The sequence below is a fragment of the Carcharodon carcharias genome, chromosome 9, assembly GCF_017639515.1.
Source record: "Carcharodon carcharias isolate sCarCar2 chromosome 9, sCarCar2.pri, whole genome shotgun sequence".
Taxonomy (NCBI): Eukaryota; Metazoa; Chordata; class Chondrichthyes; order Lamniformes; family Lamnidae; genus Carcharodon; species Carcharodon carcharias.
Genome location: NC_054475.1, coordinates 58599995 through 58672083, shown reverse-complemented (window position 1 = coordinate 58672083; position 72089 = coordinate 58599995). Strand labels below are relative to the sequence as shown.

Sequence of the window (72089 nt, the reverse complement as noted above, 5' to 3'; positions counted from 1 at the left end):
TAAATCTAAACAAAGAAAACTACAAAGGTATGAGGCGTGAGCTGGCTAAAATAGATAGGGGAACTTCGGTAAAAGGCATGATGATGGATAGGCAATGCCTAATATTGAAGGAACAAATGTATGCATTCCTTTCTGGCGCAAAAACACAACAGGAAAAGTGGCCCAACAATGGCTAACAAAATAAGTTAAGGATAGTATTAGATCCAAAAAGGAGTCATATAAAGTTGCTAGACAAAGTAGCAACCCAAGGATTGGAAGCCGTTTAGAATTCAGCAAAGAAGGACCAAGAAATTACGAAGGGAAAAATGGAGTATGAGAGTAAGCTTGCAAAGAACATAAAAGTGGACTTTATAACTATGTAAAAAGAAAAAGATTAGTGAAGACAAATGTTGGTCCCTTACAGTCCAAAACAGGAGAATTTATAATAGAGAACAAAGAAATGGCAGAGCAAATAAACAACTGCTTTAGTTCTGTCTTCATGAAGGGAGACACAAATAACTTCCCAGAAATGCTAGGGAGCGCAACCTCTGGCTGTCCATCCTCCCCCTTCAGAATGTTCCGCAGCTTCTCAGTGACATCCTTGACCCTGGCACTAGGGAGGCACCATACCATCCTGGTGTCACATCTGCAGCCACAGAAATGTCTATCTTATGATAGAATCCCCTATCACTATTGCTCTCCCACTCATTTTTTCTCTTCCTCCCCCGCCCCCTCCCCCCCCCACTCTCCCTGGACCATGATCCCACCACTGAACATCAAGCCATTGTTTCCAAGACTGTCACTGACCTCACCTCCTCTGGAAATCTTCCTCCCACAGCTTCCAACCTGATAGTTGCCCAACCACGGACGGCCCGCTTCTACCTCCTACCCAAAATCCACAAACAGAACTGTCCCGGCAGACCGGTCATGTCAGCCTGTTCCTGCCCACGGAACTCATTTCTCGTTATCTTGACTCCATTCTCTCTCCCCTTGTCCAGTCCCTTCCCACCTACATCCGTGATTCCTCTGCCACCTTACGTCACATCAACAATTTCCAGTTCCCTGGCCCCAACCGCTTCCTCTTCACCATGGATGTCCAATCCCTTTACACCTCCATCCCCCACCAGGATGGTCTGAGGGCCCTTTGCTTCTTCCTCGAACAGAGGCCCGAACAATCCCCATCCACCACTACTCTCCTCTGTCTGGCTGAACTTGTTCTCACACTGAACAATTTCTCCTTAAACTCCTCTCACTTCTTCCAAATAAAAGTTGTGGCTATGCGTACCCGCATGGGCCCCAGCTATGCCTGTCTCTTTATGGAATATTTGGAACATTCCTTGTTCCAGTCCTACTCTGGCCCCCTCCCACAACTCTTTCTCCAGTACATCGATGAATACTTCGGTGCTGCTTCATGCTCTCATCGGGACCTGGGAAAATTTATTAATTTTGCTTCCAATCTCCACCCCTCCATCATTTTCACATGGTCCATTTCTGACACTTCCCTTCCCTTCCTTGACCTCTCTGTCTCAATTTCTGGTGATAGACTGTCCACCAATATCCATTACAAGCCTACCGACTCCCACAGCTACCTCGACTACAGCTCCTCACACCCCGCTTCCTGTAAGGACTCTATCCCATTCTCTCAGTTCCTTTGCCTCTGCCACATCTGTTCTGATGATGCTACCCTCAAAAACAGTTCCTCTGACATGTCCTCCTTCTTCCTAAACCGAGGTTTCCCACCCACGGTCGTTGACAGGGCCCTCAATTGTGTCTGGCCCATCTCCTGTGCATCCGCCCTCACGCCTTCTCCTCCCTCCCAGAAACATGATAGGGTCCCCCTTGTCCTCACTTATCACCCCACCAGTCTCCGCATTCAAAGGATCATCCTCCGCCATTTCCGCCAACTCCAGCATGATGCCACCACCAAAAACATCTTCCCTTCACCGCCTCCCCAACACCCCCCCCCACCCCCCGCCCACCCTGGTGGCATTCCATAGGGATCGTTCCCTCCGGGACACCCTGCTCCACTCCTCCATCACCCCCTACTCCTCAATCCGCACCTATGGTATCTCCCCATGCCCACACAAAAGATGCAACACCTGCCCCTTCACTTCCTCTCTCTCGTCATCCAAGGGCCCAAACATTCCTTTCAAGTGAAACAGCATTTCACTTGCACTTCCCCTAACTTAGTCTACTGCATTCATTTCTCCCAATGCGATCTACTCTACATTGGAGAGACTAAACGTAAACTGGGCGACCGCTTTGCAGAACACCTGTGGTCTGTCCACAAGAAAGACCCAAACCTCCCTGTTGCTTGCCATTTTAACACTCCACCCTGCTCTCTTGCCCACATGTCTGTCCTTGGCTTGCTGCATTGTTCCAGTGAAGCCCAACGCAAACTGGAGGAACAGCACCTCATCTTCTGACTAGGCACTTTACAGCCTTCCAGACTGAATATTGAATTCAACAACTTTAGATCTTGAGCTCCCTCCTCCATCCCCACCCCCTTTCTGTTTCTTCCCACTTCCTTTTGTTTTTTTCCAATAATTTATATAGATTTTTCTTTTCCCACCTATTGCCATTATTTTTAAATTTATACCTTTTATGCCCTGTGAGTTTTTCCACCCCCCCACTAGAGCTGTACCTTGGGTGTCCTGCCATCCATTCTTAATTAGCACATTCATTTAGATAATATCACCACCTTCAACACCTCTTTGTTCTTTTGTCTGTGACATCTTTTGATTATCTGCTCCTATCACTGCTTGCTTGTCCCTACAACACCCACCCCGCCACTTCTATCTTCTCCTCCCCCCTCCCCACCACCCCCCCCCCCACCACCCCACCTTAAACCAACTTATATTTCACCCCTCTCCTAATATTACTCAGTTCTGCTGAAGGGTCATGAGGACTCGAAATGTCAACTCTTTTCTTCTCCGCCGATGCTGCCAGACCTGCTGAGCTTTTCCAGATAATTCTGTTTTTGTATCAGTAAAACTATGTTTTTTAAGTGAAAAATATTAGTACCAGTAGGTATTTTGAAACATTAGTCTTTAGCATAGCTAGAATTCCATTATGCAACAGTTTAATTATTTAATTCAACCTTATTAAAAACTTTACTTACTTCTGACTATGGGATGTTATATGGAGGGGTCACTGCTTTTCTTGATTTATACTTATAACTTAGACCTAGATGTACAGGGCACAATTTCAAAATTTGAAGATGATGCAAGACTTTGAAGTTTAGTGAACTTTAACGAGGATAATGATAGACCTCAAGAGGATATGGACAAACTGGTGGAATGGGCAGTCACATGGCAGATGAAATTTAATGTAGAGAAATGTGAAGTGATACATTTTGTTCAGAAGAAAGAGGAGAGGTGACTATTTTTTAAAATTCATTTACGGGATGTGGGTGTTGCTGGCTAGGCCTGCATTTATTGCCCATCCTTAATTGCCCTTGAGAAGGTGATGTTGAGCAGAGGGACCTGGGTGTATATGTGCATAAATCATTGAACCTGGCAGGACAGGTTAAGAAAGGTTAATGAACTATCCTGAATACATAGGGACACAGAGTACAAAGGCAAACAAGTTATAAACCTTCATAAAACACAGGTTCAGCCTCAATGGGAAGGATGTAAATGTCTTAGAAAGGGTGCAGAAAAGATTTACAAGAATAGTTCTGAGGATGAGAGACTTCAGTTACGTGGATATCTGAATCGACATGACATGGACTGCATTGGTTCAAGAAGGCAGCTCACCACCACCTTTATCGAGGGGAATTAGGCATGTGCAATAAATGTTGGCCTACAAGCGATATGCACATCCCATGGATGAATAAAAAAATATTGGTGAAGCTGGGGGTCCTTGGAAAAGAGATGGTTGAGAGGAGATTTGTTAGATGTGTTCAAAATCATGGCAGGTCTGGAGAACGTAAATGGGGAGAAATTGTTCCCATCAACAGAAATTCAAGAACTCTTAGGTGATTAACAAAAGGACCAGAGGCAACATGAGGAAAAACCTCTTTGCAAAAAGTGGATTGGATCTGGAATGCACTGCCTGAATGTGTGGTGGAGACAGATTCAATTGCAGTTTTCAAAAGGGAACTGGATAATTATTTGAAGAGAAGATTCTATTGGGCTGCAGGGAAAAGGTGGAGGAGTGGGACTAGCTGAGTTGCTGTTGCAGAGAACTGACACAGAGACACTGTGCTGAATGGCCTCCTTCTGTGCTTTAACCATTCTATGATTCTCGTATAGATACATTCAAAACCTTGATAAACACATGAGAAAGAAAGAAGCTGACGGTTACCCTGATAGTGTGATCAAGAAGGTTGGAAGGAGGCTTATGTGGAACATAAACACCAACATAGATGGGGTGAGCCAAATGGCCTGTTTCTGTGCTGTAAATTCCATGTAAAGCTGCCAGCAGGGAATATAAACACTATACTGCATCTCACATCCCCAGGCCATCACAGCTAAGGAATTAATGTGAATTATTCTCTCTCCCCACCCTCTCTACCCCACCTCACACTCTCTCTTACCCCACTACCTCACACTCTCTCTTCCCCATCCTCTCACACTCTCTCCCCACCCCCTCACACTCTCCCTTCCCCCACTCCCTCTCTCCCATCCTCTTACATGTTCACTGCCTCCACCCCCTCACACTCTCTCTCACCTCATTCTCTCACACTCTCTCTTCCCCCCACAGTCAGTCTCCTCCCAACCCCTCACTCTCTCTCTCTCTCCCATATCCCATCACACTCTCTCTCCAAATCCCCTCAAACTTTCTCCCCCCCATCCCCTCACAATCTCTCTCCACCTATCCCGTCACACTTTGTTTCTCATACAGTCTCCAGTCACTCACTTACTCGTCTGGGCCCTGCACTGCTGCTCCAGCTACCTTGTCTGGGCCCTGCACCGCCAGTCCAGCTACTTCGTCTGATCCCTGCATTGCCATTCTGGCTGCCCCACCTGGGCCCTGAAACTTTCCTTTAATACTTACCTTCCCACTTTTTGCTGCTCATACAATCAGACTGGTTTCTCTCTGACTTGCTGCTAACAGGCTCAACAGCAAATGCAGGAGGAACCATTCTATGATTGGATCTGAGCAGCTTTACAGTATTTTTTCAAATATCAGTCACTTGAATGTCCAGGTTTGATGGGTCCGCTTGATATTGAAGGTGCTGCAGCAGTGCCCCAGTGCTCTCTGGCAGCACTATACCACTGCTGAAACTCAGCAAGGCTCCTTAGGCAGCAGCTTCCAAACCCATGACTGCTACAATCTAAAAGTACAAGAGCAGCAGATACATGGGAACACTATCACCTGCAAGTTCCCCTCCAAGCCACTCACCATCCTGACTTGGAAATATATTGCCATTCCTTCACTGTTGCTGGGCCAAAATCCTAGAACTCCCTTCCTAACAACACTCTGGGTGTTCCTACACCACAAGGACTGTAGCGGTTCAAGAAGGTAGCTAACCATCACTTTCTCAAGGGCAATTAGGGATGGGCAATAAATGCTGGCCTGTGACTCCCACATGCCACAAATCAATTTAAAAAAAAACACTCATCCTTTTGTCATTTAATCCTTCACACCATCACAGACCTTTTCCTTTTGTTCCTCCCCTCCCTCCTTTCAATGCCTCTGTACTTGCTTTAACCCTGTCAAATCTCTAACTTTTTCCAGTTTTGATGAAAAGTCACAGACAGAATGGTATGTTGTCTCTCTGGTGCCAGGGTCAAGGATGTCATCAAGAGGCTACAGGACATTCTTTTAGGGGAGGGTGAACAGCCAGAGGTCGTGGTCCACATTTGTACCAAGGACATAGGTAGAAAGAGGGATGAGGTACTGAAAGCAGATTTTAGGGTGCTAGGAAAGAGATTGAAAACAAGGCCTTTAAGGCAGTAATATCAGGGTTACTCACAGAACCACATCCTAGCAAGTATAGAAATAGGAGGACTGAACAAATGAACATGTGACTGGAGAAATCATATTGAAGGGAGGGCTTTACATTTCTGCGGCACTGGGACTGGTTCTGGGGCAGGTGAGACCTGTACAAGAAGGACAAGTTACACCTTAGCAGTAGTGGGACAAATATCTTCACGGGGAGATTTGTTTGTGCTGTTGGGCAGAATTTAAACTAGCTTGTCAGGTGGGTGGGAACCTGAGAGGGAAATCGTTAGGAGATAAACAAATCTGGTAATGGGAAATATAAAGTAGTAAACCAAAGTGGAAGGCAGCAGAAACAAAGGCCAGCATCAAAGTATGGAATAGTGTTAAAGAGGCAGAATTAAAGGCACTCTATCTGAATGTACGAAGCATTCATAACGAAGTAGGTGAATTGATGGCATAAATACAAGTAAACAGGTATGATCTAATTGCCATTGTAGAGATGTGACTGCAGGGTGACTAAGGCTGGGAACTAAATATTATAAGATATTTAACATTTAGGAAGGATAGGCAAAAAGGAAAAGGAGGTGGGGTAGCACTGATACTAAGGATAAAATCAGTACATTAGTGAGAGAGGATCTTCAATCGGAAGAACAAGATGTAGAATCAGTTTGGGTGGTGCTAAGAAACAGCAAGAGGCAACAAACATTAGTAGGAGCTGTTGATAGGCCATCAAACAATAGTGGTAATGTAGGGCGCAGTATAAATCAGGAAATTAGAGGTGCATGTAACAAGGGTAATACAGTAATCATGGGGACTTCAGTCTATGGACTGGGTAAATCTAATGACCACGCTGCTGTGGAAGATGAATTCCTGGAATGTGAAATGGCTTTTTAGAACGGTTGAGGAGCCAACAAGGGAACAGGCTATTTTAGATCTAGTGTTATGCAATGAGAGAAAGCTAATTAATAATCTTGTAAGTGAACCCTTAGGGAAGAGTGACCATAATATGATAGAATTTTGAAAACAATGTAATTCAATCTGAAACTAGGGTCTTAAATCTAAACAAAGGAAACTATGAAGGTATGAGGAGCAAGTTGGCTATAGTGGATTGGGAAAACACATTAAAAGGTATGACAGCAGACCATCAATGGCTAGCATTTAAAGAACTAATACATGGTTTACAACAAACATATATTCCTGAGGCACAAAAACCCAACAGGAAAAGTGAGTCAACTGTGGCTAACGAAGGAAGTCAAATAGTGCATTAGCTCAAAGGAAGAGGCTTATAAAATTACCCAAAAAAGTGCTAAGCCTGATGATCAGGAGTATTTTAGAATTTAGCAAAGGTGGACCAAGCAACTGATAAAGGGAGAATAGACCATGAAAATAAACCAGCTCAAAACATAAAAACAGACTGTAAAAGCTTCTATCGGTATGTCAAAAGGAAAAGATTAGCAAAGATAAATGTGGTCCATTACAGGCAGAGACAGGAGCATTTATAATGGAGAACAGGGAAATGACAGCAGCCAAATAATTAACTTGTGACTGTTTTCACGAAGGAAGATACAAGAAATCTCTCAGAAATAACAGCGAACCAAGGGACTAGAGAGAATGAGGAACTGAGGGAAATTAGTACAAAAACAAAAATTGGGGAAAACTCAGCAGGTCTGACAGCATCTGTGGAGAGAAAGACAGAGTTAATGTTTCAAGTCCGTTTGACTCTTCAGAACTAAAGAGAAGTAGAAATGTGGTGAAATATATACTGTTTAAGGGGGGTGAGACAGGTGAAGCTGGATAGAAGGCCAGAGATAGGTGGAGGCAAAGGAGAGATTGCAAAATATGTCATAAACAAAACATTGAAGGGGTGTTGATGGTGGTGATACTGGCTAAAGGAGATGCTAATGGTGACATTAAGAGTAGAAAGCAGGGTAAGTAAGTGACATGTCTTCCTTCTTCCTTAACCGAGGTTTCCCGCCCATGGTGGCTGACAGGGTCCTCAACCGTGTCCAACCCTTCTCCCGTGCCTCTGCCCTCACACCTTCCTCTCCCTCCCAGAACCATGGTAAGGTGCCCCTTGTCCTCACTTTTCACCCCACCAGCCTCCGCATTCAAAGGATCATCCTCCACCATTTCTGCCAACTCCAGCATGATGCCACCACCAAACTCATCTTCCCTTCACCCCCTCCCCTTTCAGCATTCCATAGGTACCGTTCCCTCTGGGACACACTGGTCCACTCCTTCATCACCCCCTACACCTCAACCTTCTCCCATGGCATTTTCCCATGTAATTCTATAGATTTTGGAATGGTACCTGTAGATTGGAAAGTTGCAAATGTAACCCCACCGTTTAAGAAAAGAGGGAGAGAGAAAACCAGGAACTACATACCTGTTAGCCTGACATCAATAGTAGGGAAAGTACCAGAATCCATTATAAAGGATATGATAACTGGACATTTAGAAAATAATGATCTGCTTGGGCAGTGTCAACTTGGATATACGAAAGTGAAATCATTTTTGACAAACCTATTGGAGTTTTTTAAGGATATTGTTAGCAGAATAGATAAGAGGGAACCAGTGAGTGTCGTGTATTTGGATTTTCAGAATGTATTTGATAAGGTCCCAAACAGGTTAGTAAACAAAATTAGAGCATATAGGATAGGGGGTAACATTCTGGCATGGATTGAGAATTGATTAATGGACAGAAATAGAGAGTAGGAATAAATGGGTCATTCTCAGGTTGGCAGACTGTAAATAGTGGGGTATCGCAAGAAACAATATTGGGCCATTCTGTTCACAATCTTTATCAATGGTTTGGATGCAGGGGCCCAATGTAATATTTTCAAGTTTGCTGATGACACAAAACTAGGTGGGAATGTGAGTTGTGAGGATGCAACAAGGTTTTAAGGGAATTTGGCCAGTTTTAGTGAGTAGGAAAGAACATGGCAGATGGAATATAATGCAAATAAGTGTGAGGTTATCTATTTTGGAAGGTGCAGAGTATTTCTTAAATAGCGACAGATTGGGAAGTGTTGATGTCCAAAGGGACCTGGGTGCCCTTGTTTGAGTGACTGAAAGCTAAAGTACAGCAAAAAATTAGGTAGGCAAGTGTATGTTAACCTTTATTGCAGGAGGATTTGAGTACAAGAGTAAATATGTGTTGCTTCAATTGTATAAAACTTGGCTTAGACCACACCTGGAGTATTGTGTGCAGTTTTGGTCCTCTTACGCTATGGCAAGTATATCCGTCCTTCGGTGAGTTCAGCAGAGGTTCACCAGTCTAATTCCTGGAATGGTGGGGCTATCCTATGAGGAGAGATTGAGGAGATGTAGTCTGTATTCTCTAGAGTTTAGAAGAATGATAGGTGAACCCATTGAAACTTACAAAATTCATAAAGGGTACATGCAATAAGGGTGTTTCCCCAGCTGGGTGTCTAGAACCAGGGGACACAGTCTCAGAATAAAGGGTAGGCCACTTAAGACTGAGGGGAGGAAGAATTTCTTCACTCAGTGTGGTGAATCTTCAGAATTCTCTACCCCAGAGGGCTGTGGAAGCTCAGTCATTGAATATGTACAAGACAGAGATCGACTGATTTCCAGATACTAATGACATCAAGGGGCATGGAGATAGTGTGGGGAAAATGGCATTGAGGTAGATGATCAGCCATGATAGTTGAATGGCCTACGCCTGCTCCTATGTTCCTAAAGATAAAACAAACATTAACTCTGTTTTCCCCCATAAATACTGCCAGACCTGCTGAATTTCCAGCATTTTCTGTTTTTATTACGGTAGATCAAGGTGCAGGATGCAGGCTTCAAGACTAAGGACGCAGGGTGTAGGGAGTACACAAGGTTCAGGGCACAGGGCGCAGGAAGTTGGGTGTAGAATGCAAAAATACAGGATGCATGGCACAGGGCACAATATGCAGGGTGCAGAACACAGAAAGCAGTGCACAAGACATGGGTGAAGGATAGTGTGTAGGGCACAGAATGCAAAGTGAAGATGTAAGGTACAGAATGCAGGACGCAAGGAACAGGGTTCAGAGTGCACTTGTACAGAGGGTACAACATGCAGGTTGCTGGATATGGGGTGCAGGAGGCACACAACACAGAATGCTGGGTGCAGGCAGGATTTCATTTAGTTGTGTAGAATTGTAGAACAACATTGCAGTTTTTTTGGAACTGGGAACTAAGTCACAGTCAGGCATATTGCAATTCTAAAAGAACCTTTTCCACTAGGGAGAGGCACATTGTTGTACAAGTCAGATCAAGGACACAAAGAGCCTCTTCAGTCAATGTCTAATTATATACGCTACTTTGTTCTGTCATGTAATGATTAAGAACTTCTAATCTTGGAGAATGGTAACCAGGTCATAAGTCCTGACATCTTCACTTCTTTCAATCTGACTTTGTCATTATCTTTCTTTTGATCTATCTTTAATTGTTTTAATCAGGGAGCCATAAACAGAATTCCATTGCAAACCTTTCCAAAAAAAGATTGGTCTGATGCCAGTCTCACATTACAGCCATGGTTGCCCTTGGTGGACGTGAAGTATGAGAGGCATTTGATTTGTGGTAGAGTTGTTTGTCAGGCAGCCTCTCAGGAAGGTTACCTGCAGTAAGTGTGTGTGGTGGGGAATTTTGGGGGGGGTTGGGGGGTGGCGGTGTGGTGGTGAAGGTTGTGACATGAGGGACCCATTCTGAAGAGACCAAAGTTTAAAACCCTGACGACTGAACATTCAAAATAAAGAACAGAATCTCAAACAGGAACACAGGTTATGGCTTTGGGTCAGTGCCTTTGTCAAGAAGCATTATTAGTATAGAACTGACAGAGTGGAAAGATCCCATTGAATGAATGCCACAAACCAATAGCAACCCGGCTTAGCTCACTGTGAGCTTACTTGCACTGGGGCCTGGTATTTGCCGTCTTCAATACAATAACAATTTGAGCATTGTAATACGTTACCATGGTTCCCAGAATTCTGCCAGAGTTAACCCAATAACGTCTGGGATTCACTGCATGTGAAAACTAGGGTACTGACTCACTCCAGTTGGTATCAAAAAGGTATGGTTTTGTTCACAAATATAAAAGCTTTCTTAATAGTGAACTTTTACAGATATAACAGTCTAGTTTATTGAAAAAGATTTGTGTATATACTCATCCCAATGAAATTAAGTCTTATTGCGATACCATTTAATTTCATGCATAGTTTGTATCAGTTATAAAATGTTGCAAAGAGCCTCAAACATTTTCATCTCTGCCTATTAATGTATGCAAACAAACCAGCACAAATAATTGTAAAACGTTTGATGTCTTTTGAAATTAATAATGGTAAGATTAAAAAGACTCTGAACAGGCACAAATATAACCAACAGTCATGAAAATGTCAGCAGAGCTTGAATCAGTTGGATGTGGGAGGCCGAGAGAGGAGTGGAGATCAACAGGTCTAAGGTAGCAAAGGGCATGGGCCAGGGAGGAGTAATTCTCTGCTGAGAACTGAGGTACTGAATAAGGCAGGAATGGCAGTCTAAGTCTGGAAGTGAGCCTAGAGATTTTCACCTTGGAGATGGGAATCAGGAGTCAAGGCATTTCTGCAGTTGAGATGATGAACATGGTCATCTTTGCCTCAAAGGATGAAGAAAAAAAAATATAACTTATGATGCAGCATTTCATTATAACATGTGAAGTTGGCATCACCTTTTGAACTTAGCTGTCATATTGTTCCTGAAATGGTTCCTGACTGCAAACTACAGTTCACCCATAGTTCACGACACTCCTGACCTGATGTAAAACACGTTGCCTTCTAAAACCAGACCAATTCGTTGAAAATTCAACTATGAAGCCTGCAACATTGGCAAAGATGAGTGCGGGTTCCCGATGAAAATTGCTGGTGTTGGATATGGGGGTGGGGATCCCTGAATCGAATCCCGCTTGCCATTTTTAAAGTCCCACCAGGCACGATTTGGCCCTGCATTGGGATGGAAAAATCTGGCCCTACGTGTGCAGGAAGCCAGGAGAGCTCAAGAATGGGGCCCAATGTCAGAACCAGAGGCAGGTTAAGTCCAGTATTGTTTTTATTTTAATGCATTCAAGGGATGTGGGTGTCACTGGCTAGGCCAGCATTTATTGCCCATCCCTAATTGCCCTTGAGAAGGTGGAGGTGAGCTGTCTTCTTAAACCACTGCAATCCCTGTGGTGTAGGTACATCCACAATGCTGTTAGGGAGGGAGTTCCAGAAATTTGACTCAGCGACAATGGAGGAATGGCAATATAGTTCCAAGTCAGGATGGTGAGTGGCTTGGAGGGGAACTTCCAGGCGGTGGTGTTCACATCTATGTGCTGCCCTTGTCCTTCTAGATGGTAGTGGTCGTGGGTTTGGGAGGTGCTGTCTGAGGAGGCTTGGTGAGTTCCTGTCGTACCTGTGTCGCTTCCTGTGATCTGCTTTAAATCATGTTATTGAATCTTTAACGTTCACCTGAACTGGTGTTTTTTCATGTCATACCGGGAGTCAGGCATCTAACTGGCTCAATGTGCTTGGGATGGATCAATCAGATCATAGGTCTTGTTTATTATAAGTCAAGCAGTTTCACCAACATGTCAATTTTTAAATTATTATATGAACCCATGAAAAAAGCACCAGGTTAATTAGGTGCTCCTGGTACATCCAAAAAGATACAACCATGTACAACATTGATCCACACAAATCATGAAGTCTTTCATGCAGAAATTTCTCTCAAGGAGATCAAGCTGAACTCTAGGAAATTGATTTGCTTTACTCATAGCCCCAGTTAACAAGCAAGTCACCATCTATAACTGGTAATGCTCCCTTCACTCCAGAACTAGGCATGCTCTTTTTAACAGCACTGCACCAAGATAATTTTTAACATCAGTCTTTTCTCGATTGATGATTTGCTGCTAAAAGAAAAACAACAACAACTTGCATTTATATACCTCAACATCTCAAGATGCTTCACAAATGGATGTAATGAAAATGAACACCTAGCCAGGGAGTACATAGGAGGAGTGATGAGAAACTTGGTTAGAGAGATAGATCTTGAGGATATTATTAGACAGAGATCCAGAGGTAGAGATGTTTACAAAGGGAATTCCTAAGAGTTGAATTGTGGTGACAGAAGGCTCTATCAGGAAAGATTGAACAGGCTGGGAGTCTCTTCTCTGGAAAAGAGAAGGTTAAGAGGGGACCTATTCTTTGTTTTTAAATTTATGATGGGATTTGATAGGGTGAATGTGGAGAACTGCTGCCTATTGTGGATGAGTCCAGAATAAGGGTGTATATATGGCATGGACCTAATGGATCGAATGGCCTGCTTCTGTACTGTGATAACGCTATAAGATGGCCACTAATCTTATTTAGGAGGAATTTAGGAGTAATTTCTTTGCAAAGAGTGGTGGGATATGGAACTGACTGTTGAATTGGATATAACATTGATGCATTTAATAGCAGACTTGATGCACACACAAAGGAGAAGGAAATAGAGGGATAGAGGTGAAGGGTAGGAAGAGGTAGCTGAGAGAAGTTGTTTTTTAAGGTCAATAGATATAGACTATGCATTTTGAAAAATTATGTCCTGTTTCATTAGAACTGCGGATATTATAGGATTATTTCACAGTTGTAATTAAAATTATGGAGGGATGGGAGAGTAAATAGAAGGAGAAACAGAAACAGGATGGGCACATGACATTATGTGGAGGATGAACACCAACATGACTGGGTGGACCTGAGCTGGTTTTCATGTTGTAGTTTTTATACAATAGTACATCAATAGAATATATAACAAGCATTAGTGGAATACAAGCATTCTCTGAATTAAATTTCCAGTTCTGTTGAAGATGGCTACAAAAAGACACAAACATTAGACTTATATAATTATTATTTCATGTATAACAGGGTCTGCAGGACATTTCTCAGGGAGCTGCTCAAGCATTATTTACAGATCACCACTTAACTCGTAAGACTAGTTGTGATTCTGGGCTGAAGTGATAAGTTCAGCCTGTGAAAATTTACAGATGACCCATAAATCCAAGCAGCTCATCAGCATAATTTAAATTAGGGCCAACACCAAGTGATAGTGAAAGAAAACAGAATTCACATTCTGAGATCCTGAAGGATTGAGAATATCCCATAGCAAAGGACTGGAATACCCTACACACTGCTAACAGAACCAGTGAGTTGAAGATGTTTGTGTTGTGAGGCTGGCCACTGAGTCATTGGAACTAACAATTTGGTCTTTTAGTGTATAGAAGCTTTTCTGAGATAGAGTGGAATTTGTTATGAGTTAGGATACAGGCAGCAGAGTTTTGGGTGAACTAAAGTTGATAGACAGTGGAAGATGGGAGGCTGACCAGAAGCGCATTAAAATAGTTGAGTCTGGTAGTGACAAAAAAGTATATACCCTCAAATATTATTGCTCTGCCTCATTCCAGGCCAACTGTGATGTTGCCCCATGTGAATGGTGGCCTTGAGTAGCAAACAAAAGTCCTGCCTTATCAGGCAACTCACTCAGTATGACCACATGCTGACTAACAGTCATGGTGGCTGAAAACTCATGCATCAGTCAGATTACAGAAAATGTACAAAATGGCTATTGCCTGTACAGAGATATTACTCTTCCATAGCATTAATTTCAACAGCTATAAGCTGCACTATGGAACTAAATCATTTTTAAATTGTAAGTAGCAAAGTCTGAGGAACTACTCCAGCATAATTCAAAGTTACGATCATTACTTCGAGCAGACCAGCAAGTTGTTACAAAATGAAGTTTCATTGGTGACTCAACTGTCACAAAAATAACATTTTATCCAGCATTTTATTACATCACCAAGGAACTCCCAAACCAGTTCATAGCTGCCATTTTGTACACAAAGATCTACAATTAGCAGCAAAGTTAATAAGGGAGGGTATTGAACAGAACAATGTCATGATCGTCTTTAGATTGTGTTATTGAACTATTAACATTCACCTGAGCTTGTAGGCAGGGCCTCAGCTGAACATTGGAGCCTAAAACATACGAGCATACAAACAAGGAGCAGGAGTAAGCCACTCGGCCCCTTGAGTCTGCCCTGCCATTTAATAACATCATGGCTGATCTGATAGTAACCTCACATCTGCATCCCACCTACCCCCAATATCCTGTCACTCACTTGCTTACCAAGAATCTATTCACCTCTGTCTTAAAAATATTCAAAGACTCTGCTTCCACCACCTTTTTCAGGAAGAGAGTTCCAAAGGCTCACAACTCTCTGACAGAAAATTTCACCTCATCTCCATTTTAAATGGGTGACCCTGATTTTTAAATAGTGACACCTAGTTCTAGATTCTCCCACAAGAAGAAACATCCTCTTCACATCCACACTGTAAAGACCCCTCAAGATCTTATATGTTTCAATCCCGTTGCCTCTTACTCTTCTAAACTCCAGTGGATACAAGCCTTAGCTTGTCCAACCTTTCCTCATAAGACAACATGCCCTTTCCAGGTATTAGTCCGGTAAACCTTCTCTGAACTGCTTCCAATGTATTTACATCCTTCCCTAAATAAGGTGGCCAATACTGCACACAGTACTCCAGATGTGGTCCCCCCAATGCTCTGTATAACTGAAGCATAACCTCCCTACTTTTGTATTCAATCTCCCTCACAATAAATTATAACATTTATTAGCTTTCCTAATTGCTTGCTGTACTTGCATACTAGCCTTTTGTGATTCATGCAGTAGAACACCCAGATCTCTCTGAATCTGAGCTCTGCAATCTCTCACCATTTAGATAGTATGCTTCTATTTTATTCTTCCTGCCAAAATGGACAATTTCACATTTTCCCACATTATTCTCCATTTGCCAGATCTTTGCCTATCACTTAACTAATCTATATCTTTTTATAGCCTTTTTATGTACTCTTCACAACTTACTTTCCTACCTACCTTTGCATCATCAGCAAATTTGACAACCATCTGATCCATCCCTTCATCCAAGTCATTTATATAAATTGTAAATAGTTGAGGTCCAGGCAATGACCCTGTGGCACACTACTTGTTACATCTTGCCAACCACAAAAAGACCCATTTATGCCTACTCTCTGCTTCCTGTTAGCCAGTCAATCTTTTATCCATGCCAACATGTTACTCCCTACACCATGAGCTTTTATTTTCTGCAATAACCTTTGATGTGGCACTTTATCAAATGCCTTTTGGAAATCTAAGTTCAGTACATCTACCGGTTCCCCTTTATCCACAGCATATGTTACTTGCTCAAAGAACTCCAATAATTTGGTTAAACATGATTTCCCTTTCACAAAACCACGTTGACACTGCCTGATTACCTTGAACTTATCCAAGTGCCCTGCTACAGCTTCTTTAATAACAGCTTCTAACATTTTCTCTATGATAGATGTTAAGCTACCTAGCCTGTAGTTTCCCACTTTCAGTCTCCCTCCATTTTTTGAATAATGGAGTTACATTTGCTATTTTCCAATCGGGACCCTCCCCGAATCTATTGAGTTTCAGAAAATTAAAACCAATGCATCAACTGTCTCATTAGCCACTTCTTTTAAGACCCTAGGATAAGTCCGTCAGGACCCAGGCACTTGTCAGCCGCAGCTCCAACAATTTACTCAGTACCATTTCTCTGGTAATCGTGATTTTCCTGAGTTCCTCCCTCCCTTCCATTTCTTGATTTATAGCTGTTTCTGGGATGTTACTTGCATCCTCTATAGTGGAGAATGATGCAAAATACCTGTTCAATTCATCTGCCATTTCTTTGTTTTCTATTATCAATTCCCCAGGCTCACTTTCTATAGGTCCAGTGCTCCCTTCGTTAACTTGTTTCTTTTTAAAATATTTATAGAAACTCTTACTTACTTATGTGTTTATATTTCTGGCTAGCTTTCTCTCCTACTCTAACTTTTCCCTTCTTATTAATCTTTTACTCATTCATTGCTGTTCCTTTATATTCTGTCCAATCTTCTGGCCTGTCACCTATCTTTGCACAATTATATACATTTTCGTTAACTTTGATACTATCTTTAACCTTTCTGGTTGACCACGGAAGTTGCACTTGCAGCAATACAGCACTCCCTCACTGGAGTCTTGGTGTAAGTTGTATAATCAGGTTCCAGAGAACAGCATTCAAGCTTAACCAATTAAGCCAAGCTGCCACTTTAAATCAATTGATTCATGCTTTCGGTTAGTCTTGGCTGTAAAACTTCAGTTTTAAATAAATTTTAGTTGTCTAATTAATTTCAGTTAAAATTCAAGAAAAAAAGAAACAGAAAAAATCTGTTGCCCTCTGCCTCTGTACTGTTACAGTGGTAACATTAATTGAGAAGCCATGAAATTTCTCAGTAATCCTTTCTGTTTCTCTTGTTCATTGGCCTCTGGAAATGAGGAGAGAAAAGGTGGAGACAAATTAAAACAGCCTGGACTAATCAACTGTGAACTAGTTTACAACAACAAACTAGTTACTATTACTTTGTTTTGACAGGATAATTTGTATGCAGGATAATTACTGTAATTTCACACAGTTCTTTATACTATCTTCTTTTTGACTAACTAGATTTCACTATCCCCAAGAACTGTGGGAGAGCTAATGTCAATATACTTGCACTGTTCCTTCCTGTCTAGTAAATATTTGCTTTTGCTGTTATTTTCTTCCTTCCTAGCAACTTCTTTCCCAGCGAGTACAAGCAAACCGAAACCTGGTGGTTAAATTGCTAAAATGACTGATCCAATAGTATAAAGTTTCAGCTCAGGTGTATCGCTCTCAGCAGTTGTTGTGGTGAAAAGCATCAAATTTCATGGCCCTCCCTTCTGGTTACGTCGAGTCAGTTCTCATTTGCTCCCCGCAACCCGCCTCTCTCTCTCTCTCTCTCTCGCAACCTCTGGGGAGTGAGAACAATGAAATGCCCCGGAAATGACAGCAAGGCAGAACTTGTTAGTGCTCTTGCAGTGAGACAGGTGGTGTGGTTTACAGTCAAGTTATAGGTACATCAATCTGCAGCAACTTTAACTCTTCATAAAATTGCCTAAACCGGGCACCAGTGGATTGTCTGAAACTCTACCAGCTTTGAAATTGGGGTGAGTTTGGTGTGGAATTTATTTTGACTTAGAATACTGGTTAGTATTTAGATCAACAAGAAATTATAGGTAACCAGTGTTACCTACCTTTTATGGGTGTAACAATAAAAGACAAGTAGACGTTTAATAACCAGAGTTATAAGAATAAAAGACTTTTCAAATTAAAATTTCAGTGGCTTAAAACAATGCAGTGTTCACATTTTTTTGGTCTGTTCGATGGTATTGGTAGATCTGGTAAGGATTGGGGGAGGGGAGAAGCAATATTAACAAATAACGTGCTAATCAGTCTTGTCAAAAGCTTCGAAGGTCAATTTGGAAAGTGATTTTGCTGATAGTTCCCAGGGTTTCCCAATCACACAAGTGGAATATTATTCGGGCCTCACACTCTCATTCTGAACAGTATGTTGTACTGGTCTCTTCAATACGTACAATATCATTGCTGCAAAAATCTGTTAATGATTTCCAAGAAAAATCAAGAACGCTGGTCTTTTAAGTTAGCTGCAAATAAAAACTATTAAATGGAAAGCCAAAACATAGTGAGAAATTATTGGGAGTGTGCAATTATTGTTCAAGTTTTGAAATATGGAAATGTAACTACTCTGAAAATTTTAATGGATTTTTTCTCAGAACCTAAGCAGTACTATTGACAAACTTTATTTTAAGCACTGAACTAGAGATCAATATATAATTGCATGATCTGTGTACTTTGGTGTAGATCTGCCTAGTTGTTGAAATAAATTTTGTAGGAGAGTTGAAGCTCAATACCTACAATCTTAATGGCCAATGATTTCAACAGTTTTCTTAGATATAAGGAAACTGATGATGGAGATCCAGGAGCCTTCATCCTGAGTATCCAGGGAGGAACTTGGTTTCTTGGACTTGTAATGTATGTGGTGTTATTGAAAAAAAATTGGGCTTGTCTTCAAACACACACCCAGAGTGAATCATAGCATGACAAGTCAGAAAAATATGAGCTACCATGACTACAACAAACTGGGACATAAGCATTCACAAATCATTTTGCCAATTCATCTTACATTCAGTATAAACAACACAGTAAACTATCATTACATGTTGGAGAAAAACCATTGTGCATTTGTTGGGCTGTTTCAGAACTGTGTACATGGAGATTAGTGATTAGTTTTAGCTGAACACTGTTTGCGACACTCTGACTTTCCTATTTCTTTCCAAACCAATTGTTACTTGTTGTCCACAGGATGCTTGCAGTTATAAAATGAAATTTTGGTCAGAGTTGCTACTTGACCCAATTCCAACATCTAAAGGAGTTAGAGATAGGCAAGAGGTGCCAATACTTTTTTTTGTTTGTAGTTATAATTTATTTAAAAGTCCAACAATAACAACAACCTGCCTTTATATAACCTTTTAGAAAAATGATCCAAGACGCTTCACAGGTGCACTATCAGACAAATGTCGCCACTTAGGCAAAGAAAGAGGCATTAGGACAGGTGATCAAAAGTTGCGTGAAAGATGTAGGTTTTAAGGAGCATCTTAAAGGAGAAATCAGGGGTAGATCGCAGCTCATTCAGGACGGGATGTCAGACAGGCAGCTTAACACAGAGGCAGTGGAGGGGTTGGGAGTGGTGGACGTGAGATCAAGCTGAATATCGTCGGTGTACATGTGGAACCTAATGTTGTGTTTTCAGGTCTTGTCATCCAATAATGGCATTTTGTTTTTTTTTCATATAAATGGCAATGAGGAGGGGGCCAAAGATAAATCCTTGTAGGGTCTCTAGAGCTAACAGTGCAAGGGTGTAAAGAGAAGAAATTGTAAATTCTCTGGATCTGGCTATGGTGAGATAGATAAGAGTGGAGCCAGGTAAAGGCAGTCCCACACAGCTCGACAATGGAGGAGAGGCATTAGAGAAGATTGGTGTAGTCAACCATATAAAGGTTGCAGACAGGTCAAAAAGGATGAGGAAAGGTAGTGCACCACAGTCACAGACAAATAAGTTGTCATTTGTAGCATTGATTAAGGTCATTTCAGTGACATGACAGGGTTAAGACTAAATAGGACTTAGGAGTAGCAGTTGGCCATTTGACCCATTGAGCCTGCTCTGTCATTCGATAAGATCATAGTTTCCTGTCTGATCCCCATAACCCTTAACTCCCTTATGTATCAAAAATCTACCTAACTCAGCCCTGAATACATTTAGTGACCCAGCCTCCACTGTTCTGTGGAACAGAATTCCACAGACTAATGACCATCTGAGAGAAAAAAATTCTCCTCATCTCTGTCTTAAAAGGGTGATCTCTTATTCTTAAACTGTGCCCTCTAGTTCTAGTCTCCCCTCAAGAGGAAACATCCTCCCAGTACGCACCCTATCATTTCAATAAGATCACCTCTCAGTCTTCTAAACTCATTTAGATATAGGTTGAAACTGTTCAACCTTTCTTGAGATAAGCCCTTCATCCCAGGAATGAGCTGAGTAAATCTTCTCTGAACTGCTTCTAATACAATTATATCCCTTTTCAAATAAGGAGACCAAAACTATATACACAGTACACTAGATATAGCCTCAACAAGGTCCTGTACAGCTTCAGTAAGACTTCCTTACTTTTATATTCCATTCTCCTTGCAATAAACACCAACATTCCACTTGCCTTTTTAACCACTAGCTGTACCTGCATGCTAATTCATTGCAATTCATGTACCAGGTTACCCAGATCGCTCTGTACCGAGTTCTACAATCTCTCTCCATTTAAATAGCATACTGCTTTTCTATTCTTCCTGCCAAAGTGGACAAGTTCACTTTTCCCATATTATACACCTTCTGCTAAACTTCTGCCCACTCATTTAACCTATCTATGTCCCTTTGCAGACTCTTTATCTCCTCTTGACAACTTAGTTCCTACTATCTTGGTGTCATTAGCAAATTTAGCTACCATATATTCAGCCCCTTCTTTTGGCACACACACATATGAACATACGAATTAAGAGCAGGAGTTGGCCATTTGGCCCCTCAAGCCTGCTCCACCATTCAATAAGACCATGGCTGATCTGATTGTGGCCTTAACTCCATATTCCGCGTACCACTGCAAACCTTTGACTCCATTGTTAGTAGAAGTAGCTTGATTCTTGACTTTAAAAATATTCATTGACTTTGCCTTCACCACTCTCCAGGAAGAGAGTTCCAAAGGTTCATAACCCTCAGAAAAAAATTCTTCCCATCTCCGTCTTTAAATGGGAGACCCCTTATTTTTAAACTGTGTCCCCTAGTTCTAGTCTCTCCCACAAGGGGAAACATCCTATCAGCATCTACCCTGTCAAGTCCCCTCAGGATCTTATATGTTTCAATAAGATCGCCTCTCAATCTTCTAAACTCCAATGGATACAAGTCCAATCTTTCTTCAAAATATAGTTGCCCCATTCCAGGTATCAATCGAGTGACAAAAACAAAGTGCTGTAAAAACTCAGCAGGTCTAACAGCATCTGTGGAGAGAAAGAGAGAGTTAATGTTTTGAGTCTGTATGCATTTTCTGTTTTTGTTTCAGATTTCCAGCATCCATAGTATTTTGCTTTTATCAATCGAGTGAACCTTCTCTGAACTGCTTTCAACACATGAACATCTCTTCTTAAATTAGGGAACCAAAACTGTACCCTGTACTCTAATTGTGGTCTCACTAATGCCCTGTACAACTGTAGCAAAACATACCCATTTTAACATCCCATTTCCCTTGCAATAAATGACAACATTCTGCTGTACCTGCATATTAACTTTTTCTGATTCATGTAACAAAACACCCAGATCCCTCTGTACCTCAGAGTTCTCCAATTTCTCTCCATTTAAATAATTCAACATTCTTGTCCTTCCTGCCAAAGTGGACAAGTTCCCATTTTCTTATATTATACTCCATCTGCCAAATTTTTACCCACTTTTTTAACCTATCTGTCCCTCTGCAGACTCCTTATGTCCTTTATTTCCCTTTCACAAAACTATGATTCTGCCTGATGCCATTATAATTTTCTAAATTTCCTGCTATAACCTCCTTAATAATGGATTCTAGCTATTTCCCTCTAACCCAGATGTTAGGCTAACTGGCCTAAAGTTTCTTGCTTCTTATCTCCCTCCTTTCTTGAATAATGTTACATTTGCTATTCCCAAGCCACAGGGACCCTTCCAGAATTTAACTAATCTTGGAAGATTACAATCAATACCTCTACCACATTACATGCATCCACCCTCTCCATTACTTCACCAAAGGACTCAATTAAATTCAAAATGATTTTCCTTCATGCTGAATTTTATTTATTAGATCGCACTTTTCCAAATGCCAATTAATTTTGTCCCTGTTTATTGTCTCAAGGTTTTCCCACCAAATTAGGCTGTCAGACCTGTAGTTGTTTTCCCCCTTTTTTTTTGAAGAATGGTGTAACATTTGCAATTCTCCAGTTCACTGGCACCACTTCCATATCTAAGGAGGATTGGCTGATTGTTGTTATCTTCCAGAAAACCAGTTGAAATGTGATACTGGAGCTAATCTTTATCAGGCTTACATTTCTTTACAGAGTAAACCAACACAATGATACACCTCTTAACTCAATCATACCAGTTTTATTTGGTGTCTATTTAGCTCTTTTAAAGCTAACCTATTAAACTAAATCAACAAAATGTGGGATAAAGTAAACACAGCCCCTAAGTTAGGTTAGCTGTATAACCAAAGACAAAGTTTAAAGAAAACTTACAAACATCAAATCAAAATGTGATTAAGGGGGTCAGTAAAGGACCCCGGCTCCCGCAGTGCCCACCGGGCACGGAAGGCCTCGACGGTGCCAGCAGACACCGCGTGGTCCCTCTCCAGGGACACCTGGCCACGAACATAGCTGCAGAAGAGGGGCAAACAGTCGGGTGGGACAACCCCCTCGATCGCCCGCTGCTTGGACCTGTTAATGGCTATCTTGGCCAAGCCCAGGCACAGGTTCACAAGGAGGTCCTCCTCCTTCCTGGCCCCCCTCCGCACCAGGAGCATGGGACTGAAGTGCAAACAAAACATTAATAAAAGGTTTTTTAAACAACTGAAAAGGGAGTGCAGCCTACAACAATTAACATAGACATGGTCCATGGACTCCACAAGACCGCAAAAAGGGTAGGTATCTTGGGAGTCTGTGAATCGACACATCCTACAATTATAGGGGACTGCTGCATGCAACACCCTCCACCCCAGGTCCCCAATAGATAGCGGGAGGACACCTCCGTAGAGAGCCTCCCAATGGTTCGGGGCTTGGGGCCAATGTGGAATTCTGTCTGAACAGGGGAACGCTCAGACGGAAGATCACCGCGCACCTGTGCCACCTCGAGACCCAGTATAATGTCAGGGCCGAGCACAGCCATCCTAAGGTCTTGAATGGCATTGGCCACGAGCTGGACACCCCAGCGTGCCAACTCCTGTGGAAACATCCAGCCCACTCTCTGCCACCCAGCACGTCACCGATCCTGGTCACCCCGGCAGCCACAGCCTTCCTCTCCACGAGCCATTGAAAAGGACGGAGGAGTGGATTCTTGAGCAGCGGCTCTCTGACGATAGCCGCTACTCCTGACGGGGGAGAACTGCATCGCGAGGCGACCATGGTCCAGACTTTGATCAGGTCCTGGTAAAAGACGGGCAACGCCTGCAAGGAGCCACGAAGGCCCCTCAGCTCTATAAACAGGAGCTGCATGTCACAAGTGTCTCTTTATATGTGCTTAAGTGAAACTCCAATTAATGTCTTGCACCTGCATATAATTAAACACAATTGATGTACAATTAATATTGTAGCCAGAACTTCAATAATTCCTCTCCCTACTTCCCTCGGCGAGCTAAGATGCATCCCATCCAGACCAGGTGACTTTCCTACTTTTAATAACCTTTTAACTACCCCCTTTCTATTTATTTTTATCCAATCAAATATTTCTACTACTTCCTCCTTTATTGTAGCAGTCTGGTAGCGCCCTCTTCTTTAGTGAAGACAAGGTATTCATTTTGTACCTCAGCCATGCCCTCTGCCTCCACAATGTCCCTAATTGCCCCACCCTCCTCTGATTACCATTTTATTATTTATATATTCATTATCCTTTTTCTATCAGCTCCTAATCTAATATCATTTATTCTTTTTGCCCCACCAATTCCTTACTTCAACTCTTCCCTGTACCTTTTTGTATTCAGCTTGATTCTCAACTGAATAACATATCCAACGTTTATCAAAAGCTTCCTTTTTCTGTTTCATTTTAATCTCTATATTGTTAGTCATTTGGCTTTGGCTACCCTTCTTTCCCCTTATTAGGAATGTGTCTAGTCTGAATCAGAACTATCTCCTTTTTGAAGGCCTCTCTGCTCATTTACTATTTTACCTTCCAATCCTTGATTCCAATTCACCAGATCCAGAACCCTTTTTAACCCAACAAAATTAGCGCTTGTCCAGTTGAATATTTTCACAGTTAATTTTTTTCTTGTCCATTTCCAAAACTACTCTTAAACCACATCATCTGCTCAATGTTTCCCAAATGTTCTCTCATGAAATGTGTTCCACTTGCCCCATATTGTTCCCCAGAACTAGACCCAACACTGTTGCCTTCTTTAGTGTGTTGGTAAAACATTGATAAAGAAAGTTGCCTTGTACACATTTCAGGAATTCCTCCCCTTCTTTGCTGCTTACCCCCATGATCACTACTCTTAAGTTCTTGCATCGTCCTGCTATTTGTCTACAAATTTGTTCCTCTATCTCCTTCGCACTTTTTGGTAGTCTATAGTTTACACCCAGCCATGAATGGCTCCTCTATTGTCCTTTATTTCTAACCAAATAGACTTTGTCTATTACAACATCCAACAACATCCCTTTCTAGAACAAAGAACAAAGAAAAGTACAGCACAGGAACAGGCCTTTCGGCCCTCTAAGCCTGCGCCAATCATATTGCCCGTCAACTAAAACATTTTGCACTTCTGGAGTCCGTAGCCCTCTATTCCCATCCTATTCATGTATTTGTCATGCTGCCTCTTAAACACCACTATCGTATCTGCTTCCACCACCTCCTCTGGCAGCGAATTCCAGACACTCACTACCTTCTGCGTAAAAAAAAAACTTGCCCCGTACATCTCCTCTATAGTCTTCTCCTCGCACCTTAACTCTATCCCCTAGTAATTGACTCTTCCATCATGGGAAAAAGCTTCTGAATATCTACTCTGTCCATGCCACTCATAATTTTGTAAACTTCTATCAAGTCGCCCCTTAATCTCCGTCGCTCTAGTGAGAACAATCTGAGTTTCTCCAACCTCTCTTCATAGCTAATAACCTCCAGATCAGGCAGCATCCTGGTAAACCTCCTCTCACCCTCTCCAATGCCTCCATATCCTTCTGGTAATGTGGTGACCAGAATTGCACGCAATATTCCAAATGAAGGCAAGCATGCCATATGCCTTCCTGACTACCTTATCCACCTGCGTTGCCACTTTCAGTGACCTGTGGACCTGTACACCCAGATCCCTGTGCCCGTCAGTGCACTTAAGGGTTCTGCCGTTTACTGTATAATTCCTGCCTGTATTAGACCTCATATTTGTCCGGATTAAACTCCATCTGCCATTTCTCCGCCCAAGTCTGCAACCGATCTATATCCCATTGTATCCTTTGACAATCCTCTTCACTATCTGCAACTCCTCCAACCTTCTAATGCTGCAATAGTATCATTGATCAATAATACCACCCCCTCTTTTCTCCCTATCCTCTTGTACTTGATACATAGTTGTCAGCAACGTTAGGTGGAATGGAATGTAATGCCCTCCCCTGATGGTTTGGAGCTGTGGGGGGCATTTAATTGGGTGGGAGAGTGCAGACTCCGCTGCCTTCCCAACTCTGGTCCAATAAAGTCAGGGGCCGGAAGGCTTATGGATAGCCTTCCCACCCCACTGCCATTTAAGGGCCTCAGCCTGCTGCTATTGGTAGCAAACCAGCAATCCATAGTGGGGTGAGGTGCTGTTGCCATGTGGGGAGCCCAAAAGGCAAACTCTATTGCTTGTGGGCTCCTTGGGACGGGACCCCTCATTCCCTTAAAGGCACTCAGTGCCTGATCGAGGCACCCGGCATTGGGAAGGGGCTCCCACTGCAGAGGCACCCTGCTGCCCTTACTGTTGACCCCACTCCCATCACATCCCTCATTCTGTGACTCCCCCATCCTGCTCTCACTCAACTTAGCCTGGCCCCTTGCTGATCTTGGGCCTCTGGTGGGTGCATTGCTGGCAGCATCCTCGCCTCACCAATGGTGCTGCCTGCAAATGAATAGTTGTCAACCTCTGGCACGAAACAGGATGGGTCTTGCCAAAAGGAGGAAATATGGGGCTGTTGCAGGATCTCCAGCCAGTGGACGAGAGCAACCAATACCCATAATTCCAATATATTATAATTCTATATGGTTGCCTGTGTCTTCAGCTTACCAACTTCATTCATCACACTTTGGGTATTTATGCACATGGGTCGCAAAATTGGGCTCTGTAGTTTTGGTGCTATGAGTATCACTTTGGTACCAAAATTACATCTGCATCAGGTACACATGAAAACATGCAAAGTAAGCAGATTGTAATGTTAGTCAGTGTATAATGCTGTTTTGACACCAGCACTGCCATTTTTGACCTCGCTGCTCCAGCTTATGCCCTTTCTTCATTATGTATAGATGAACATGTATTCAGGAGCAGAAAGGTAGTGGAGTAGTGGTATTGTTGATGGATTAGTATTCCAGGAAACCCAGGGTAATGACCTGGGTTCAAATCCCACCAAGGCAGATGTTGGAATATTAATTCAATAAATATCCGGACTTAAGTTTAATGATAACCATGAAAGCATTGTCAATTGTCTTAAAAACCCATCTAGTTCACTAATCTACTTTAGAGAAGGAAGTCTGACTTACGTGTGACTCCAGGACCAGACTCTTAAATGGCCTAGCAAGCCACTCAGTTGTATCAAACCACTAAAGAAAATTGGATAAGGAATGAAACTGGATGGGCCACCTGACATTGATGTAGGAGAGGAAACAACAGCTGAAAATTAGCCCAGTCACCCTGCAAAGTCCTCCTTACAAACATCTGGGGACATGTGCCAACATTGTCTTACAGACTAGTCAAGCATCAGCCTGACATAGTCATATGGAATCATACCTTAAAGATAATGTCCCAGATGCTACCATCACCATCCCTGGCTATGTTCTGTCCCACCAGCAGACCCAGCAGAGGTGGGGGCATAGTGTATACAGTCAAGAGGGAGTTGCCCTGGGAGTCCTCAACATCAATTCTGGACTCATTAAGTCTCATGATATCAGGTCAAACATGGGCAAAAAAATCTGCTGTAGTTACCATGTACTGTGCCCTTTCCCCTCCCCTGCTCAGCTGATGAATCAATATTCCTCCATGTTGAACACCACTTAGAGGAAGCACTGAGGGTGGAAAGGGGTGCAGAATGTACTCTGGGTGGGGGACTTTAATATCCATCATCAAGAATGGCTTGGTAGCACCACTCCAGACCCAGCTGGCTGAGTCTTAAATGACATAGCTGCTAGACTGGGTCTGCAGCAGGTGCTGAGGGAAAACCATACTTGAACTCATCCTCATCAACCTGCCTGCTGCAGGTGCATCTGTCCATGATGGTAGGAGTGACAACAGCACTGGCCTTGTGGAGACACAGTCCCATTTTTACATTGAGGATACCCTCCATTGTGTTGGGTGGCACTACCGCCGTGCTAAAGGGACAGATTTCTAACAGATCTTGCAACTCAAGACTGGGCAACCATGAGGCATTGTGTGACATCAGAATTGTACTCGACCACAATCTGTAACCTCATGATCCAGCATATCCCCCATCTACCGTTATCACCAAGCCAGGGCACCAACCCTGGTTCAATGAAGAGTACAGGAGGGCATGCAAGAAGCAACATCAGACATACCTCAAAATGAGATATCAACCTGGTGAAGCTACAACGCATGACTACTTGCATGCCAAACAGCATAAGCAGCAAGCGACAGACAGAGCTAAGCAATTCCACAACTAACAGATCAGATCTTATCCAGTCATGAATGGTGGTGGACAATTAAATAACTCATGGAGGAAGAGACTCCACAAATATTCACATGCTCAAAGATGGAGGAGCCCAGCACATTAGTGCCAAAGATAATGCTGAAGCATTTGCAACAATCTTCAGCCAGAAATGCCAAGTGGATGATCCATCTCGGCCATCTCAAGGTCGCCAGCATCACAGATGCCCATCTTCATTCAATTTGATTCAATCCATGTGAAAACAAGAAATGGCTGAAGGCTCTGGATATTGCGAAGGCTATGAGCCCTGACAACATTCTGGCAATAGTACTGAAGACTTGTGCTCCCAAACTTGCCATGCCCAAGCCAAGCTGTTTCAGCACAGCTATATCATTGGCATCTACCCGGCAATGTGGAAAAGCGTCCAGGTATGTCCTATCTGCAAAAAGCAAGAGAAATCCAAGCCAGCCAATTAATGCCCCATCAGTTTACTCTCAATCATCAGTAAAGTGATGGAAGGGGTCATCAATATTGCTATCAAGTGGCACTTGCTTAGCAACAACCTGCTGACTGATGCTCAGTTTGCATTTCATCAGGGTCAACTCAGCTCGTGACCTCATTACAGCCTTGGTTCAAGCATGGACAAAAGAGCTGAACTCCAGAGGCGAGGTAAAAGTGACTGCTCTTGATGTCAAGGCAGCATTTGACCGAGTGTGATATCAAGGAACCCTGACAAAACTGTAATCAATGGGAATCAGGGGGAAAACTCTTCACTGGTTGGAGTCATACGTAGCACAAAGGAAGATATTTGTGGTTTTTGGAGGTCAATCATCTCAGTTCCAGGACATCGCTGCAGGAGTTCCTCAGGGTCGTGTCCTAGGCCTATCTTCAACTGCCTCATCAATAACTTTCCTTCCATTATAAGGTCAGAAGCGGAGATCTTCGCTGATGATTGCACAATGTTCAGCACCATTCGCAACTCTTCAGATACTGAAGCAGTCCATGTCCAAGTGCAGCAAGACCTGGACAAAATCCAGGCTTGGGATGACAAGTGGCAAGTAATATTTGCACCACAAAAGTGTCGGGCAGTGACCATCTCCAACAAGAGAGAACCTAAGCATCTCCCCATGACATTCAAAGGCATTGACATTGCTGAATACTCCACTATCAACTTCCTGAGGGTTACCATTGACCAGAAACTGAATTGGACCAGCCATATAAATACTGTGGCTACAAGGGCAGGTCGGAGACCAGAAATCCTGTGGTGAGTAACTCATCTCCTGACTCCCCAAAGCCTGCCCACCATCTACAAAGCACAAATTAGGAGTGTGTTGGAATACTCTCCATTTGCCTGGATGAGAGCAGTTCCACTAGCACTCAAAAAGCTTGACACCATCCAGCACAAAGCAGCCTGCTTGATTAGCACCGCATTCACAAACATTCACTTCCTCCACCACTGATACACAGTGGCAGCAGTGTGTACCATCTGCAAGATGCACTGCAGGAACTCACCTTCGACAGCACCTTTCAAACCCACAACTGCTACCACATAGAAGGATAAGGACAGCAGACACATAAGAACACCGCCACCTGCAAATTCTCCTTCAAGCCACTCACCATCCTGACTTGGAAATATATCACTGTCCCTGCTCTGTCACTGGGTCTAAATCCTGGAACTCCCTCCCTAATAGCACTGTGGGTGAAGCTACACCACAAGGACTACAGTGGTCAAGAAGGCAGCTCACCACCTCCTTCTCCGGGGATGGGCAATAAACACTGGCCTAGCCAGAGATGCCCATATCCCATGAATGAATTTAAAAAAAGAACCCCCACCAGTGTTATTTAAAGGGATCACCAACAACTTGTAGTTTTTTTGTCGATTAGGTTCTGCTGGCTCTGTTTGAGTTTGTGGAAGTGCTTGATGGTTTGAGGAGTTGGTTGGAATTGATGAAATCGACAAAGAGTCGTGATAGGTGTGGAAAAGGCCTTGGTTGTGACAAGTGCTCTGTCAGTCTACTTGTTCCCAGTCATGGGTGTTATAATTGCAATCCCTCTTGGGCTGCAGCATAAGAGGGAGATGGAGCAGAGGCAGCATAGAAGGTGACATGTTGCTTGCAGAGGGAGGAATACCAGTTTCAGTGGTGTTTACCTCATAGGATCGTGGCCCCCTGTTGAGGCATGCAGCCACTCAGCATCACACTTAGGCCCCTGGTGGTTTCCTCCTATTTCTGAACTACTCTTCAATCGAATGCTGTTTATCTCTCAGCCACCTTCTCACGAATATTTTGACCTGATGTCCTCCCTCCTCCAAATTAATTTAACCCCCACCCCCACAAAAACCACACAGCATTAGTTAACATCCCTGAAGACATTGGTCTCAGCTCTGTGGAAGTGCAATCTTCCAGCATGTTATTGCTCCTTCCTGCCCCAGAACTGCTTCCAATTCTCCTGGAATCTGAAGTCCTCTCTGCTGTACCATTTCTCCAGCTACATGTTAACTTGTTTTATTATTTTGTTTTTATCTTACTGCTCCTATGCTCACTATCCTGTAGCGCTGGGAGTAATCCCTACTCCTTTTAAGGATCTGCTCTTTAGCTTCCTCCCTAACTCATTACAGGCGTGAGAAACTCTTTACATTTGCCGCTGCATGTGTTCCATGGTATAGAATATTAGTGTGGTATCATCAGAGTGACTATCTGTGGACTTGGCGCATTTTTATCTTGGGTGAGTGAGTCTGAACATGTTTTTGTCAGTTCTGACATGTAAGTAGATATCCTCTGTAGATGATCTGAAGGGATATGACAGCAGCAAAGAGAATATGCCAAAGAGTGTCAGTGCCAGAACACCTATTTTGACCACACTGCGGATCGCAAAGGATTCTGATGTTACTCTGTCATCGCTGACCTTACCCATCATGTTGGCATGGAAAGAGATCACATTGAGCAGCTTTGATAGGCAACCAATTTTCTCCAGCAGCTTAAATAGACTACCCCTGCTCACATGGTTGAATGCCTTGGTTTTAGTTAACAAATACAAGGGTCCTCCCTTTGTACAGCCTTAGAATGATTTCCTCAGACTCTGCAGTTACTGTGAGTACCAGTTTCCTGTGGATCAATTCTGCCTGTGTTCTTATGATGGAGATCTTTAGTGCTGCACTGTATTTAATTCCACTTCTCAAACACGTATACTCGGATAATCATCAACTAACCGAGCTAATGGACGGAATCTTGTCCATGGATGGTGGGCGGGCCCCACCGGCTTGGCGGTGGGCGGGCAGCTGACCCCCGCCACTGAAACAGGGCCCGCCGCCATTTTAAGTGAGCGGGCCACTCAGCATCACACTTAGGCCCCTGGTGGTTTCCTCCTATTTCTGTCGACAGGAAGTGCTATGTGGGGGGGGGGGTAGGGATTTCTCAAAAGCGCACTTCTCCCTGAGGCAAAGTCCTGTCTCCGGGAGAATACTGACAGTGGGAAAAACTTTAAAAATAGAAACATTAAAAAATTATTAACATGTCCCCCTCATGTGACAATGTCACATGAGATGGGACATGTTAATAAAGAACCCATAAACTTTATTATTTTTGTACAAAACGGACATGAAACTTCATCCCACCAGTGGATTAAGTTTCATGATTAATCAGAAGCCCGATGGGGCTCCTGGCCTGCCACCAGCCTTAAGTAACTCTTTCGAGTACAAACACGTTTCCATCTGTTCCTATTCAGATGAAGTTACATTGTTTCATAGTTTGCCATTGTGAGATTTGAACTCTTGATCTTGGGGTTACAAGCCCAGTACCATAACCACTTGGCTATTTAGGCTTTAACTAGCCTGTCAATGGCCTCAATTAGCCATTGACAGGTCGGCGGGCAGACAGCTGATTTCGCTGTCTACCCGCCTTCCTAAAAATTTAAATGGCCCATGATGATGTCGGGGATTCCTCCCGACGTCATCCCGCATCATTTTCCCCTTGGCGACTGGGCCCCGCCCCCAAATCGACGAGGGGAAAATCCTGGACAATGAGTTCTAACAATGTTGAAAATTATATTTTCAGATTGTCTTCACCAAGATGAATTCACACATATTAGCCCTGTGAAGAATCACACAGAATAAACACAATGGCACATTTATGGGCAGATAGACAGGGATGCAAAATGTGGGTATTTGCATTAACTAAGTTGATCATGGCTATCTGCAGTGCAACCAGTCTTGTACACTAATGGTCTGAAGATTAGCTCTACCATAGAAAAAAGTAAATTTGATACAGGTATTCCAGAAACCAAATTGACTGGTATCATATTTTAATATGAATTTACTATATTTAAAGTCACTAAATTTACTATAATACCAAAGACAAAATAATCTCCATTTTTGTCACAGCAGCATGTATGGATATTAAGTTCCGCTTAAATTCATTTCAAACTTGGTATAGAAGTTTTACTATTATTTAATACAATTATGGTTTTGCTGCAATTTCTATGCTATCTTTTCAGTGAAGGTGGCCCAAGAAAGGTAGTTTAATTTGCATGAAAGGAATATCTTCATAAGGTTTTTTATAAGATAGCATCCCTCTTCCTTTAGGATAGCTCATTTCTTACTGGTAAAACTTTTGTCATTTAGCTCAGTACTGGAAATTGTATGTAATCTATTACTCATGCTTTATATTTTACAGGATAAACTTAGAAAATTGAGGAAAGTTAAAAGCTAAAAGCAGTAGAAGGAAGCAATATGAGACCCAGGATTCGGCCTACTGCATTTTACATTATATTTACTCTATGTGTTGTCTTAGCTGTGAATTCTGCTGATTCAACAGGTCAAAAGGTTTCTGCCATTTCCAATTCACTTAGCAATGAGGGTAATTCTTCTGGAGATCTTAATAAAACTGGCTCTTCTAATAATCTCTTTGCAACTGGATCCAGTCAGACAGAGGCTGTGTCACTTTCCACATTGAAACAGAACCCAACAAGTAGCAACATGAACTCCTTAGCCCCTGAGACTACTGTTGCCACATCAACCAATTCAATGAAGCCTTCTGTGCCTGATAGTTCTCAGTCTCCTTTGACACAAAAAACAACAGTTCAAACAACACTACCCCATGTCTCAGGTCACTACATGCCTGAGTCCTCCGTAACTTCAACACTTGGTTTAAGAGCTACAGAAAGCCAAATTAGTTCAACACGTCAAGTTTCAACATCAATATCAACACCTATACTGAAGCCTACGCAGACAGAATCCACTGGAACAAGTAGGCAACCAACTATCACTGACGTCACCCAACCTTATACAGGCTCATTGTATTCAATCCTAACAACTGGAACGTCAGGTAAGACCTCACCTTTGCTAGAAACAAAATGGAATGAAATATTTAAAAGGCAGATTGTCATGTTTCAGGATTCTTGATTATTTTTCTACTGAAAAGATCTGGAAAAAATTGTCTTTATTGTTCTATTAAAACTTATAGGTATCCTCATGAGTTTTTATGAAAAGGCAAAAGAAAGGTTGTTAATCTGCTAAACAATTAGCATATCAATGTAATTTTTAAAAATCCATTGGTTCCTCTGTAGAAAGAAATTCAGAATTAAGGTTAGATCATAGACATAGAGAGACTTTTCAGAAGGGAAGGTTTGTTAAAGAAAAGGTTGTGAGGCCTTTGCTAAGGTGAACAAATACTGGATGAGAGAAGACTTAAGTAAAACATAGTAGCTACTGGTATGGAGATGCACAGAGTCTTCTATTTCGTATTGCTGCCCAAAGCTAAATTGTACCTATTGAATTAAATTAATCTGATCATAAATGTTACTGCGCATGTCCACTTTACTGTGAAATAAAATAGTTTAATGATTTGTATTAAGCCTCATCTGACCTCCTATTAACTTGGTTGAAAAGATTGAGCATCTAGGATGAAAGGAAGAAAATTAACATGAGAATATAGCTGTGTATAGTCAATAAACTAAATGTACAATGACCAGACACCCTGGTTTTGCTCATTAAAGATCCCGGCGTCCTTACAGTTTTCTCCACGTTACTCAAATGTCCAGGTTTTCACCTTTCCTGGCTTTCACACAGCATTAGCATCTCTACATTTTCTCTCCCGAGTCCTCTTCCCTTTACCCCATCCTTGCATTCTGTTTACTGTCAGTTTATAAAAAAATCTTTTCATGCTGTGCTGCAGCCTGGGAATGGGAATGCTGCCTAATCGCTGAGCATTAACTGGCTGCGCTGAGACCCTTCTCGCCAGCATTCAGAGCTGGGAAAGAATCAGGTGGGTGACAAAAGAAGACTGACAACAGTGTCCACCAACTGCAAGCCACACTTGTAAGGGTAGTAAACCACCAATCAGTGCTCAGGAAGATGGCAGGCAAGTTCAGTTGAGCCGTGGCACACAGCCAACCTTATTACTTGGAAGACTGCGTGTTTTGCTGCTTGTGGCTCGAGGTACAATTCTCCCAAACTTGAGGTACATTTGCTAGTCTCCAGCTTCTGGCTGAAAATATCTATTTTGTTAGAACCCATCATGTATAAATGAAAATAAATGGGGCTTGTAAATGTTCCCTCAATTTAATATTTGCTGCTATGTTGCCTGGGATCCCCACCTGTTGGGCCCTGCACCCTCCCGCCTGATCAAACAAAGGGTGCCTAACCCACCTCAGAACTCGGAACAAAGTTAAAAATGATGCTGGAGCAATCGAATTTTTTTGCCCTTTCTCCTTCTTTCTTTTCTCAGTTTCTAAGCTAAGGAACAGCCTTCTGAAGTGTACAATCTTTTTATTCATTCATGGGATGTGGGTGTTGGTTGCTATGCCAGGACATTAGTGAACGAGATGGATTTTTACAACAATCATTTTATGGTTATCATTAGATATTTAATTCCAGATTTTTATTGAATTCAAATTCCATGGCAGGATTCAAACCCAGGTCGCTAGAGCATTACCCTGGGTTTCTGGAATACTAGTCCAGTGACAATACCACTATGTCACTGCCTCCCCTGAATTGTCCATCTCTAGGCTCTAGAGTAAACACAAATAATTCACCACTACTGATTCTGTTGACCATAAGACTTAGGAGCAGAAGTAGGCCATTTGACCCATCGAGTCTGCTCTGCCATTCAGTGAGATCATGGCTAATCTGATAATCTTCAACTCCACTTTCCCCATAACCCTTGATTCCCTTACTGATTAAAAATCTGTCTATCTCAGCCGTGAATATGCTTAACGACCCAGCCTCTACAGCCCTTTGCAGTAAAGAATTCCACAGATTCACTAGCCTCTGCGAGAAGAAATTCCTCCTTATCTTTGTCTTAATTGGATGACCCCTTACTCTGAGATTATGCCCTCTGGTCCTAGACTCTCCCATAAGGGGAAACAACCTCTCAGCATCTACCCTGTCAAGCCCCCTAAGAATCTTATTTGTTTCAATTAGGTTGCCTCTCATTCTTCTAAACTCCAATGAGTACAGCCCAACCTACTCAACCTCTCCTCATAAAGTCCCTCCAGACCCGCGATCAACCTAGTGAACCTTCTCTGGACTGCCTCCAATGCCAGCATATCTTTCCTTAGATAAGGGGACCAAAACTGTTCACAGTATTCTAGGTATGGTCTAACTAGTGCTTTGTATAGCTTTAGCAAGACTTCCCTATTTTTATACTCCATTCCGTTTGAAATGAAGGCCAACATTCCACTTGCCTTCCCTTCTACCTGCTGAATTTGTATGCTAGCTTTTTGTGATTCAAGCATGAGGACTCCCAAATCCCTCTGAGCTGAAGCTTTCTGCAGTCTTTCTCCATTTAAATAATATTCAGTTCCTCTATTCTTCCTGCCAAAGTGCATAACCTCACATTTTCACACATTATATTCCACCTGCCAAATTTGCCCACTCACTTAACCTGTCTACATCTGTCTGTAGACTCTTTGTGTCATCCTCACCACTTGCCTTCCCATGTATTTTTATATCATCTGCAAACTTGGCAATAGTACAATAACTTCCCTCATCTAAGTCATTGATATTTTTGTAAATAACTGGCCCCATCACTGTGGCACTCCACTAGTTACAGGTTGCCATCCTGAAAATATCCCCCTTATTCCAATTCTGTCTTCTATTAGTTAGCCAATCCTCCAGTCATGCTTATATACTACCCCAACACCATGGGCTCTTACCTTATTAAGTAGCCTTATGTGCGGTACCTTACTGAACGCCTTTTGGAAATCTAAATCTACTGGTTCCCCTTTATCTATCCTGCTTATTACCTCCTCAAAGAATTTGAATAAAATTTGTCAGGCATGATTTCCCCTTCATGAAGCTATGCTGACTCTGCTTGATTTATATTATGCACTTCTAAATGCTCTGCTATTACGTCCTTTATAATAGACTAACATTTTCCCAATGACAGATGTTAAGCTAACTGGCCTACAATTACCTGTTTGTTTTGTCTCCCTCCCCTTTTGAATAAGGGCATTGCATTGGCAGTTTTCCAATCTTCTGGGACTTTTCCAGAATCTAAGGATTACTAGTAGTGCATCCACTATTTGTTTAGCTATTTCCCTTAATATCCTAAGACGCAACCCATCGGGTCCAGGGGACTTATTGGCCTTTAGCCCCATTAGTACTGCCCTAGTACTTTTTCTCTAGTGATAGTTATTGTATTTATTTCCTCCACCACCACCCCCCCACCACCCCCTGCCGCTTTTGATTATTTAGTACTTTTGGAATGCTATTAGTGTCTTCTACCGTGAAGACTGATGCAAAGTACTTATTCAACTCCTCTGCCATTCCCTGGTTCCCCAGCATTATTTTCCCAGCCTTATTCTCTAAGGGGCCTATGTTCACCTTGGCCTCCCTTCCTTTTTATATATTTAAAGGAGCTCTTGCTGTCTGTTTTTATATTACTTCCTAGTTTACCCTCAAAGTTTAATTTTGCCCTTTTTTTGGTTATCTTTTGTTGATTTTTAAAACTTTGCCAATCCTCTGGCTTACCACTAATCTTTGCCACACTGTATGTGTTTTCTTTCAATTTGATATTATCCTTAACTTCCTTGATTAGCCATGGTTGGTTTATCCCCTTCCCAGAATCCTCCTTCCTCATTGGGATATAACTTTGTTATAAATCTTGAACTATTTGCTTGAACGTCTGCCATTGTTCATCAACCGTCTTTTCTGCTAAACTCCTTTCCCAGTCCACTCCAGCTAACTCTGTCCTAATTCCTTTTTAATTACCCTTATTTATGTTTACTGCATTTGTTTCAAATTCAAGTCTCTCACTCTCAAACTGAATGCTAAATTCTACCATAAGACATAGGAGCAGAAATTAGGCCATTCGGCCCATTGAGCCTGTTCCGCCATTCAATCATGGCTGATAAGTTTCTCAACCCCATTCTCCCACCTTCTCCCCGTAACCTTTGATCCCCTTACCAATCAAGAACCTAACTATCTCGGTCTTAAATACACTCAATGACCTGGCCTCCACAGCCTTCTGTGGCAATGAATTCCATAGATTCACCACTCTCTGGCTAAAGAAGTTTCTCCTCATCTCTGTTCTAAAAGGTCTTACCTTTACTCTGAGGCTGTGCCCTCGGGTCCTAGTCCCTCCTACTAATGGAAACATCTTCCCCACGTCCACTCTATCCAGGCCTTTCAGTATTCTGTAAATTTCAATCAGATCTCCCCTCATCCTTCTAAACTCCATCGAGTATAGACCCAGAGTCCTCAAACGTTCCTCATATGTTAAGCCTTTCATTCCTGGGATTGTTCTCGTGAACCTCCTCTGGACCCTCGCCAGGATCAGCACATCCTTCCTGAGATACGGGGCCCAAAATTGCTCACAATATTCTACATATGGTCTGACTAGAGCTTTATAAAGCCTCAGCAGCATATCCCTGCTTTCATATTCTAGTCCTCTCGAAATAAATGCCAACATTGCATTTGCCTTCCTAACTACCGATTCAACCTGCAAGTTAACCTTAAGAGAATCCTGGACTAGGACACCCAAGTCCCTTTGCACTCCAGATTTCTGAATTCTCTCCCCATTTAGAAAATAGTCCATGCCTCTATTCTTCCTACAAAAGTGCATGACCTCACACTTCCCCATGTTGTATTCCATCTGCCACTTCTTTGCCCATTCTCCTAACCTGTCCAAATCCTTCTGCAGCCTCCCCGCCTCCTCAATACTACCTGTCCCTCCACCTATCTTTGTATCATCTGCAAACTTAGCCAGGATGCCCTCAGTTCCTTCGTCTAGATCATTAATGTATAAAGTGAAAAGTTGTGGTCCCAACATTGAAAAGTTGTGGTCCCAACATATGTTATGGTCACGATTTCCTAGGGGACCTTTTACTCTGAGATCATTTATTAAACCTGCCTCATTACACATTATCATATCCAAAATAGCCTGATTCCTCGTTGGATCCACAACATATTGTTCCAGGAAACTGTCCCAAATACACTCTATGAATTCTTGCTTATTGCTACCTCTGCTAATTTGATTTTGCCTATCTACATGAAGATTAAAGTCACCCATGATTAATGTTATTACTTTTTACATGCCTTCATTATCTCTTGATTTATTCTCTGTCCTACAGTATAACTACTGTTAGGTTACTGTTGCTGCTGAGATTACATAGCTGACTGCAAATTCAACAACTGTTGACCTTTAAATTACTATATTATGGAGGATATAGTGTTCCAGCAAATGTTTTCAATCTACATACAAGAAACCTTCCACAGTGAGCCTTTTACAATTGATTGTCAGCAGGCATTATAATGAGAATTAACTGTGAAATTCTGTAAGTTAAAAGAATAACACTAGATGCTAAAGATCTGAAATAGAAACAGGAAGTCCTGGAAAAACTCAGCAGGTCTGGCAGCATCTGTGACACCAAAGAAGACTCATATTGGACTTGAAACGTTAACTCTGCTTCTCTCACCACAGATGTTACCAGACCTGCTGATATTTTTAAGCACTTTCTGTTTTTATTCAGTCTGGAAGGTATCTTGCATGTAGATTGCAGATAACTTCTGGAACACTATATCCTCCATAGTAGAATAATTTGAAGGTCAACAGCTGTTCATTTCCCCAGTCAGCTCAGCAGCAACAAAATCACTAGTGGAGAATTATTTGTTTTTACTCTAACGATTAGGGATTGACAATTGTATATTTCAAAAGGCTGTTCCTTAGCTTTGAAACTGACAAAAGAAACAGGAATGCAATTGTGCTTTCTATCAACATTATTAAGCTTGTCCTGAAAGTACTAAAAGAATATTATCTCGATCATGCAGTGGCACAGTACTTCGGTGCTCTATCATATGTTGGCTCAGATTTCATGCAAGCAAGAGCCTTTATGTTAACGATTTGGAGGAAAGATCAAAAATCAAATCAGCCCAGGGCACTCATACACCCCTTTCTAATGCCCAATTGATCAGCGGTATCAGCAGAAGCCTCAGAGAAGTTCAATTTATTATTTTCCTGGCCAGTAAATAACACTTAAGCTAGGGAAACCAAAAATAAGTGAGAAGAAAATATAGAGACAATTCAATGTTAAAAAAAGGCTAGAGACAGAAAAGGTAATTTATTTCATGTATCGTATTTCTAAATTTGCTGTACAAGAAATATTTTCATAAAGTTCCATGTAAGGATCAGTAAGTGATATTGGTCAAGATTTCCTCTGTGCGTTCTGATCAATGACACCGTACACTATTCTTTGAGTTTGCTACCCTAATGCACATTGGAACTGCTTACAGAGCCAAATTATTGCAGCTTCCCATGACACCATGTCCCTATGGGGAGGGATAAATTGTAACGAGTGTCAAGCCATCTCTTGAAGCCACACACTCCTGTAGGTTTGTATCTAGCTGAACATATTCCAGGTGATGTCATCACATGACCTCTTACCTTCAACTGTCCCTCTTCCAAACTCATGCCATTGGTCACCCAACATGTATGTCATCACATAACCTTGCCTTCCAAGGCTTTTCAAAGGTCCCTGTTTTGACTTGAAAATCTGATCACCCTAAATAAGTAGAAGCAACCTATGATGAAAATATATCCAATGTTACTAGTGTTCCTGTTAACCCTTTATAAGCAGTGAAAACATTTTTTAGGAATGAGTAGCAAACCTGAATTATAATAGAGGGAAAGTAGACAAATCTGGTTTAGATCTCCATACATTTCTTTGAAATGATAAATAAGAACTCCTGCACCATTGCCCACCTCCGCTTCAGCCTAATCCATCCACAACTTCAGGCACTTGGCCCTGAAATTCTACAGTCTGTGATCCTGGCACATATTCTGAGATCATGCCCAGTGGTGTCCTTCAACATAAACCTCTGCCACAGTTTGTAGAATGAATGACAGGACATCTCATTTGCCTGGAACCTGAAGGTACATGCATCACTATGGCTAATCATTTGGGACCCTGGTGTCCCACACAGCAGAAATCCAGTTGCCAGTGAAGGTCAGGGATAAAAGGATGGTTTTCCATCTACACACACCCTCTACTCCTGCAGTGTGCATCTCCCTTTGATTCAAAGAATGAACACCTCTACATTTGATCCAATGGATACCACTATATTTGCTCCAAAGAACGCCTCTGTATTTGATTCAATAACACCTATATATTTAATTCAAAATATTCCTATATTTTATCCAAAATATTCCACTATTTGTTTAAAGTGCTTATGTACTGTATTCAAATTATGTCCCCGTTGAATTCATGATACCCTGTATTTAATTTAAAGTAGTTTCTACTTCTTTTTCAGTTTGTTTCTCTATTTTATCCTAAGCCTCCTATTCATTTAAAATATGCCTTCATTTTACTCAAAATGCTCCTCTAATTTTTATTGAAAGTATTCCTATTGAGTTGAAGTACATTTTATTGTTTATTAAGAAAATTAAGCTATTTTCTCATTAACAATATCATAGCCTAGAAATTACTATTAGTGATGTCAGTGGATACAAGCATTAATTAATTTAAGATAGATGAGCTCATGGCATTGCTAAAATTACAGACAGAAGAATCTAAAATTAAAACCAACCTCTTTGCTCAAGCTTTTGGGCATCTGACCTAATATCTCCTTTAGTAATAAATGCTAATAAAACATATCTCCTTTTGTGGCTCGGGTCATACTTTGTTTTATAATGCTCCTTTGAAGTGCCTTAAAACAATTCATTATGTGAAACATGCTATCTAAATATAAGTTGTTGTTCTTGGTGTTTGTTTGCGTGGGTGTAAGTCAATGTCTTGTGGCATTGTTCACAGTGAGTCAGAGGACTTGCTGTTTTATAACACGAGGAATATTAATGTAATGTAAGGATAACATCAGAGTAACTAAATTACAGTGACTGAATAAGTCAAATTCGATTTTTGTTAAATAGTATCGTAGTCCAATCCCCCAGGTGATTATCCATAATCCACAGGGGACTTTAAGCATCTCTCTCTGTTACAAGTGGTTATATAGCTGGAGAGGCACCACTCCATATCAAGCATGGGCCAAGTGTTACAAGTGTTAGTCTTTACAAACTAATTATGTTTTAAAATGTCTCCTTCAATTTAAGGTGAAACAGAATGTTCTGGGTAGGGGGGATGGTGGTGATACTAAACTTCTGGCAAGGAACAGGCCCATGTGATCTGGTTGTCATGGGAAAAGTGAGCCAAACCAAAACCTACTGAAAATCAACCGGCTGTTTTCCCAGCTTGACTCAGAAAATTGTACAGCTGCTTTTTGGTGATAGAGACAAAGGGAGAGCAAGAGGGAGGAACAAAGAAGCTACTGCTGTGAAAACCAAAGGATAGTCTGTGTTGTGTTTGCAACCAAGCAGGATGTTTGAGAGAGCCAGTTTTCTGTTTGAAAAGAAGAGCATAGAACAGATGAGACTTTTGAAGGTTTAAGGATCAAGTAGTCACTGAGGTGGGTCTTACTGGTGAAAGTCATTTCTGGAATACTCAGGCTGAGTGGAACGATTTTTGAAGAACACAAGAAATTTTGACCTGGCGTGGCAGGGAGAAGTGAGCCTACAGGAAAGCTGGGAGAAACTTGGGACTTAATTTTGTACTGCTACACATCTGTATGGTGCACAGCAAAAGGAGTTGTAAGACGTATCTCGATTGCATGAATTAGTTAATGCAAAAGTCCCTATGCTTTAGTTTGGTGTAATAGTTACCTGTTATGTAATGTTTGATCTCTTTTGATTTTAGTTTGTTTGTTACAGTAACAGTCTTAAAACATGAATTATTGTCATTTGGTACTTTCAATTCATTGCTGGGAAATTCATCTCTTTTTTAAAAGTGATCAGTCTCTGCAGTGTTCATAACACAAAGCAAGGTGGTAGCCCTCCATGAACTAACACAGCCTGCACAGGGTTTGAACCCACACCATTAACATCATTCTACACCACAATGTAGCCATCCACCAATTGAGGTAACCCTTCCCCAATGCTCTTGCTGTTGGTACTTTGGCAATTGAATTCCACAGCTTCGTCCCTTATTCTGTGAAAACAATAACAAAGTAGTGTTTATTTTATATATATTCCTATACCTATGTATTTCATTCTCTTTTTTGCAATTCTTGAAGTTGAGACTATGTAATAAGATGCACCAAGTGAAATGGGTGAGGGTCGTGTTGGAAGATCTGACCCACTAGAACTCCAGCCCACCATAAGCATATTTAGGAATCAATGTGTGAATTTGATTTGTATGCATTTTTTCAAGCACCTAGGTAGACCAAAGAAATTAATAATTTATATCAAAAGAGAAACAAGGAAGAAGCTAATAGTTCAATTTTTTTTCTCCAGGCACAGGATTGCATCTCAGAAAACAAGAAATAATTCTGACCATCTGCTTGAGCACCATTCTTGGAGTTGTCATTCTAACCATTATTATGTATAATGTTACCAAATGTAAACGAAGGAGAGCACAGTATTCACATCGCCCTCTCTATGCCAGTTCATATGAGGAGCCAGGTATGCATAGTACCTCAAAAAAACCCAGAAAATGCTGGAAATACTCAGCAGGTCAGGACTGAAAGAGATATCATATGTTCATGCTAATATTGCTGTTGACAGATTGTCAGGATCAGTACTGTTATTCATTCCTATAATTTCTTATGAGACCTAGTAGTATTATTTTCCAGCATTTTTTATTTTCATTTCAGACTTCCAGCATCTGCAGCATTTTATTTATGTATGGGTACACAATGTGTACGTAGGAAGTAGGTCTGTTCAGCTTTGTTTAATAAAGCTAAACCAAGTAAACTGAAATTAATTGCTTTGGGACCGTGTTAGTAAATTTGTTATAATTTGTGTGACAATTCAGGCTTTTTCCCATATCTGCTGGCATGTTCTCAGATAGACAACAATTTCCATAAGCACATTGGAACTTGTGTCTTTCTTCTCCACCAAATATAGGGTAGTATTAGGGTTGCCACATCTACCACGCTGTCCTGGTATCTCCAGAAATTAAACATTAATCTCCAGGATACTGTTGCAAGCTACTTAGGAGAAAATATAAAAAGGGCATTAAAACATTTTTTTGAAATGATCCTTGAACGCTTTTGTTTATTAGTTATAAAAAATATTGGCAGTGGAATAAAAGGCCGTATGATTGGAAGTCAAGAATAATCCAATCAGATAACATAGTTTTCCCCTTAATGTGCTGTGAGGATGGGTGTGTTGGGTAGCCAATGGGGATGGAGTAGATGGATTTGGTGAAACCTCCAGGAACAGATCACACCAAAGTTGGCAACTTTCATTAGTATGTCCAGGTTGATAACTAATGCCTAATCATTGTGAGCAAAGTGCTGCAGAATACATCAAATGCCAACCATGTTCTCCAGTCACCTACAAAAATAACACTTTACTAAGAAGTCATAGGAGTACTAACTGCATTGAACCTGTCTACAGCAATATAAGCATGAATATATAACTTTCCTTTGCTGTCATTTTAAACAAATTAACATCTGTGCTAAAATAACTGACAGAAATTTGTAATTGAAATCATATCACCATAATTGTTGGCAACATACACTCCAGACTATTTTAAAGCATTGCCTTTTAATTTTTTATTACCTTGTTAAACTGAGACTTTAGATCAAATTTTAAGTAATTCACTCATTAATATTTATAAATACTACAGTAATAAAGCATGGAGCAATATATCAGGGTAAATACTAGTCTGGTTGTTATCTCTAAAAAAAAATTATAAATTCCTTTGTGAAGAATTCCTTTGCTCATCATTTGTAGCAAAATTGTTAATGTGTTTTCATAAGAATATGTTTACAATTTTGTTAAAATACTTACTGGAGGAACACATTTGTTCTGTTATGAATCTTTGGGTTGGCAAGCAGGGGCAGGCCCTGCTCGCCGACACATAAAATGATGCGGGGTGACGCCGGGCCTCCATCCCAACGTCACCGCACATCATTGAGATATTCAGTTTGGCGGGCGTGCATGCAAATTGTCAAAGGTCTGTTAAGGCCATTTAAAAATCAATTAAAATACTTAACTGAGCTGCCCGTCCAATCTTAAGGTTGGTAGGCAGGTGAAGAGCCCAGGCGGCCTTCGCATTTATCATGAAACCTCATCCATGGACAGGATGAGGTTTTATGAAGATTTTAAAAGTTTAATAAAATTTTAAAATAAAATTCATTGATATGCCCCAGCTCATGTGACACTGTCACATGAGGGGACATTTCTTAAATTTTTTTTTCTTCTTTAATCAAACTGATCTCCCTGAGGCAGCTCTTTGCCTCAGGGAGATTCCTGTGCTTTTTTGCACGCATGCATGAAAGAGTACAGGCCCCAACTCAGCCTACTCCCCCTGCACAGGGAGCGCTCAGTGCTTCCGGGTGTGTGTCACACTGGACGGGCCTTAATTGGCCTGCACACATAAAATGGCGGTGCGCAGCCAATCGGGGTGGCAATTGGCTGCGCGCCTGCCCGGGCCCGCTCCTGCCCAATCCCCCCTAACGGGGAGAAAATTCTCCCCTCAGTCCAACTGAAAGTGAAGATTTCTGAGTTGAATTTTTGGATGGTCCACTAGAGATCCACTAGCAGCCCACACATTCTAGGGGTAAAGAGGTTATAGCTATTTTGAGATCATGGCTTCATTTAAATGGAACCAGTGAACTGTAAGCACCTTGACGCAGCTTGTTCCATTCAGGCCGATTCAATATTGGGTGATGCAGTTGCTGCCACACCAATAGCAAGGTATGAGGTGAGGGGTGGGGGGCAGGTGGAGCTGAGTGGGGAGAGCACATAGTCTAGCCATTCATATTTTTACTCCTCTTGGTCCCACAAAAATAATTTAAGAGTTAAGTATCTGGGCCCTCTTCAGTTGTATGACCAGTGGAAATTGTTGAAAAGTTCAGTGTAATCTCTGACTAGTTCTGTCTTGAAATGGGAAACATGATCCCTTGTACTTCATAAGACCTTTATTTACGTATTAAAAGGGGCCTACCATCTGAAGCAAGCAGACACTTCAGCCGCCTGGTTGCCAAACTTCCAGGATTATTCTGAAGTCTCCAAGAATTAGACTAAACTCCAGGAGACTGCCATGATCACCCTTGGAGAACAATTGTAGAGGTTCTAAAAACATTTGTATATTTTCTTCATTTTCTTTTCACAATTTAGTTTCTTAGTAATATAAGCATTGGAAATTAGAGAAATGTGTCTGTCTGATAGGTGGTGTGGTTGGAGGTGATGTGATGAATCCTCCAGGAATACATCCCACTAGACTTGGCAACCACACTGGTAGTAGTGGGTTCACTATTGGAATGGATGGGGTGATATTTCTCTTGCTCCTATTTGATCTTACCCTTTTTTTATCCTGTTAATGCTGATTTTTTGCATGTTAAATTGACACCAATATTTTTCATGTAAAACTATTTGTGTTGTGTAAATGTCTGTTTTCCTTTATGTAGGAGGAAGTTACAATATTCCAGATGACACATTGGTAATTTCAGGAGGTCTTTATGATGAATCACGTGTTTATAATCCCAACATGACCGTTCTTGAAGAAGATGATGAGCTTCACAGTGAATATCCTGCATTTACTTCCAAGTACAGCCAATTCAGACTGGAATTTTTACCAGAGGAAAGGGAGCTCACAAGTCAAGGATCTTCCTTTAGTACATTTCAAGCACAATCATAGCCTTATTATAATCTGCTATGCAAATTCTGAGTTGCCCATGTTTCACAAATAGGCTTTCATCAATAATAAAACAAATGAACAATAGTAGATTTTTGTACTTTGACCCTAAGCCTCCATAACTGAATTTCCAAACTGAGCATCTATTCTGCTGTGTATGCACCTCTGTATCTGTACCCCAGATTCCAAAAGATACCCTGGAACACTTGGAATAAATGTCCAAATCAATTTGCAAAAAGAAAATTCAGTTGTCAAAATGGAAAATAGTCTTATTTTCCTGAATTTTGAAAAAAGGCTAAAAATGTAGAACAGTATTTTCTTCTCAATCTGTGCACTTAATTTATTTAGAGCAATGTTCCCAGGAAAATAATTTTCTAATGAGCATAAATCAGGTATGCACAGTCCTAATTTATATCAAGGTACAAATATAGTTATTTCTGATATGACAGCATGGAAATCAAAAATCAGCCTGTTTGAAAACTATCAGTCACTTAAATGCACAAATATTTGTCCTCAGTGCATACTTTCATTTGTTAAAAAAACAAGTCTGATCACTGAGCTGTCCTCAAGTACCTTTTTGTGAATACATCCTAAAACAAGCCTTTTGGGAATTGTCATCTGAGAGCTTGCAGCATCTATCCATACCAACCTGTTCCCTCCACCAGCTACACGATAGCTCTCTAGCAGTTTTGATCATGGTGGACAGAGAAGGAAGAATAGCAAATTTAACTTGGGGAAATGCATTATTTGCACAGTGGAAACAGTGAATATTCAGCTTTCAACAACAAAACAACTTAATAAAACATCTCAAGCACTTTGCAGGAGCATTATAAAACAAAGTATGACATCAAGCCACATGGGAGATATTGGATCGGATGGCCAAAAGTTTGGTCAGAGGGAAGTGAGGCTCAGGGAGGGTAGTTCAGAGCTTGGGACCCAGGTAACTCATTTTTAAATTCAGAGGACATTTTTAAGAGTCGGTTTGGATTCACATGTAGGCCAGACCAGGTAAGGACAGCAGATTTCCTTCCCTAAAGGATGTGAACCAGATTGGTTTTTACAACAATTGACAATGGTTTCATGGTCATCATCAGACTTTTAATTCCAGATTTTTATTGAATTCAAATTTCACCATCTGCTGTGTTGAGATTCAAACCCAGATCCCTGGAGCATTACCCTGGGATTCTAAAATATTACTTTAGCGACAATACCACTATACCACTGTCTGCCCTTAAGTGAAGGCTTAGTAGAGCGATGGTGGACTGATTAAAATTGAGGATGACCAAGAGGCAGAAAATATCCCAGAGGATTGTGGGGCTGGATGAACAGATGAACTATTTTAAAATTAGGGTTAACTGATTCTCAAACTTTAAGCAGATTCATTCCCGTTAACAATTCACATTAAATACATTTCTTATTGATCTGTTTAAAAATAGACTTAACAGGTACAATGCCTTGACTTTCAGTGATACAGGAATATGGCCCGTTCCACGGGTAACTATTTTGCAATATTTATTATGGAAGGGCTGTAATTGGTGGTTATATCTTTCAGCACAATGTTTAAACATATCTCTGAGTCTGAAACCTGATTACAATCTATTTTAGAGTTGTATAGATTTATTTTTTATAAATAGTTTTATATCCTGGCATGTTTATCAGTGGATTTCTCCTGAGTACTTATTAAAGTTAAACCTTTTCCCAAATCTAACACACACCATTTCTTATTTCATAGCCTTCTACTCTGTCATCTGCATCACAATCTACCATAACATCAAATACTGCAATAAGAGAGTGAATAAATTTTTGTAAGAATCTGAGTATTAGTTGTATAATGTCATTGAGGTTGTACTTAATAAAATTGATAAAGGTCACACTATTACTTAAAACTTAAATATATTAGGTGCGAAATTCCATTGCAACTGGCGTTATGAAGACCTACCTCATGGGCAGGATCTTCCCCCCCCTCATTGGTGGGGTTTTGCGGGAACAGGTGGGTTCCCAGTCGGTGCCCCCTATCGGAGGCACCCCTCCATTTTACATGGGTGGGCCAATTGAGGCCCGCCCAGCGTGACGTCCACCAGGAAGCGCTATGCGCGCCTGCCAATCTGAAAATCTAAATGACACGGTGACATCGGGACGCACGCCCGATGTCACCCCGCGTCATTTTGCGTGTCAGCGAGCGGGCTCCGCCCCCTGAACAGGAGATTCTGCCCATGTGCATGAGGCTCCGCTGACTACTTCCCATGCAGTAATTGTGTAATCCTGATTCACAGACTCTGTGCACCTGTTCTTCATTATCTAACTGACCGCAACTGTCACACACAATGGATCGGAGTTTTAAATAACGGATATAAAGTGTATCTTAATAACATAGATTGGGGAGCGGCGGTGGGAGTGGATTTTAACTGACAGGGCATTTCCGGCTGGAAAATGTTGGATTCGGCCAGTTTCCCAGCCTTCCATGGCAGGATGGGGTCACAATTTTATCCATTACTTCACCTTGGGGAAATCGTTGGCAGATTTCTCATTCAGACCAACGTTAAAATCACTGCTCGGGCTTAATGACTCACTGGATTCACATTAGCACATGTGAATTAGTTTCCACCTGGCTTATCCAGAAACTTTTTTTAAAATCGGAAATGGTGAATCCTGATAACTTCTGCCAGGCAAGTAAACCAGGACATTTTAACTGTGTGTGAGTGAGAGAACTAGCCACTGTAACTTATGGCAGAATTGTAATGGCATTAGGTCTACAATTAGAAAAGCTCAATAATTTCAGAAGCTGTGGTGGAGGTCATGTTTACATAAAGGGAGAGCAAGAGAAGAAAAAAGCTTTTTAGTATCCATGGAACGATACGAGATGCCGGCAATTTGCGGGAAGTAGCTTTGGTGGCGAATGCCAATGCAGCTGCACTATAAACCTCCATTCAGTGCTGGAAATATTTTATTGACCTCATCAGGATGGTTAAGATAGCACAAGCACCCAGATGCTACTGCTGGAAGCATGATTCACCTTCATCATCCTGTACCAACTTGTGTGAAAGAATGGATGACTGAGACCATTTGTAAGCACAAGATGCCCTGGCCATAGCCCTCATGATGCACCACTGTTCCATTTCACATTTTTATATATTACTCCTAATGTAGAAGTACATCTCAAGATGCTTCAAAGAAGTTCTGTCAGAAAAATATGCATACTGAGCCAAAGAAGGAGATAGTAAGAATGATGACCAATGGCTTGATCAAAGGGGTGGATTTTAAGGAGGATCTTAAAGGAGTACAGGGCTTAGAAAGGCAGAGGAGTTTTAAGGAAGGAATTCCAGAACATGTGGCTGAAGAAAAAAGGAGGGTTGGAAACGAAGCCAGAGTTAGAGTAACACAGGGATCTGGGAGTGGGTGGTTAGGTGTTGTGGGGGGGTGGGTGGGGAAGGGTGGTTGGAGGTGTAGGGCTCAGGAAGTTATAGAGAGGTCTGAAACCATGATGGATTTTAAATGAGGGTGAGATGTTTAAACTTGAACTCTTGGGGGATTGCTAGCCAATGTAAATCAGTAAGGGCAGCAGCAATGAGTGAGAGGGACTTGGTGCAGGATAGAATGTGGGCAGGAGAGTTTAGGATGAGGTAAAGTTTACAGAAGATGATGAATGGGAGCCTGCGAGGAGAGCATTGGAATAGTCTGCAGGCTACAAAGACATGGGATGGGGATTTCAGAAGTAGATAGGCTGAGGCAGAAGGAGGGTCAGGTAATGTGATAGGGGTGGAAATAGTTGCTCCTTGCGATGGAGAGGCTGTGAGTCAGAATTTTAGTTCAGGTCAGATAGGATACCAAGGTTGTGAAGATTCTGGTTCAGCCTGAGATAATGATCAAGGGGGGAAATTGATTTTGTGGCAAGTGCAATGGCTCAGGGCAAAGCACGAAGGGTGTTGTGCTTGTCAATACCTGATGCAGGATAACATTTAACAACACAGAGCAGAGGAGGGGTTGAGAAGTATGGTCCAGAGGCATGGATAGTTGTCATCTGTGTACAGTGGAAGCTAATCTCACACCATTGAAATCCTCATCTGAGAGCTGAGCAGCGGAACTCGCCTGCGATCTAACCTTCTGAGGAACTGGCATCTGCACTCTCCTTTCCCCTGCAGTGGCTGCAGGCCACTCGTACCTAGTGACTCACCACATGTAGGTCCCTGTCTTTATGCTACGGCAGTATCTGAGCTGCTGGCTGTGAGTGTAAGGTTGAATAACAGTGTTTCTTCTTTATTCTTGACCTGCTCTACTTGAACTTCACACCCCTACATCAGTTCTTGAGCAGGTGACAGTTCTTGGATGTCTGAAAGGAAAAAGGTACAAAGGTAAAGTTGGGGCAATGAAGAAGGGGAAAGCAAGAGATGCAAGCTTTCATCATCTGCAGCCTTGAACTGGAATGAGGGGGAGTTATGATTTGAGATGGATTAGGTAGGAACATATCATCATCATCTAGTTTGAACCCCACCAATGGCCATGAGTTCAGGCATGCACCACTCCTATGAGAGCCAGTACCTTCTTTTCCATCGGGATGAAGACATGAAGTCTTGCCTGTCCCACTGATTAGGTACTGCTAATTCTGGTTGTGGGCTGCATTGTCCTGAAAAGGAAAGGCATCTGGGTATGTTTGGGAGATGTCTGGCTGTCGTGGTTGATAAGCTGGCAGTGTGTGCAAGCTGAGAGCTGTGAGTTTGAGGCTTACAGCGGTGGTATGTGAGGGTGAGTTGAGGTTATGAATGTGGGGTCTGAGTCGTGCTTAATAGAGACTGTTCATAGATGAGTGAAGGAGGTGTAGTGAATGGAGCAGTGTGTGTAGCTAGTGATTCATTTGTAAGGATATGACTGTTAAAGATACATTCACTAGCCTCATGTGATACTCATGTGAGGTCCAACTTCTGCACCTAGGCCTCCAGTGTTGCATTGGAGAACCATGGAGCAAGCTTTCTGCCCTGCTAAGCCATTTTCACTCCTCTTCCTCCTCAGAGACTCTTCTGTACAAGTTTCACCTTTAAGAAGTACAGACTGCCTTTAAGTAATGCAGCCACTCATCAGTGCTCTTAGTGCTGGGCTGCATGTCATTATCATTTAATCTAGTATGCTGCATGAAGTTTGCCTGTTGCCTGGCTTGCAAAGAATGGGAGGAAGTTAATGGTGCGTCACAATCCCCATGCCCATTTTCCAGCCTAATCCAATTTTTCCACCTATATGTTTCAATGAGATCATCTCTTGTTCTTCTAAACTATGGTGAATACAGGCCTAGTTTACTCCATCTCTTGCCCTAATCTCAGGAATCAGCTTGGTGACATAATCGTGTGTGTTTGGATTATTTGATGGTAAACCTAGACTTTAAAGATATTTCTTAGAACACAAAGGCTATCCATTGTAAGCATTGTTTGTTCCCTCTATGCTTTGTGGCTGTGCAGCAACCCCAGAAGTCTCCATGCCACCCATATACAAGTTGACCTCGTTGCTTATGCGCAACCTGCAAAAAGATCCAAAGAGCAGCACACTTAAATAAATGGACTGTGTGCTTAGAAAAGAAAATTAAAGGGAATGTTGATTATAGGCCTGGCTTATAGTTATAGGCATAGCCATATATAGATCATAGACTGATGATGACCTTGTGAGACCGAGAGCTGAATTTTAACTGAAGGAAGCAAGTTCTGCCACTGAGACCAAAAGTGAATGGCATGGCCGTGGGAATGGGGGAGGGCAGAGTTTCACACACAATAATGTTAGAGTCAGCCAATTAAGTGAGATGAGGCAGATGGGGAATATTCTGGATCCTGAAATGCTGGTGGCATCTTTAAAAGCCAGCCAGTAGCACAGGACAATGCAGCAAGCTCGAAGGGAGCAGTGAGAGAGCCCTGGTAGCAGTACAAATTGAAGATTGATGGTCGAAGTTGATGTTAACAACAGCACTTCATAAAGCTGTGGAGACAGAGAGGGCTTCTGCACCTGTGAAGAAGGCCCTCAATAAACTGGAGTCTTCCAGGACTCAGTCAAGTAGCAGACAATCGGCACAGTCATGGAAAACCACAGAGCAGGAAGGACAGCAGCCTGCCTCCATATCAGCAGACAGTGTAGGAGGAAAACCATGTAGGAGCACCCGAAAGTGCAAGAAAATTTCACTTAGCTGTATTGGGTTTCACAACATTAGGTCCTGATGTTAGATGTCACCCTGTTGTGTATTTGTTTTAATTGCAGGATTTGAACTGTAAAATTGTGCATCACTGAAAGGATCCTTTATTTCTTTAAGCATCATTGAGCCATTAACAGTTTGTTGACTCCAGCAAATGGTGTGATGCAAAGAAACACACCAAATGAGGTCCCAGCATTTGCCATGCTGATGCCTCATGTGATGATAGCTGCAGGGAAATGGTGAGGGCAGTCAAGAAAACAATAACAGGTCTGAAGGTAGAAAATTGATTGGATTGACTGGGTATGTAAATAAGGCTCATGTAAAACGTGCCTCTTATCACCATTGAGCGAGACTCCCTGGAGTGTCTCTCATCACACCTTGCCTGATGTTCTTGGGGTCTTCATCTTGTTTCACCTGGTCACCATTCCCCTCTATATTTTCATCATCGGAAGAAGCATGGTACTCCTAGATGTCCTCATTATTCAAAACTTCACTCCTCTGCAGCACCAGGTTGTACAGAGCATAAGAACAAAAGAAATGGGAGCAGGGGTAGACCATATGGCCTTTCAAGCCTTCTCTGCCAGTCAATGTAATCATGTCTGTTCTTCGGCTTTAACTCCACTCTCCCACTTGCTTTCCATATCCTTTGATTCCCTTAGAGAACAAAAATTTGTTTATCTCAGTCTTAAATATATTCAATGATGATGTATCCACAACCCTCTGGGGTAGAGAATTCCAAGGATTCACAGCCCTTTGAGTGAAGAGATTTCTCCTCATTTCAGTCCTAAATGACCTGTCCCTTATCCTGAGACTGTGACCCCATGTTTGGGACTCCCCAGCCTGGGAGAAAGAACTTCTCAGTGTCTACCCTGTCAAGCCCTTTCAGAACTTTGTATGTTTCAATTAGATCATCTCTCATTTTTCAAAATTCCAGAGTACAGGTCAAATTCGCTCAGCATTTTATCATAGGATAATCCTCTCATTGCAGGAACCAGTTTAGTGAACCTACGCTGTACTGTCTCCAGTGCAAGTATATCCTTCCTTAAATATGGCGCTGAGTTTTTAGCTCAGCAGGCAGGAGTGTGCCCAACCCAACCGAGCATAAAATGATGCACGATGACATTGGGCAAGTGTCCCAACGTCATCGCGCACTCACATGATATTTCAGTCGGCAAGCGCACTGCTGACTTCGGTGTACACCCGCCAACAATTAAAAGGCCTATTAAGGCCAGTAAAAAGGTAATTAAAATAAATTTTTTGCTGCCCATCCAACCTTACGGTTGGCAGGCAGGCGAAAAGGCCAAACAGCCTTTGCATGTTTTTGGAAACCTCATCCACAGGCGGGATGAGGTTTCCAACAGCAAATCAGAATAAAATTAAAATTTTAAAATTTAATTAATACCATGCCCCTGCTCATGTGAGAATCATTTAAGCGGACATGTTTTATAATGTTTTTAACATCATTACTTTTTATTTTGAAAAATGTTCATCTCCCTGAGGCAACTCTGTGACTCAGGGAGATTTTCAACCGTGCACACATGCGCATGCGTGAAGTTCACGCTCACCCCATCTCCCCCCCACCCCCCCACCCGCCCACACAGGCAGCGCTTAGCGCTGCCACTCGTGTTTTACACTGGGCAGGCCTTAATTGGTCTGCCAGTGTGAAATCGTGGTGTGGCCCCGATCGCGGGCGATGGTCAGTTTCTTGACTGGTCCCGTCCACCCCTGCCGAGCCTGCCTGACAAGGGCAAAATTCTGCCCATGGAGGCCAAAACTGCACACTATTTCAGATATGTTGTCATCAAAGACCTCTTGCTACAATTGTAGTAAGACTTCTTTATTCTCGTATTCCAATCCCCTTGCAATAAAGGCCACTTCCCCTTCTAATTGTTTGATGTACCTGCATTCTAATTTATTGTGTTCCTTGTTTGAGTACACCCAAGACCCTCTGAACATCAACATTTACAAGTTTCACACCTTTTAAAAATTATTCTGCTTTTATATTCTTAAGCCTAAATTCAGTAACCACCCACTTTCCTACATTATAATCTATCAGCCACCTTGTTGCCCAATCACTTAACTTACCTATATCTCTTTGCAGCATCTGTGTCTTCCTCACAGCTTTGATTCCCACCTAGCTTTGTACCTAGCATCAGCAAACATAGATGCATTATTCTCTATCTCTAAGTCAAGAGCATAGATTGTAAACAGCTGAGGCCCTAGTACTGATCTCTTACAGCACTCCAGTAATCAGAGTCTGCCAACTTAAAAATGCCCCATTTATCCCTGCTCTTTGCTTCCTCTCTGTTAACCAATCCTCTGTCCACGCTAATATATTAGCCCAAATCCGTGAACTTTTATCTTGCATATTAGCCTGTTGTGTGGCATCTTATTATATGTCTTTTTGAAATCCAAGTATACTACATCTATTGGTTCCCCTTTATCTACCCTACTAGTTAAATTCTCAAAGAATAAATTTGTCAAACATGATTTCCTTTCATAAAACCATGTTGACTTTGTCTGATTATACTATGATTTTCCAAGTGCATTGTTAAGACTTCATTAATAATAGATTCCAGTGTTTTGCTGATGACTGATGTCAAGCTAACTGACCTATAGTTCCCTCTTCTTCCTTTTTTGAATAACAGTGTTACATCTGCTAACCTCCAGTCTGCTGGGACCATAACAGAATCTTGGGAATTTTGCTAAATCATACCCAGTGGAACCATTATCTCTGTAGCCATCTCTTTTAGAACCCTGGGATGTAGGCCTTCGGCTCCTGGAGATTAGTCAGATTTTAGTCCCTTAAGTTTCTTCACTACTTTTTCTCTGCTGATATTAATTACCTTAATTTCCTCACTCTTTTTAGTCCTTAGGTTACCCTTTATTTCTGGCATGTGTCTTCTACAGTGAGTACAGGACCACGATATGTGAGATCCTTCTGGGGTATATTGAAGGACTTTACCAGATACATCCAGACATCTGTGCCATATCCTCAGAAGTGCTATAACCTGCTCAATTGCCGCTCAAGTTGTCCCACGGCAGTTGTTGTAGCCTTCTGTTGCTTCTGTGACATCAATGGCCATGTCTTCACTGGGTAGTTCTTGTCATCCAGTATCCATCCTTGAAGGGTGTGGGGTGGGGGGGTGCCTGAAAAGGATGGCCCTAGGATTGCCTTAGTATGTAGGAATCATGAAATCTTCCTGGCACAAAGCTGAAGCATCCATTTATGATGTTTGTAGACCAGTTGTACATTTAACGAGTGGAAGTCATTCCTGTTAATGAAGGCCTCTGACTGGTCTGTGGGAGCCTTGATGGCCATATGTGTGCTGTTGATGATACCCTGCACTGGGAGAATCTGGTAATGGCCCTGAATCCTATGGCCCTCTTAGCTGACTGTACGGATTGGTCTGAAACCATAAGTGCTAGCTGGCCCTCTTGAGCAAGGCATTGGTGACCATCTTGATGCATAAGTGAGCCTCAGTCTGAGAGATCCCACAGATATCTGCAGAAGATCCCTGGAATGATCCTGAAGTGTAGAAATTCAGTGCCACGGTGGACTGCAGCATCACAGGCCCCTCCCTGTACAGCTCAATTTGTCCACCATCATGGCACACAACTCGGTGACTGACTCCCTGAAGAGCCCAGTCTTTGGTGACATTGCTGCTCCAACATTTGTAGGTAGTTCAGCCCCCACCGGTGGACCCTCTCTGGGGGATATTATCTGTGCACAAGAGGCTGACTAAGTGGCCCTCTGCACCTTCCTCCTCTTGCCCCCTTCCAGGCTCATGATGCTGGTGCACCTCTGGTTGCTGCTGCCCTGTTACCTTTGGCTGCAGTTCTCTCCTTCTCTGATGCTCCTCCTCACTGGAGATCTCAATGCCTGAATGAATGAGGCTCATGGCACATAGCTGCACTCAGTTCTCTAGGCCTCCCAACCTTTGTTATGTACAATACGTGGCCACTTCCGAGAGGGCACACAAGTGGAATGTCTGCTATGCACCCAGATCCACCCTCTCTGCTAAGCCAGAGCACAGCATGTGATGGCTGCCATCTGCAGCTGACATCCCGCTAGGCCAATTCCCTGTTATAGCTGGCGAGGCTCTGAAACACAGTTAATCCTTTGCACCAGTTGAAAAATTAAGACTGGTAAAATCACTTTTAATTGCCTACTTAACAGGTTTAATTACCTTCCCATCATGTTCCAGCACAACCTCCTCCTGCCAGTCCGGCTGACTTTAGTAATATCTGATGGCGATGAGAACACATCAAGCTTCCCTCCCAAGGTCTTTCACAGTCATCTCACCACTCCTTTCTCTCCTAGCCCATCTCAAATAGGCTGGTGAAATCTATGCCCTTGTAGTCAGGACTATTTAGCACACAATCCTCCCATTTTTGAGACAGATCATTCTTGCCACATCATACACTGATTTGCCTACCTGATCCTTCAGCTCTTAAATCTTATTTACCACACTCTATGCACCCAGGGCTCTCTGTTCTTGCACCTGTTTCAAAATAGATTCATTCAGATTATACTGCCTCTCCATGTGTTACACGCAAAGTACATCACTTCATACTTACCTGCATTAGAATGAATCTGCCATGTGTGTCCACTTCACCAGTTTGAATCTGCCATGTGTCTGCCCATTTCACCAGTTTGAATCTGCCATGTGTCTGCCCATTTCACCACTTTGAATCTGCCATGTGTCTGCCCATTTCACCAGTTTCTCTACGATTTCATGATGTCCACTACTATTTTCTTCTCTATTTAGTATGTTACCAAGGTTTGCAAACTTCAGAATTGCAATCTGTATGCCCAAAGTTCAGGTCATTCATATACTAAAACAAGAAAAGCAATGATCCTAATACCAACCTCTGAGAGACACCACAGCATACTTCCCTCCAGTCAGAAAAACAACCATTCAGCACCCATCTGTCTCCTATCTCTTAGAATATTACAAATAAAGTTACCACTGTCCCTTTAATACCATATGCTCTATTTTCCAAATAAATCTGTGGTGTGGTACTCTATAAACTGTCTTTTTAAAAGACCATATAGATATTTATTGCACTACCTTTAATGGCCCTCTCTTACTTCATCTAAGAACTTTTTCAATGTTGACCAAATAGGAGAGGGACCAAATTGTAGAGGATGCTGATATGTGCACCACAGTCACTTTTTTGAAAGGATAATGTTTTTGACAGTATCACAAAAAGTATTTACATATTTTCTAATTTAAATAATAGAAAAAAAAGTTTGAAGTATATTTTCGATTTATTAAATTTTATAACTACTAGGGTGCACTACAAACACTCAATATTTTAAGAACAAAGTATTCTCTTTGATGGTTTAACACATTTTAATATTATTGTCATTGTAGTATAGATTAGCAACTGTTTCAGGTGCAGTATCATCTCAGTCAGTAACAACATGTACTTAAGTTTACTTTGAGTTGGGATTTAACTGAACTATGCATTGTAAGAGAAACTAATCTGTCAATATAAAAAGTGAAAGATGTGACCAACTTGCCCAATTGCAAACTGCAGCAATTAACGAACAAACTCAATTATATTAATGACTTAGATTTACCACTTTGCTGACTTGGAGCTCATCTTTGATAAAGCAGCTCTTCTACCTGCCAGAAAGATGCATTCCTTAGTCGAATTACATTTCTGGCCCTCAAGGTTAGTTTGCATAATTTTGCCAGGCTCTTTAGCTGTTATCGGGAGTCCAGCTGTGAAGAAATGCAATATTACATGTTGGATTTCTCCATAGCAGCACATGCTGAAAAACGATGGAGGATCATGCTTATTCAAATTTGAAGATTTACACATAAAATTAAAGCTTCTGTTTCTGCTTTGGTTGTGTTGACATCACAGACTGACATCTGTATTCTGCCAACACATTCCACCAAACATTCTCCTCTTTAAATATAGCAAAAATATGAAATCATTTACCAATCAAAGCATATTTGAATTTTCAGGATAAACAGAACTCTTCTGGGAAGTCAATGAATTAAAATAAAAAGTTAAACAATATCAAAATAAATTCAAAATATTTTCTCAGCTGTTTTCATTCTTTTCTTTCTGCTCTCCTTTGCTACAGCTTCCCACCCAGCTGCTCGCATTTTTTTAACAGCAGCCAGTTTGAGAGCACTGCCATAGGTTTTGGGCTTTGCTGGGCTGGTCACCTGAAAAAAAACCCACAAAATGTGATGAGGGAATCACTGACTAAAATATTAATCATATTAGTGCAATGTTTATTAAATAGCAACAACAGACGCTAATAAATTGCTGCCACCTCCTAATAGCAATGCTTAAACATGCACATGCTCATCTTATTTAGCACAATTTGAAATTTTGAAATAAATTACTTCCATTTAAATTAGTTGTATAAAGGATCTTTTTTGTAGATTGAAAACAAAAGCTTATTGAGAGAAAATACAAATTTCTAACTGTAACTTATCAAATTAGGGATCAACACATTATTGACCAGGCTGAAACTGTAATAAATGGTACTTTTCAGAATATTATAGAATTAACTGTGTTCCTCTCTGCAGATGCTGTCAGACCTACTGAGTTTTTCCAGGTATTTTTGTTATTGTTTTGGATTTCCAGCATCCGCAGTTTTTTGCTTTTATTATGGAATCGTTATGGAGTTAGTAGGCATAGCATAAGGTCACCTGGCAGAAGTGTAGTATCTTTTCTCCCTCTGGAAAAAGACATTAACAGTCTTTGGAAATGTTGAGGTCTCATGGTTCAGGCTTCCATGTTGACATTCCTAGGTTGATAGAATGGCATCTTGTATCCTCCTATCTATACAAGTGTCTAGTAAAGGCTAACAAATAGCTCCCAATATGAAATACACTAAAAGATTACCTCAAGCCAAAGTGATGGACAAGAGGGAGGTGACCCCAAAACATTGGATGCCTGTCCTGTGGTCATTGGCCAGAGCTATTTAAACAGGCAATTGAGTTAAGGTAAATAACATCCAATAGAAATAAAGTTATTAATGGGTGCTAAGAGGCAGGGGGCAGTCCTCATCAGGATGAGGACTGATCTGCAGATGGAGGAAGACCAGGGAAGATAGAGGAAAGACCAGGGGAAGAGCTTCCTAACATTTCAGCTACTGAGTAGAAGGCTGCTACCACAAGCGACAACGATCAACACACTGTACCACCTGTCTGTTTGTCCTCTGGAATCAGTAAACCACTCTCACGTGTCATGGGTTGTATGCTTTTCCTATCTATTTAGTTTATGCACCATATCTAAACTGTTGCTTCCTAATAAACTTAATCCACTACCTTGAAATCACTTATGGGTTCTTGACTACCTATGCTGGGTAGTCAGTGACTCCCAAACCTGAAAATTTACAAAGTCTGGAAGGATTAATAAGACACAAAAGTGTTGAATTTCTGTGGAGGAACTTCCGATTGTTGCTCTAACGTCATCAGAAGATCTGTGGAAACCTCCAAAAAATGTTGTAAATGGCCTTTATGCTAGACTTAGATTTAAGAGTGTTTCCACTGAGCCAAGAGGTCAGCCTTAAGTGGTAGCACTCTTGCCTTTGAAATAAAAGGCCTTAGCATTAAACCACCCCCCCCTCCAGAGATTTGAGTACATAATCTAATTGTGTGCTGCACTGCCAGAGAAGCCATCTTTTGATAAGACATTACACTGCAGTCCGAAAAGATGCACTGCAGGAAATCACAAAGGATCCCTAGATAGCACCGTCCAAACCCACGACCGCTACCATCTAGAAGGACAAGGGCAGCAAATGCATGGGAAAACCACTGAACTCTTTTAGTCCATGCGGAGACAAGGAACTAAGAATATGAAGATTCATCCATTGTCCAACTGTGCAAGTGGAAAGAAACTCACTAATCACGTGACAACCATAGAGAGAATCTCACTCCCCTCCATCGCCAGCAAAATCTTCCCCAGAGTTCTTCTGAACAACTTAGTGCAACAACTCGACCAGGATCTGCGGCCAGAGAGTCAGTGCGGTTTCAGAAAAGATCAAAGAGTTACTGATATAGTGTCTGCAAATAGACAGTTGCAGGAGAAATGCCAAGAGCCTAAGGTGGACCTCAACACCAAGTTTGTTGACCTGATCAAGGCCTTTGACATAGTCAGCTGTGATGGCTTTTGGAAGATAATGGGCTGAATTTTCCCCTCGTTGGGGGGGAGGTTGATGGGTGGGTGCGTAAGGGCGTTCTTACGATCGGCACCCCTGATCGGAAGCGCGGCGCCATTTTACATGGGCGGGCTAATTAAGGCCTGTCCAGCATGACGACCGCACAGAAGTGCTATGTGCTCCCTGTGAGGGCAGGGGGCGGGATCCCAAAATCAAGAGTGCGCTCTTTCGCGCATGTGCACGAAAGAGCGCACTCATCTCCCTGAGGCTAAGTGCAGCCTCAGGGAGATCTGCTGTACATGTAAAAAAGACAAAAATAGAAAAATAAAATTTCCCTTACATGTCCCCTCATGTGACAATGTCACATGAGTTGGGACATGCCCATAATTTTTACAAAATCTTTATTAAAATTTTTTAAAGCCTACATGAAACCTCATCCCGCCCGTGGATGAGGTTTCTTGTTTTTTCTAGTTCCCACCGGGGCTCCTGGCTTGCCCGCCAACCTTAAGGTTGGATGGACAGGTGCTTTAATTACTTAACTGACCCTGTCAATGGCCCCAAATTCATCATAATAGTTCGACAGTTTCATGACGCCATGCTCCTGTGTGTCCTGGATGGTGAGCCTTCTGACTCATTCCCAGTCTCTAATGGAGTTAAACATGTTAGTGTCAATCCTCAGCAGCAAGTTTTTCTCTGCCATGCTTTCCAATGGCTTCCATGATGGTGATTCTGTAATCAAAACCACATATCGCATGGACGATTTGACTCCAGGAAAAGGCCAAGGTCTCCAAGGATATACTCCACGACTTCCTGTTACCGATGACTGTGCGCTAACTGCTAGTTCAGAGCTGGACATGCAATGCAGCACGGACCTAGTCTTCAATTCATGTGACAACATCAGCATTACAATCATTACAAAGGAAATTGAAATAATGTACCAGCAAGCTCCAGCATAGCCCTATCTCTAGTCCAATGTTTCAGTCATGACTAGAACCTGTCTGCAGTGTATAAGTTCACTTATACGAACATATGAATTTGGAGCAAGAGTAGGCCACTCGGCCCTTTGAGCCTGCTCCGCCATTCAATAAGATCATGGCTGATCTGACTGTAATCTCCTGCATACCCCTGATAACCCTTCACACCCTTGTTTACCGAGAATCTATCTGCCTCTGCCTTGAAAACATTCAAAGACTCTGCTTCCACTGCCTTTTGATGAAGCGAGTTCCAAAGATTCACTACCATGTGAGAGAAAAACATTTCTTCTCATCCCTGTTTTAAATGGGTGGCCCCTTATTTTAAAACAATGACCCCTAGTATTAGATTCCCCCACAAGCCGAAATATCTTCTCCACATTCAGCCTGTTAAGACCCCTCAGGATCTTATATGTTTCAATCACATTGTCTCTTACTCTTCTAAACTCCAGTGGATACAAAGATAAAAAGAAAAAACTGCAGATGCTGGAAATCCAAAACAAAAACAGAAATACCTGGAAAAACCCAGCAGGTCTGGCAGCATTGGCGGAGAAGAACAAAGTTAACGTTTTGAGTCCTCATGACCCTTCAACAGAATTAAGTAAAAATAGGAGAGGGGTGAAATATAAGCTGGTTTAAGGTGGGTGGGTGGGGTGGGGGGGGGGGGGGGCGGTGGGGGGGGAGAGATGTTTGGGGGGGGGGTGCGTTGCAGGGACAAGCAAGCAGTGATAGGAGCAGATAATCAAAAGATGTCACAGACAAAAGAACCAAGAGGTGTTGAAGGTGGTGATATTATCTAAACGAATGTGCTAATTAAGAATGGATGGAAGGACAGGCAAGGTACAGATAGCTCTAGTGGGGGTGGGGTGAAAAAAGACTAAAAAGGCATAAAAGGTATAGATTTAAAAATAATGGAAATGGGTGGGAAAAGAAAAATCTATATAAATTGTTGGAAAAATCAAAAGGGAGGGGGAAGAAACAGAAAGGGGGTGGGGATGGAGGAGGGAGTTCAAGATCTAAAGTTGTTGAACTCAATATTCAGTCCGGAAGGCTGTAAAGTGCATAGTCAGAAGATGAGGTGTTGTTCCTCCAGTTTGCGTTGAGCTTCACTGGAACAATGCAGCAAGCCAAGGACAGACATGTGGGCAAGAGAGCAGGGTGGAGTGTTAAAATGGCAGGCAACAGGGAGGTCTGGGTCATTCTTGCGGACAGACCGAAGGTGTTCTGAAAGCAGTCGCCCAGTCCGCGTTTGGTGTCTCCAATGTAGAGGACACCGCATTGGGAGCAACGAATGCAGTAGACTAAGTTAGGGGAAATGCAAGTGAAATGCTGCTTCACTTGAAAGGAATGGACTAAGTTGGGGGATGGGTACCCGCATGGGCCCCAGCTATGCCTGTCATTTTATGGGATATGTGGAACATTCCTTGTTCCAGTCCTACTCCGGCCCCCTTCCACAACTCTTTCTCCGGTATATTGATGATTACTTCGGTGCTGCTTCATGCTCTCATTGGGACCTGGAAAAATTTATTAATTTTGCCTCCAATCTCCACCCCTCCATCATTTTCACATCGTCCATCTCTGATACTTCCCTTCCCTTCCTTGACCTTTCTGTCTCAATTTCTGGTGATAGACTGTCCACCAACATCCATTACAAGCCTACCGACTCCCACAGCTACCTTGACTACAGCTCCTCACACCCCGCTTCCTGTAAGGACTCTATTCCATTCTCTCAGTTCCTTTGCCTCCGTCGCATCTGTTCTGATGATGCTACCTTCAAAAACAGTTCCTCTGACATGTCCTCCTTCTTCCTTAACCGAGGTTTTCCACCCATGGTCGTTGATAGGGCCCTTAACCGTGTCCGGCCCATCTCCCGCGCATCCGCCCTCACGCCTTCTCCTCCCTCCCAGAAACATGATAGGGTCCCCATGTCCTCACTTATCACCCCACCAGTCTCCGCATTCAAAGGATCATCCTCTGCCATTTTTGCCAACTCCAGCATGATGCCACCACCAAACACATCTTCCCTTCACCCCCCACCCCGGCGGCATTCCGTATGGATCGTTCCCTCTGGGACACCCTGGTCCACTCCTCCATCACCCCCTACTCCTCAACCCCCACCTACGGCACCTCCCCATGCATACGCAAAATATGGAACACCTGTCCCTTCAATTCCTCTCTCCTCACCGTCCAAGGGCCCAAACACTCCTTTCAAGTGAAGCAGCATTTCACTTGCATTTCCCCAACTTAGTCTACTGTATTTGTTGCTCCCAATGTGGTCTCCTCTACATTGGATAGACCAAACACAGACTGGGCGACTGCTTTGCAAAACACCTTTGGTCTGTCCGCAAGAATGACCCAGACCTCCCTGTTGCTTGCCATTTTAACACTCCACCCTGCTCTCTTGCCCACATGTCTGTCCTTGGCTTGCTGCATTGTTCCAGTGAAGCTCAACGCAAACTGGAGGAACAGCACCTCATCTTCCGACTAGGCACTTTACAGACTTCCGGACTGAATATTGAGTTCAACAACTTTAGATCTTGAACTCCCTCCTCCATCCCCACCCCCTTTCTGTTTCTTCCCCCTCCCTTTTGTTTTTCCAATAATTTATATAGATTTTTCTTTTCCCACCTATTTCCATTATTTTTAAATCTATACCTTTTATGCCGTTTTAGTCTTATTTCACCCCACCCCCATTAGAGCTATCTGTACCTTGCCTATCCTGCCAGCCATTCTTAATTAGCACATTCTTTTAGATAATATCACCACCTTCAACACCTCTTGGTTCTTTTGTCTGTGACATCTTTTGATTATCTGCTCCTATCACTGCTTGCTTGTCCCTACAACCACCCCCCCCACCTTAAATTTCACCCCTCTCCTATTTTTACTTAATTCTGTTGAAGGGTCATGAGGACTCAAAACGTCAACTTTGTTCTTCTCCGCCGATGCTGCCAGACCTGCTGAGTTTTTCCAGGTATTTCTGTTTTTGTTCCAGTGGATACAAGTCTAGCCTGTCCAATCTTCCCTCATATGACAACCCTCCCATTCCTGGCATTAGTTTAGTAAACCTTCTCTGAACTGCTTCTAATGCATTTACATCCTTCCTTAAATAAGGAGACCAATACTGTACACAATACTCCAGATGTGGTCTCACCAGTGTCCTGTACAACTGAAGCATAACCTCCCAACTTTTATATTCAATTCCCCTCACTATAAACAATAATATTCTATTAGCTTTCCTATTTACTTGCTGTAACTGCATGTTAGCCTTTTGTGATTCATGCACTAGGACACCCAAATTGCTCTGCATCTCACAGCTCTGCAATCTCTCACCATTTAGATAATATGCTTCTTTTTTATTCTTCCTGCCAACATGGACAATTTCACATTTTCCCACATTATGCTCCATTTGCCAGATTTTTGCCCACTCACTTAACCAATCTATGTCCCCTCGTAGTCTCCTTATGTTCTCTTCACAACTTAATTTCCTACCTATCTTTGTATCATAAGCAAGTTTAGCAACCATATCTTCTGCCCCTTCATCCAAGTGGATTGTGGAGCCCAGATATGTGAAACTTCCTCCAACATCACATTATCAATGCCAAACCTCCTGGACTATGTCATCACTCTTCCTGATGCTGATGGTCAAATTAAACTTTTTACAGACATGAGAAAGTATGTCCATTTGATGCTGACCTCAGTGTGCAATGCTAGTGCGGCAGCATCAGCATGGAGCAACTGTCTGATGAGAACTAGGCCCATTTTTGTCTTAGATCTCAGGCATGCAAGGCCGAACACTGGCTGTGATTTTCTGCTCTCGTTTGCGGTGGGTGTTGGGGCAGGCAGGAGCGGAAAATCCTGTGAGATTGCAAAAATTGGGCTAACGTCAACAAGAAAACAGTTTGCGATTTTCCCCTCCTTCTTCCGATGGTGGGTCATGTTTCCCGTTCCTGAACATTGGGATTGTCATTTCCATTCACTTGCATATAATTATATTCCTGCTCACCGGAATCATCCCTCCATGCTGGATCATGAAGCCACACTGGCGTGCAATCACACAGATGTGTTTTACATGGTACATAAGTGACATACACTTGGCAACTTGCATCTCACTCCTCCATTTGAGGACCGTTTGCCTACCTTGTCTTGGGCAGCACTTGTGCGATTCAGTGTTAGGCTTCGGTGACAGTGCCACATCGGTGTCAGGGGGCTATCTCGAAAGCCCATTCCCACCAAGCCAATGGTAAGGCAGGGGTTTCCTCTCTGCAGCTTCGTGCAAGGGCATGCTTAGCAAAAGGGGGAAGTGGCCTTGGGCAACTTTGGAGGCTCCAGGGTGAGGGCTGGCTGGGCAAAGGGGAGAAGTGGCCTCTGTTAACTTCGGAGGCTCCAGGGCAAGGATTGGCTTGGCGACGGGGGGGACGTGGCCTCGGGCAACTTCACAGGCTCCAGTGCATGGTGATGGGGTGGAATGCCAGGGTGTCCGGGGTGGAGGGTGGGTGGGGGGGTAAATGTTTAACAGTGTAAGTGGCCTGGCGATGTTCAGGGCTGAGGTGGACTAGAGGCATAGACCCCTCCACCTCAGAATGTCCATGAGCTAACTGGCGGATAAGCACCACAAGAGCAATGGAGTCAAGGGATACAGGGGGAAGAGTGAGAGGAGGGTAATCTTAACGTTCACATCCTCAGTGATGAAGGGACAGGGGTTTCTGTGCTTCCACAGGAGGGCCCAAGCTGGTCTGGTGCTGAGAGCTCACCACCATCACCATTTTGCTGCCAGCCATGCTTGCGCAGATAAAAAATATTATGAGACCGAACTCTGCTGCTGGAGCTCTGCTGGTGCCTTGGACTCCAGCTGACAGCAGTGGGGAGGAGAGGGGATGCGCAATTAAAGGGCCTCCTAACTGAACTGTGCATACCCACATGAGCAGACAGGCACAGCTGAGAGATGTTAGTGGTCTCTCAGTGGCATTGCAGGAAATCACCAAGCTGATGCAATGATGTGCATTCATACAGCACTAATCATGCAAAGTGCCACTAATCGATCTCCTGGGTTTAACCCCTTGCTTGCAGCGTGGCATTTCCCCACAGCGATGATGAGGTTAAGTGCAATTGAGCACCCACATACGCTTTTGAGGCATGTTCTATTAGTGACGCTGGACGTTTCCAAGAAGAGAAGCCTCAGGCGATCCTTGACATTTTGTATAGCCTGTGTAGAAATTCATGCTCCTGTATACTCTAAACAATTGTAGTCTTACAGTGCCATGTAAGAGGATGCCAGTGCCTGGGCTGAAAGCAGCACATCCAAGTGCCTGGCCAAAACAGTCTCATCTCAGAAGCTCATGATTTGGTGGAGGGGGTTCACTGGGTATGCACACTGAAGTGTAGATTGTTAATGTAGCAAGCATTTGGCGACATGGGAACCAGGGCCGTTAACCCACAGTCGCTCAAGAGTCGTTGACTGAAAGAGTAGTATTGCAGATGAGTTCTGACTCCTGTGTGTTTCTCATTTATACCTTAGTGAGAAGGGAACCAGGAAGATGGAGCCTGCATTCACTGCTGCCTGCATTATTGCAGACAAAGAGGAGAGAAGAAGGAGACAATTGCAAAGGAGGCTGGTTCACTAAAGGCAGGAGCCAAACCCTGAAGACCAAGACCCAGTAGTGTCCCCTTGGGATGCAGAAGTTCAGGGAAACAGAAATGTTGTGCATAGACACCTCGCAACACCAAAGGTGTACTGATGTCTCCGCAGTCCAGGGATCAGGTAACTCACATTTGCCACATTCTGCATGAATTGGCACCATGTGGATCGGAGGACATTTAATGCCTTTGGGTATAAAAGTAACAGCCGCACTCAACTTCTACTCTACTGGCTCCTTCCAGGGCTTGTCTGAGGATCTCTTCGGGATCTCTTAGGCATTCACACACAAATGCATACATGAGGTCACAGATGCCCTTTTTGCCAAGGCCCACAATTACATCAACTTTGACAGAGATCAAGCATGCCAGGACACCAGAGCACTGGTCTTCGTTTAGATTTCCAGGTTTGCACAGGTGCAGAGTTCCATTGACTGCACTCATGTTGCTATTAAAGCACCCTGGCAGCAGGCACGACAATACATGAACAGGAAAGGCTTCCACTCCCTCAATGTATAGTTTGTGTGCGACCATATCAAGCAAATCATGCCGGTTTGCACCATATCCAGCAAGTGCCCACGACTCATATCTTGAGTAGATTGCAGATCCCGGAAATCGTCAAGGGACCACACAGGATGCAGGGCTGGCTTCTCAGAGACAAAGGGTACCTGCAAAGGACATGGTTGATGACACCCGTGCAATGGGCTCAGACTCCTACAGAGAGAAGATACAACGAGGCTCATGCTGCTACCCGGACATTGGTCAAACACACCACAAGGATGCTGAAGATGTGATTCCGATGTCTGGACAGATCTGGTGCAGCACTCCAGTACAATCCCCAGAGGGTGTCATGGATCATTGTGGCTTGCTGCACCCTACACAACCTGGTGCTGCAAAGGGGGGATGACTTGCCTGATGATGAGATAGAGGAGCTGCACGTCTCCTCTGATGACAGTGATGAATTCAAGGAAGCTGATGCTGCAAATGAAGAGGCCATAGCTCAGCCAAGACGAGGGAGGTGTGTACAGGAGGGCCTCATAACCTCAAGATTCCAGGAGGAGGATGACAAGATGGAGTAAGCATCTTGTTGGAAAAGTCACATGCATGAAGAGCCAACATGAAGTGGAGCATAGCGATTCCTATCATTTCAACTCTACACTTCAAAATGACAGCCACTATTTTCCCAACTGGCTCCTGTTGGCGTTATCCTCTGAACTTTGACGAAGCTTTGGGAGATGCTTCATTGCTGAGAGGAGGCGCTGCCTAGAGAAGGGCGTGTTGCCAGCTAAGGTCCAAGGTGCTGAGTCGTCAAGCAACTCTGCAGCATTCCATTTGCGACATCAGCCTACATGATTCAGGAGCTGATCTACGATCGTGAGTGACCTCGTAGGTGGTATCCTTCAATTGGACAGCGCTCCTTGAGATGATCCATGTCGAGCAACGCAACTACGCGTTCTGAGTTACATCAATGGTGCAACTGATGGGTGAAAGTGGGGCCAAGGTAGCTGTGGAGGTTCTCAATCCATGTACACACGAGTCAGTCTTTTGTGACACTTTCCTCTCAATCCTATTGACATTCGGCCCTCTTACTCAAGGATGGTGGCCTTCATGTCTTGTCAACTTACTATGGATGTGGATCACCTGAGGCTGATGACATTCAATCAATTGTATGCCAGCTATTAGCATGCCTCCTCTTTAATGCATACATTGTGCCCTCATGGCAGCGCTGGGCCTGGCAATTTGAAAGATCTCTGACACCTTGAAGCCCTTGGGGTGATGCGTAGTTTCCAATATGGAGCACTGAAGCTTCAGTTTTATATTCCTCACACCACATTTTTCTCGTCAACACTGACTGAAGTGATGACTGGCGGCTCTCGAGCATGCTCAAAGGATTCATAGCCCACCACATGTGACTATTTCAATTAGGCATTAGTAATCGCGGCCAGTGGTCGGGTGAGGTGGTGCACAGCGCTGCATCCGTACATTGAAACAACAGCCATGTGGATGCAGCACACATACACCTCCACGGTTACAGATGCTCAGGCCTGTAGCAAGGACACTAGTTTGGCTGAGAGGGCCAGAGTCTTGTAGACGTAAGTTGGAAAGGCACTTGCACTTATTGCACAGCTTGTTAGATGTAGCCAGGAAGTCACAAGTGCAGCTGCCAGGCATGAACGCACAGTCCCTTACAGTATGGGGTTATAGCATGAAAGTCCTGGCAGCTGACAGAGTGTATGGAGTTCCAAGACATATCACCCTTCTCCATGTGTTAACACTTCTGTCCTTCCACCCTACACCTTCATCTTTAAAGCATGCATATGCCATGGGAATACATTTCTGCCTCTATGTCATACTGCCAACACTGAAAAGGAGATGAACTTGAGAAGCATTTGAACAATGTGCCTTCCACATGAACAGACAACATGACAGGCAACGCACCATTATTGTTGGAAATGAGATGAAAACGGCCAAACACTGCAGTGACATGTAACCAGATTACGCAAATGAATGTCCCTGATCACAAGATCCGCAATAAGTGGGGGGAGGGAACATGGTGTTTCACCTAAGTGACTGCAACACAGCTCTTAATAAAAAGGAAACAAACGCAAGAGGAGATGTGGAATCAGTCATATTCTATATACAGTTGTGCAAGTTATAAACATGTTGTGAATAAACATGCCATGGTTGTGTTCCGAATATTTCTTACTTTTCTTAACCCTACCGCTACATCTTGGTGCATCTATGACATTCACAGCTGAGGTGGTGGCAGCCTGCTGATTGCTACACCCTATCTGTGATAACCTTGGCGGGTGTCCTCTGGAGGACTGTGACTTTGAGGGTCCTGGCCTGCTTAGGGTGTCCTGCTGTGAGCCAGGAGCACCCTCCTTGGCCTCTGGAACTGGAGCTGATGGGGTCACAGGAAGAGGAGATTTGGATCAGCCGGACACGTGTGGGTATATATAGCAGGAAAGCATTTACAGGCTGGATCTCTTTTCTTTGAAAAAAAGACTGAGGAGTTTGAGGAAGGCTGAAGAGCAGGTGAAAAGAGGACCTGGAGGCAGTAACCACCACTTAGAACAGTGAGTGAAAAGAGGACCCAGAGGCAGTCAGCAGCACCTAGAAACAGCGGGCAAAAAGATAATCTGAAGGCAGTCAGGAGCACCTAGAAGAGAGAGGGGAAAAGAGGACCTGGAGGAAGCACCTTGAAGAGCTATCCAACCCAGTCTAGTCTGTGACTCCAGAGCAAAGCGATTGCATTCCAAGAGAAATCATAGTGAGACATCACAGGAAAACAGATAAGTGATTAGTTGGATATTTTGCCTGTTTATCTTCAATATTCATGTAATTTATTAGTAATTGTAAGGTTTTAGTAGTTGGAGTAAGGTTTACTAGCAGTAGTAAAGGTTATTGAGAGTAGCAGTGTTTATTAATTATAAATTCATTAATAAAATAAATTAAGTGACACATAAAGATGACAAGGCAAGTGATACGTTGTGATGGCAGAATACGGAACCTCCCGGATGCCAGTGTGATCCAGGGCAAACATGTCTGTAGTATGTATCTGCGATTTGAGGGACTTTATCTCAGAGTCATTGGCCAGAATTTTCCAGCTCCTCAAGCCGGCAGAATCTTCTGGTCCTGTCGAAGTGAACAGAGATTTCAATGGTTCGCCCGGGGTGGGGGGTGGGGGGGGGTGGGGGGTGGGGTGGGGTGTGGGGGCTGGAAAATTTCTGCCATTGAACTGGAGGCCAAGCTGCAGACACTGTGACAGATCAGGGAGGGGAAATTTACCTTTACACTTTGTACCAGGAGGCAGTCACACCCCTTAGGATAGGGTCTTCTGATTTGATTAGTGATCAGGGACAGGAGGGTTGACAGCGACCGAGGCAGGTATGAGAACCCAGAAGGTAGAAGTGGAGGAGCTTCAGCCTTTGCAATTGTCCAACAGGTTCAAGGTTCCGGCAACCTGTATGGATGAAAGCTGTGGCTGCAGGTTGAATGAGCGAACTGACGATGGCACCATGATACAGGAAGCTATTCAAGCAGGGGGAGTTAATAGGAATGTGGTGGTAGCAGGGGGCAGTATTGTCAGGGGAGTAGACACAGTTCTCTGTAGCCAAGGGTGGGAGTCCTGATGGCTGTGTTGCCTGCTCGGTTGCCAGGGTTTGGGACATCTTCCGTGGGCTGCAGAGGAACTTGCAGTGGAGGATGAGCATCTAGAAGTCATGGGCCACGTAGGTACCAATGACATAGGTAGGACTAGGAAAGAGATTCTGCTGAGGAAGTTTGAAAGGCTAGGGCTAAATTAAAAGGCAAAACCTTAAAGTTAATAACCTCTGGATTACTACCTGAGTCACGAGCAAATTAGCATGGTGTAAATCAGATAAGAGAGTTAAATGTATGGCTCAAAGCTTGGTGTGGGAGAAACGGGTTTCAATCCATGGGGCACTGGCATGAGAACTTGGGAAAGTTGGACCTGTAGCATTGGGATGGCCTTCATCTGAACCATGCTGGGATGAGTGTTCTGGTGAGTCATGTAACTAGGGTGGTAGAGAGGGCTTTAAACTAAATAGTGGGGGCATGGGATCAAGTATGGGTTGATGTGATAAATTAAATATAGAGGACAAGGAAAAACAGCAAGGTAGGAATAATGGAAATGATGATCAGAGCTTGGCAGGAAGGGACAGGGTGTACAAACCTAAGACTGCGCCATCAGATAAGGTTAGATGTTACAAAAATAGTAAAAAGACAGAACTAAAAGCTCTGCATGTAGCATTTGTAACAAAACAGATGAATTGACAGTGCAAATAGAAATAAATATGTAGGATCTGATAACCACTACAGAGACATGGCTTCAGGATGACAAAGACTGGGACCTACCTGATTATTCAAGAGTACATGACATTTAGGAAGGGCAGGAAGCTAGGAAAAAGTGGAGAGGGAGCTCTGTTAATTAAGGATGACATTAGTACAATAGAGAGATGACCTTAGTTCCGGAGATCAAGATGTAGAATCAGTTTGGGTGTAGGTGAGAAACAGTAAAGGTAAGAAGTCACTTGTGGAGTGGTTTAAAGGTCCCCTAACAGTAACCA

At 42.7% G+C, this 72089-nt stretch overlaps 1 protein-coding gene across 3 annotated transcripts; it reads left to right on the top strand.

The window, feature by feature from the left end:
- The first annotated feature begins 17791 nt into the window (after positions 1-17791).
- Positions 17792-47797, top strand: si:ch211-105j21.9 (sialomucin core protein 24-like). Of its 3 annotated transcripts, none has more exons than XM_041194846.1 (4): positions 17792-17956; positions 32636-33286; positions 42743-42910; positions 45868-47797. In XM_041194846.1, the coding sequence occupies exons 2-4, from the start codon at positions 32692-32694 to the stop codon at positions 46095-46097; spliced, it is 993 nt and encodes a 330-aa protein (XP_041050780.1). In that variant the 5' UTR covers positions 17792-17956; positions 32636-32691; the 3' UTR covers positions 46098-47797. The 3 variants fall into 3 exon arrangements, with proteins under 3 accessions (XP_041050780.1, XP_041050781.1, XP_041050782.1); XM_041194847.1 differs by lacking the exon at positions 45868-47797 and adding an exon at positions 45397-45530; XM_041194848.1 differs by lacking the exon at positions 42743-42910.
- The last annotated feature ends 24292 nt before the right edge of the window (positions 47798-72089 follow it).

Bases quoted from the DNA above. Each gene is read 5' to 3' on its own strand.
- si:ch211-105j21.9 (XM_041194846.1), top strand. From the start codon at position 32,692: ATGAGACCCAGGATTCGGCCTACTGCATTTTACATTATATTTACTCTA. The intron at 33,287-42,742 runs GTAAGACCTCAC...TTTTTTCTCCAG, and splicing joins CCTAACAACTGGAACGTCAG to GCACAGGATTGCATCTCAGA. The intron at 42,911-45,867 runs GTATGCATAGTA...TCCTTTATGTAG, and splicing joins CAGTTCATATGAGGAGCCAG to GAGGAAGTTACAATATTCCA.